At 43.4% G+C, this 70,925-nt stretch overlaps 4 protein-coding genes across 12 annotated transcripts in view; all 4 read left to right on the forward strand.

The window, feature by feature from the left end:
- The first annotated feature begins 13,718 nt into the window (after positions 1–13,718).
- On the forward strand, positions 13,719–15,925 carry LOC129864019 (apelin receptor B-like). The gene has a single exon (XM_055936546.1). The coding sequence runs from the start codon at positions 13,934–13,936 to the stop codon at positions 15,047–15,049; it is 1,116 nt and encodes a 371-aa protein (XP_055792521.1). The 5' UTR covers positions 13,719–13,933; the 3' UTR covers positions 15,050–15,925.
- A 6,911-nt stretch (positions 15,926–22,836) lies between these two features.
- Positions 22,837–25,195, forward strand: LOC129864020 (NF-kappa-B inhibitor-like protein 1). Of its 2 annotated transcripts, XM_055936547.1 has the most exons (5): positions 22,838–22,987; positions 23,127–23,434; positions 23,524–23,636; positions 23,816–23,927; positions 24,018–25,195. In XM_055936547.1, exons 2-5 carry the CDS (start codon positions 23,161–23,163, stop codon positions 24,605–24,607), a joined length of 1,089 nt encoding a protein of 362 aa, XP_055792522.1. In that variant the 5' UTR covers positions 22,838–22,987; positions 23,127–23,160; the 3' UTR covers positions 24,608–25,195. The 2 variants fall into 2 exon arrangements, with proteins under 2 accessions (XP_055792523.1, XP_055792522.1); XM_055936548.1 differs by having other exon boundaries at positions 22,837–23,434; positions 24,021–25,195.
- A 976-nt stretch (positions 25,196–26,171) lies between these two features.
- Positions 26,172–38,433, forward strand: LOC129864021 (V-type proton ATPase 116 kDa subunit a 2-like). Of its 4 annotated transcripts, XM_055936553.1 has the most exons (21): positions 26,824–26,903; positions 27,720–27,789; positions 28,012–28,090; positions 28,521–28,621; positions 28,938–29,075; positions 29,666–29,760; positions 29,860–29,986; positions 30,095–30,177; positions 30,310–30,403; positions 30,567–30,779; positions 31,147–31,297; positions 33,199–33,338; positions 33,455–33,612; positions 34,894–34,984; positions 35,440–35,558; positions 35,688–35,898; positions 36,045–36,164; positions 36,262–36,396; positions 36,493–36,610; positions 36,739–36,910; positions 37,148–38,433. In XM_055936553.1, exons 3-21 carry the CDS (start codon positions 28,075–28,077, stop codon positions 37,248–37,250), a joined length of 2,385 nt encoding a protein of 794 aa, XP_055792528.1. In that variant the 5' UTR covers positions 26,824–26,903; positions 27,720–27,789; positions 28,012–28,074; the 3' UTR covers positions 37,251–38,433. The 4 variants fall into 4 exon arrangements, with proteins under 4 accessions (XP_055792524.1, XP_055792525.1, XP_055792526.1 ...); XM_055936549.1 differs by lacking the exon at positions 27,720–27,789 and having other exon boundaries at positions 26,172–26,903; XM_055936550.1 differs by lacking the exon at positions 27,720–27,789 and having other exon boundaries at positions 26,172–26,903; positions 36,262–36,381.
- Positions 38,434–64,365: 25,932 nt separating this feature from the next.
- The window catches only part of ewsr1a (EWS RNA-binding protein 1a), a 10,415-nt gene continuing 3,855 nt past the window's right edge, over positions 64,366–70,925 (forward strand). The window contains exons 1-7 of one of the 5 annotated variants that reach the window (XM_055936558.1): positions 64,366–64,485; positions 65,073–65,109; positions 65,272–65,326; positions 65,537–65,663; positions 66,058–66,259; positions 66,628–66,908; positions 67,031–67,217. In XM_055936558.1, the coding sequence (XP_055792533.1) occupies positions 64,470–64,485; positions 65,073–65,109; positions 65,272–65,326; positions 65,537–65,663; positions 66,058–66,259; positions 66,628–66,908; positions 67,031–67,217 (905 nt within the window). In that variant the 5' untranslated portion in view covers positions 64,366–64,469. Of the gene's footprint in view, positions 64,486–65,072; positions 65,110–65,271; positions 65,327–65,536; positions 65,664–66,057; positions 66,260–66,627; positions 66,945–67,030; positions 67,218–70,925 lie in introns of all 5 variants that reach the window. The other 4 variants (XM_055936555.1, XM_055936557.1, XM_055936554.1 and 1 more) reach the window with 4 other exon arrangements.

Below are 70,925 nucleotides of genomic sequence, written 5' to 3' on the forward strand. Positions count from 1 at the left end.
GCATTAGTGAGGTTGGGCACTCATGTTGGGCTAATAGGCCACTGATGTTGGGCGATTAGGCCTGGCTCGCAGTCGGCGTTCCGATTCATCCAAAGGTGTTTGATTGGGTTGAGGTCAGGGCTCTGTGCAGGCCAGTCAATAACTTCTAGTTCTTCTGTATGAACCTCGATTTGTGGACGGGGGGCATTTTCATGCTGAAAAAGGAAAGGGACATTCCCAAACTGTTGCCACAAAGTTGGAAGCACATAATCGTCTAGAATGTCATTGTAGGCTGTAGCATTAAGATTTTCCTTCCCCAAAAACTAAGGGTTCTAGCCCCAACCATGAAAAACAGCCCCAGACCATTATTCTTCTTCCACCAAACTTTAGTTGGCACTATGCATTCGAGCAGGTAGCATTCTCCTGGCATCCAGTGAAGTGTGATTCATCACTCCAGAGAATGTGTTTCAACTGCTCCAATGTCGGCGAGCTTTACACTACTCCAGCTGATGCTTGGCATTGCGCATGGTGATCTTAAGCTTGTGTGTGGCTGCTCGGCCATGGAAACCCATTTCCTGAGGCTCCCGCCGTTGCTTCCAGAGCCAGCTTGGAACTCGGTAGTGAGTGTTGCAACCGAGGACAAACAATTTTTACCCGCTATGCGGTTCAGCACTTGGTGGTCCCATTCTGTGAGCGTGTGTGGCCTACTATTCGCGGCTGAGCTACTGTTACTCCTAGATGTTTCCTATTAACAATAACAGCTCTTACAGTTGACCGGGGAAGCTCTAGTAGGGCAGAAATTTGACAAACTGACATTGGAAAGGTGGCAGCCTATGACAGTGCCACATTGAAAGTCACTAAGGCCATTCTACTGACAATGTTTGCCTATGGCTGTGTGCACGATTCTATATACCTGTCAGCACGGGTGTGGCTAAAATAGCCAAATCCACTAATTTGAAGGCGTGTCCACATACTTTTGTATATATAGTGTAGATACTTTAGCCTACTCAAACACATGGCTCAAACAGAGAGGGATGCTATGTTAGCTGGCTGGCTATGGCTTTCCAACACTGGAACTCTTCCAAGTCAAGATAAGCTTTTGGTTGTATTAATGTATTGCCACCGGGCTTTACTAATGTGTTAGTGGGTTTACTAACACATTAGTTCTAGTAGCTATGTTGACTATGACGTTAGCTAATAGTACAAAAAAAGTATGAATGTATGTACTTGTAAGTCGCTCTGGATAAGAGCGTCTGCTAAATGACTTAAATGTAAATGTCTAATATGGTGACAATGTAGGCTGTGTGTAGTGTTTAGCGGTTATGATGCTTTGGCTTGGACAGGTTTTTTTGCCTTGTCACAGGCAGCTTATTTGTTGTGCACTGAAGTCCGAAAGCGAAGGGAAAATGTGAGAGGAGGAGAGCGTGTAGATGCAAGAAGGAATTATACAACGAGCAAAATGATCATACTTGTCAGCTCGGGGATCGAATCCCTGAGCTGACAAGGTAAAAATCTGTTGTTCTGCCCCTGAACAAGGCAGTTAACCCATTGGTCCCCAGTAGGCCTTCATTGTAAATAAGAATATGTTCTTAACGGACTTGCCTAGTTAAATAAAGGTTAAATAAATGTTTTTATTTTTTAAATACTGTTTGTATGTACCTGCTATGAAAGTGAACTGTGTTTGCATGTGATCATGGTTGTATTCATTATGCTGATTCTGTTGAAAAAAGTTTTTTAAATGGAATGAAACAAGGATAAACATACCTGAATTTGTCCAATAGAAACTCTCCTTTGCAACTGTTGGTTGATTACACCCTAGATCAGCTCGATGCAGGCAAGAGTGTGCAAGGAGGTATTGAATGTGTCACTGCCTGTCACCTTAATTACTCAAACTTTTCTCTGGAATTGTGCACCTAGGTTGTAAACTTTCATTCATAGGCTAGGCTGTAGCAAGATGGGTATAGGGAAAACTTGAGAATCATGTAGTAGCCTAAACCTATCGATGTTACATTGAACTGTGTGAATGGAATATGAATGACAGTCATCCAACATGCTGTAATAGAAATAAGGCCATGCTCATAAAAAAAGAATGGTTCTCCTCATCTTAAATGAGACCGTGTGTGTGTTATATGGCCTATATTAGTAGGCAGGGTGGAGTGGAGCTACTACCATAAGATTCTGTTTTTGAACCCTTTTTTCATAACCACTGTTTGTTGCTGTTGGATAAAGCATCATATTCGTACAGCCCTCATAAGTTGCATAACTCTTCAGACCACAAAGTTTAAAACCACAGACCACAAAGACCACCTGTTTTTCCATCATCATAAACATGTTTTTAGCTGTGGTATTTTACCACATCTGCTAGCTCTGCTCTGACACTTCGGTTCCCCAGCTACATAGGGGAAACTGGATCGTATGATTGCCAGAGTAGGGGCTAGGTGTTATCTAGTGGTATTTACAGTGGGAAGAAAACAAACTCAGCAAAAAAGAAACGTCCTCTCACTGTCAACTGTGTTTATTTTCAGCAAACTTAACATGTGTAAATATTTGTATGAACATAACAAGATTCAACAACTGAGACATAAACTGAACAAGTTCCACAGACATGTGACTAACAGAAATGGAATAATGTGTCCCTGAACAAAGGGGTGGTCAAAAGTAACAGTCAGTATCTGGTGTGGCCACCAGCTGCATTAAGTACTGCAATGCATCTCCTTCTCATGGACTGCACCAGATTTGCCAGTTCTTGCTGTGAGATGTTACCCCACTCTTCCACCAAGGCACCTGCAAGTTCCCGGACATTTCTGGAGGGAATGGCCCTAGCCCTCACCCTCCGATCCAACAGGTCCCAGATGTGCTCAATGGGATTGAGATCCGGGCTCTTCGCTGGCCATGGCAGAACACTGACGTTCCTGTCTTGCAGGGATTCACGCACAGAATGAGCAGTTTGGCTGGTGGCATTGTCAGTAGAGCTGTGGAACATCCAGGTGCTCTTTTGCAAACTTCAGGCACCATGGAAGAGCAGTAGCCTCTTCCATGGTGTCCTCCCATGAACACCACTCTTGTTTAGTGTTTTAGGTATTGTAGACTCGTCAGAGATGTTAGCATCTTCCAGAGATTTCTGTAAGTCTTTAGCTGACACTCTAGGATTCTTCTTAACCTAATTGAACATTCTGCGCTGTGCTCTTGCAGTCATCTTGGCAGGACGGCTAGGAGAGTAGCAACAGTGCTGAAATGTATCCATTTATAGACAATTTGTCTTACCATGGACTGACTTTTAGATATACTTTTGTAACCCTTTCCAGCTTTATGCAAGGCGACAATTCTTAATCTTAGGCCTTCTGAGATCTCCTTTGTTCCAGGCATGGTTCACATCAAGCAATGCTTCTTGTGAATAGCAAACTCAAATTTTGTGAATATTTTTTATGGGGCAGGGCAGCTCTAACCAAAATCTCTTATCTCATCTCATTGATTCGACTCCAGGTTAGTTGACTCCTGACTCCAATTAACTTTTGGAGAAGTCATTAGCCTAGGGGTTCACATACTTTTCCAACCTACACTGTGAATGTTTAAATGATGTATTCGATATAGACAAGAAAAATACAATAATTTATGTGTTATTAGTTTAAGCAGACTGTGTTTGTCTATTGTTGTGACTTAGATGAAGATCAGATCAAAAATGTAGGTCAAATTTATGCAGAAATCCAGGTCATTCCAAAGGGTTCACATACTTTTTCTTGCCTCTTTAAAGATGCAATCTGCATTTGATATATATATATATTTTAAATATTAAAATCATACAGTGGACGCCTATAGGTCTATGCATGCAATGCCCTGATGCATTTAGTGCTCAAATCTCTGACAGCTGAACCATGAGGTGGACAATTTATTGTTTTAGGAAAGTAAAAAACAACAAAAACAATAGGCTAAAAAGTGGTAAAAATGCTACACACGAAACACAACAAATATATTTTTTAAATATGTTATAGGCAGTTTAAGGACACGTAACTGTGGATCATTTGGCCAATATCGCTCATTTATTGATGCCGCTGGCAGCGCCCAGTCTGATATTTATTTCTCTCTTGGATCTGAACTGGTCTCTCGGATCCGAACCTAGTCCGCGGGTCTGTTTAGGACGGTTTTTCCACAGACCTTTTCGGAACAGGTCTTACTGTCCTCGGGTCCAATTGGAACGGGTCTCTGTTTTTTTAAATTTTAGGCAAATAAGCAACTACAGTAAATACTCACCTGAAAAGTAGGTCCTCTTCACTGTCTTATTGAGTCAGCTCAACAACTAGAGAGCTAGGCATTCAACTGAAACTTGCCGTAGATTATTGAATGGTGATGCCAGAGAAAATTCTCCATCATATTCTACTCTAGATTATTCTTCTCTATGCCCCCTGAGTCATATTTTATCTTCACCCAGGTTGCGTAGCAAATGACACCCAATTCCCCATGGGCCCTGGTCAAATGGAGTACAATATAAAGGGAATAGGGTGCCATTTAGGATGCAGCCGGTTCCTAGATTAAATAAAATCCATAGGAATCAGCCAGTGTTTTGCATCCTCAATGCGATCAACCAGGTAATAAAACGTAACGTCTGCTGTGTGTATGTTGCCTCAATGCTTCATTGTTACATCTCCACAAAGCCCCTGATAAACAACTAAGCAAATCAATATAGCCATTTAAGTGACTCCCAGAGCCCAGGGTAAAGGCAGAAAATCGGCAATCAAAATAAATGTTTTACCACAGCGACCATGTTATTTTTGTGATGTGTATTTGAGTTGGGACATATAGGTTTCACATACAAACTTTATTTCTAAGACACTTACTTTCAGTTTTTACAATCTCACTCTTGCGTAAGAGGGAGGCTTGCGCTACCAGCACATGCACAGATGAAATACACAGCTGGAATGCCAATTAAGCTGTTTACATGTCCTAATAATTTGAAAGATTGCTCAAGTACCAGGTATTTTAATCTGCGTATGCTTAGTTCGATTTTGACCTTTACGCTTATTAAGATAAGCAGAGTAAAGTGTTTACATGACTATTGCTATACACGGCCTTACCTAGTCCGCAAAAACATCTTATGGTACCCAAACAAAGATCATCTCCTGAAGCACTGGTACACATCCTGTGCCAGACAGGAAGTCCCTATTGAACCTTTGACCCTGCTGCGGCCATGTCTATCAGCGCTAACAGACCTGTGGGCCAGCTTGGTTGGGATGCTGCTTTGCTGTCCCAATTGTTATAGCCAACTAGCTCTGAATCGCTCTCTCCTCTTCCCTCTGTGGTCTAAACTCTGCCGTCTCTCCTGCTTAAGAGACACATTGGCTCCCCATCTTCACATGCTAGTTGCTGCACTCTCACTGCTGACCCTGAACAGTGAGCTATTTATTTATACCCAATATTAAAACAATGAATCGGGATTTCCCCTGTTGTGCACACATTTGCTATAAATATTTGTATTACACAGTCCCCCTTTATAAAGACAACAGCCGAGTGAAATGAAGATGATTAATCTGAACAAGGTAGTCAGCGTCGTGAAGTGTGGCCCACAAACAGAGACCGGACACTGGTGCGTCAGCCAGGGTTTAAAGCAAAGCTCAAGATAGCTCTCGCTGTTTTGTCTGTCCAAAGGGCAGGAAGTGGGCATGGGGGCAATGAGGTCAGAAAAACACCATGTGAACCTTATTCTTGGGGTGACAGGGGTGCTGAAACAGAGTGGTTACAGTGGATACACTCTATGAGGGTCTTTTTATGTTGTTTTCTGACATAGAAAGTGGTCTGGGTAGCTTTGTCTATACAACTTTGCCTGTACAACTAAGCTCAAACCGTTTAGGGGTGAACTTTATGCTACAAGGTTGTGGTGTATTGTCAAATGCAGAAATGGCATATCCTTACAAAGTTACAGTTATGTTGGCACTAACTTGGACAGTTTAGTTTCACATCATTGTAACATACAAAATAAACCATGTCTACATACTGTATGCCTATATTTATTTAAGTGTTATTGTGTCTTACTTTCACTTACTGAATATTTGCTCTACTTTCACTGAGGATCACTGAAAGTTCTCTACTTTCACTGAGGATCACTGAAAGTTCTCTACTTTCACTGAGGATCACTGAAAGTTCTCTACTTTCACTGAGGATCACTGAAAGTTCTTGGCTAAACTGTCGCTCCCACCATAACCCTCTCTGTTCTCAAGTATGCCATAAGAAAGCTTCAGTAGGAGACAAAGAAACTATGCACCCACTAAGAGTGGACTTCCCTTTCCACTGGCATGTCGCTTATGCACATGGAATGCCATAAAAAGCAAGGGAGGAAATCTTGTAGTAATGCTCTGGGCCCGTTATCTCCTCTGTTTGTCCCAGGTAGGGTTGCAAAATTCCAGAAACTTTCAATAAATTCACTGGTTTTCCTGCTTATTCCCTGCTGATTCTCCTGGAATCCTCCAGCCGTGATTTTGGGAAAATCAGTGAATTTATTGAAAGTTCCCGGGAATTTTGCAACCCTGGTCGCAGGTTCTCTGACGTGGGATGATAAGGGACATTCAAGTGAACACAGCACTGGTTGCATGCTTCCTCCTCAGCAGCCGGGAGCTCCCATCTTTCACCTCATCTAATTGACAGAGGGAAAGGCCCAATCATGCAGATTTCTAATCACCGGTGCTCCATCATCAGGACGATGAAGACCGGAGGTCTGGGTGCGTGTGATCATCCAGCCACACGTGTGTGTTTGGGATGTTGAGGGGCTTAAATGCACGGCTACTCCTTAAAGTGTGTAGGGCACACAAAAACGTCTTGCTGGGGAAGGCTGAAATGGAAATCCTCATGGTGCAGTACAATGATTTCATAAGTTTTTATATATAGAGGAAGCAGAGAAGAAAAAAAACGAGATGAGCCTCAAAAAGCTCATTCAGTATTCTCAGCGCTTGGGTCACTGTGGGACAAGACAAAATCTAGGACAGAACATAGCTTTCTGTATAGCTCTCTGTCTGCAGGATGCAGTTAAGAAAATAAGGAAATGATGCATATTTCATTTTAACTAGGTTTTTTCACATTCATTAAAATGTTTAAACCCTCCAAAGCAGCCTGGAGGTTAACTCAATAGAGAGGCCTGTTATGAAGTCAGTTATTCACATTTCATTGAATCCTCTCTCTTTGACTATCTTGTGGGTTCTTTCCTAACAAGTGAAACAAGACACAGGTCCTGGCCGGTTTGTCCAAGTGTTTCTCCCAGCTAGCCCATGTTCCTTGCAGACATGAGACATGATATGACATGATCTAGCTTTTGAGCAGCATCATATGGGTGTGTGTTGTGTGGTAGACCACATCCAAGTGTTATGACATTTTCTCACATGAACATTCAGCACCAGCCAAGGGTATCAGGCAGTCTGAGGTCTCACAGAAGCAGATACATGTCCAATCAATCAGATGCATTATGATTGTTTACATGTTCAAACAGACGGTCGCACTCTCCGTCATGTGGTCTTCCTCTCCCCAACAGTGGCCCCAGTGCTTAACAGGCTGGTGTAAACCCTCTTATCCCCCTGGTTGAAGGGAGGTGGAGAGGACAGGGGGATGAACCATAAAGGTGCCCAAATGGGCGCACTCCAACCGGGAAGGGGTGTTAGTTTTGGAGACTGTACACTATATCGATCTTATTTTGACATTGATGGTACTTCACTAGTGTGACTTCAATATTATTCTCCTCAGTGTTTGTACACTCTAAATATAAAATAGATATGTACTGTATGTCACTGGCTGTAGTAGTTACTGACTGGCTCAATGTTGGTCAGCTCACAAATCAATCCCCGCAGAGCCAGCTGTCACAGTAAGTTACAGGGGGCAAATGTATGTGGTCTCTGACAGCTTCACACACACACACACACACACACACACACACACACACACACACACACACACACACACACACACACACACACACACACACACACACACACACACACACAGTCTGACTGTCTCTCCCTCTCTCTCTGTCACACACACACATCGCACCAAAACACACCACACACACCCTGCCGTATCACCTCCTACTCATTTGGTGAAAAAAACACAACAGACATCAAAGGAGCTCTCAGCTGCCATGCAGACATATGTAGACCCTATGTCTGTATGTGTAGCGTGTGTGTGTGTGTGTGTACGTTTGTACATTCTTGAATTTTTGTGTGAGTGTATGCATGCGTTTGTTTGGTTGTGTGTGGTCTCCATTCTTATCCCTCTCTTTTTCAATATAGCAACGTTTTTTAACTTGTTCAAAACTTGCTATGTAGACCAACGGATTATAGATGAAGGCCTTGGGTGAGAACAGGAGATGACATGAGATGTCATGTGGTCAACAGCAGAACACATGTATAGGAAGCTTCATGGTGTCTTGCCTGTGCATGATTTACTACACAAGGCCACACAGGAGAGGATGAGAGCAAAATAAACAGCACACAGTAGCAAAAACAATCTATTAAAAAACAGGTGGGCAATTTAGAGAGAAAACACCAATGGAATGTTGGAAAAACAGAACTAAGCTCACACTGACTGACAAAATGAAAAGTTAGAATTCCTTTGGATTTCAGTGAATCTCTCAGGGCAACATGGGTCGACACATCGGGCAACATTGCAATGGACGTAGGAAGATTGGAAGGTGTCGTTCATGTTAATCATCAGCATTAGCCATCTGTTTGTTATCTCTGATCTCGGTCAAATTAGCCTGTCTGCTCGTTAGAGGGTTGGTAAAGTCTATGGTGCTGAATGGTGGGTGAGTGTGAATGGGATTAGGTGTAATCTTTTATTTAACTTTAGATTTCACGGCCCTGACCAGCATATCCTCCCAACGCCCCTACAATGCTGCACAAATTACAACTTCACATATAAATAGAGCCACATTAGAACAGGGGAAGCTTGCTTTGATTCAACTCACTCTGCTCCTTTCCTGCTCCGAGCTGCAAGAGAGCTCAGGAGACAGCTCCAAGGAGAGAGAGTGGGTTAGGAGACAGAGCAAAGGGAGAAAGACAATTCGACCAGGTTACTCACCACACAAACCACTAAAATAAGTAACAAAAATAACTGGTCAATGTAGGGTAAGTGACGCTTGAAGACTAGTACTGACGAGAACCAGAGACTTTCACATATCCTGGTTCTGGCTCATCGTCAGAGGGATGGGTGGAGAGGGGTTGGGGGATGGAGAGCAAGAGAGAGCTGTGGATGAGACAGGAATAGGGGGATGGAGGAGGAGGGAACCAGCTGAGCAGATTGTTGAGTGATAGTTGTGTCTGAGAGGGTCAGGGCCCTGGCGCCACTGCTGCCACACAACTGAGAAACAGAGGAGGGTAGAGAATGAGCCTTCCCACCTGGGCTCCTTCAGCATGGATACACAGCGACTAGATCAGATTCACTTAACATCAGTCAACTGATGATTCTCACCAACTAAACCATTTGGACAAAATCATATTTCTGAGTGGATATAAGACAAACTATTGAGCACTTGTATTTAAAATTATGAGGCCAGGTGTCAACTCTCAACCTCACAGTAACACACTGACCCACAGGATAATGAGTATGTCTGACTGTCTCCAAAGCACTAGATCAGTCAGGGAAAAATGGTATGATGAGTCTATTGTGATGTACACTATATACTGTATATACACAGAAGTATGTGGACACCCTTTCAAATTTGTGGATTGGGCTATTTCAGCCACACCCATTGCTGACAGTTGTACAAAATTGAGCACACAGCCATGCAATCTCCATAGACACACGTTGGCAATAGAATGGCCTTACTGAAGAGCTCAGTGACTTTCAACGTGGCACTGTCATAGGATGGCACCTTTCCAAGAAGTCAGTTCGTCAAATGTCTGCCCTGCTAGAGCTTCTCCGGTTAACTGTAAGTGCTGTTATTGTGAAGTGGAAACGTCGAGGAGCAACAATGGCTCAGCCGCAAAGTGGTAGGCCACACAAGCTCACGGAACGGGACTGACGAGTGCTGAAGTGTGTACCGCATTGTCTGTCCTTGGTTTCAACATTCACTACCAAGTTCCAAACTGCCTCTGGAAGCAACATCAGCACAAGAACTGTTCGTCGGGAGCTTCATGAAATGGGTTTCCATGACCGAGCAGCCGCACATAAGCCTAAGATCCCCTTGTGCAATGCCAAGCTTCGGCTGGAGTGGTGTAAAGGTCGCCACCATTGGCATTCTCTGGAGTGATGAATCACGCTTCATCTGGCAGTCCAACAGACAGATCTGGGTTTGGCGGATGCCAGGAGAACGCTACCTGCCCCAATGCATAGTGCCAACTGTAAAGTTTGGTGGAGGAGGAATAATGGTCTGGGGCTGTTTTTCATGGTTCGGGCTAGGCCCCCTAGTTCCAGGGAAGGGAAATCCTTAAAGCTACAGCAAACAATGCATTCTAGATGATTATGTGCTTCCAACTTTGTGGAAACAGTTTGGGGAAGGGCCTTTCCTGTTTCAACATGACAATGCCCCGTGCACAAAGCGAGGTCCATACAGAAATGATTTGTTGAGATCGGTGTGAAAGAACTTGACTGGCTTGCAAAGAGCCCTGACCTCAACCCCATCGAACACATTTAGGATGAATTGGAACGCCGACTGCGAGGCAGGTCTAATCGCCCAACATCAGTGCCAAACCTCACTATTGCTCTTGTGGCTGAATGGAAGCAAGTCCCCGCAGCAATGTTCCAACATCTAGTGGAAAGCCTTCCCAGAAGAGTAGAGGATGTTACAGTAGCAAAAGCGGACCAACTCCATATTAATGCCCATGATTTTGGAGTGAGATGTTCGACGAGCAGTGTCCACATGCTTTTGGCCATGTAGTGTAATTTGATATCAGGCAGTGATGGCCAACAATAACATTGTCCTGGATGTGGGAATATGTCTGAGCTGATGAGCCCTCGCAGACCAAGTCTTCCTGGCTGCCTATATCGAAAAAGTATGCTGCTTCTTGGGGTTGTTTTTTAGGTAAATTATAATAAGTAATATTTTCTTGTTCTTTAGGACTAACATAGGTCAGACCCTACTCTGATAGGGTAGACCCCACGCAAAGACATCTAATGGTCAGATAAGAAAACAGTAAGCTAAACATTTACTGTACATGTACAACATAGGCAAAGACCCTTTTCGGTCTTATTTCATGCAGAACAACAAATTCCCATTTAAAAGAGAATATAATATTTATAATATAATATTTTATGAGCTAATCTTCTCCATCAATGTCTATTTGCTAGGCCAGGATAATTGATCATTTATTAACATTTATTATGTTAAATACTGTGTTATACTCATATAGCACTGCAGTAATAACATATTTCATTTGTTACATTGCACACGATACAAGCAACATGATTGAACAAGCAGACCTTTGCAATGGCGAATGTGCATACAGGTGACAAAATTCAGATTTTAGCACTATCCACAAAGAGTTTTAAAACTACGGCGAGCGATTTGTTCAATGTGCCAATAAATCAGCATAATCTACTTTTTCACTTTTTCTAATTGCCGGCGGCGTCTTGAAACTAAAATTGGGATCATGTATAATCTGCTAATGACCTTACAAAAAAAAGACTAACGGAGAGCAATGTACAATACAGCGAACTAGCAAAACAAGGAATTTGTGGTAAGTGCATGGGGGCCACCAACTTTATGCACCTCCGCTATTGTGTGAGCATTGACATGGAAATGTACACTACCGGTCAAAAGTTTTAGAACACCTACTCATTCAAGTTTTTATTTTTTATTTTACTATTTTCTACATTGTAGAATAATAGTGAAGATATCAAAACTATGAAATCATGTAGTAACCAAAAAAGTAATATAAAATATATTTTGATTTGTTTATTTGAGATTCTTCAAATAGCCACCCTTTGCCTTGATGACAGCTTTGCACACTCTTGGCATTCTCTCAACCAGCTTCATGATGTAGTCACCTGGAATGCATTTCAATTAGCAGGTGTGCCTTCTTAAAAGTTAATTTGTTGAATTTCTTTGCTTCTTAATGCATTTGAGCCAATTAGTTATGTTGTGACAAGGTAAGGGGGGTATACAGAAGATAGCCCTATTTGGTCAAAGACCAAGTTGTCATTATGGCAAGAATAGCTCAAATAAGCAAAGAGAAACAACAGTCCATCATTACTTTAAGACATGAAGGTCAGTCAATACAGAGCATTTCAAAAACTTTACAAGTTTCTTCAAGTGCAGTTGCAAAAACCATCAAGCGCTATGATGAAACTGGCTCTCATGAGGACCGCCACAGGAATGGAAGACCCAGAGTTACCTCTGCTGGAAAGCATAAGTTCATTAGAGTTACCAGCCTCAGAAATTGCAGCCCAAATAAATCCTTCACAGAGTTCAAGTAACAGACACATCTCAACATCAACTGTTCAGAGGAGACTTTGTGAATCAGGCCTTCATGGTCGAATTGCTACAAATAAACCACTAGTAAAGGACACCAATAAGAAGAAGAGACTTGTTTGGGCCAAGAAACACGAGCAATGGACATTAGACCGGAGGAAATTTGTCCTTTGGTCTGGAGTCCAAATTAGAGATTTTTGGTTCCAACCGCCGTGTCTTTGTGAGATGCGGTGTGGGTGAACGGATGATCTCTGCATGTGCATTTCCCACCGTAAAGTATGGAGGAGGTATTATGGTGTGGGGGTGCTTTGCTGGTGACTCTGTCTGTGGTTTATTTAGAATTCAAGGCACACTTAACCAGCATGGCTACCACAGCATTACGCAGCGATACGCCATCCCATCTGGTTTGTGCTTAGCTGGACTGTCATTTGCTTTTCAACAGAACAATGACCAAACACACCTCCACGCTGTGTAAGGGCTATTTTACCAAGAAGGAGATTGATGGAGTGCTGCATCAGATGACCTGGCCTCCACAATCCCCCGACCTCAAACAAATTGAGATGGTTTGGGATGAGCCGGACCGCAGAGTTAAGGAAAAGCAGCCAATAAGTGCTCAGCATTTGTGGCAACTGTTGAAAAGGCATTCCAGGTGAAGCTGGTTGAGAGAATGCCAAGAGTGTGCAAAGCTGTCATCAAGGCAAAGGGTGGCTATTTGAAGAATCTCAATTATAAAATGTATTTTGATTTGTTTAACACTTTTTTTGGTTACTACATGATTCCATAGATGTTATTTCATCATTCTGATGTCTTCACTATTATAAAGAAAAACTCTTAAATGAGTAGGTGTTCTAAAACTTTTGACCGGTAGTGTATATTCTAATTTGGGTGTACAATTGCTAGATTAGCAGTGGTTTCCCCTCAAATGCCGTCACTTTATTACTGTAATTGTCAAATGTTCGACTAGTGGCTTGCCCTGGCTTGCCAAGACAGGCAATAAAACGAATGGTGTTAATATCAATTCAATTCTACTTCTTATGACTTCTGAAGGTTGTAAAATGTGTGGCAGATCCACAAGATGCGCTTTCACAAATATGCTACATTCTCAAAGATCGTAAAAGTGTGCTTCATAACTTCCCTATTTGTAATTTCATTACGGTTTCGCTTTTAATAATGTAGCCCTGCTTACCGGCTATTGGAGAGTTATCTTCACAAGGGCATGTGAAGGAGTCACGGGGGGAATGGGTGCTGGTGAAAGAGCGAGAGCGTATGGGAAAAGGGGGTTGGGAGTGCTGGGATCGGCCTGGGAGGAGGGGACAGAGGGGTGTGTGCAGAACTGCCTAGGTTTAAAAAGGCAGCCTGCCCCGGCACTGTGACACCAGACCTAAAATTGCCCTCGACTGAGCAGGAACTATTTTGAAACTCGTGCTTTTTCTGAACTTCTTGCACACATATTTGGACTACGTTTCTAATTGCTTTATACATGTTATTAATACATTAGATCAAATTTTTTAAACTGATCAAATAACACAAACTTTGAAAGAAGAAAAGGAAAGGATACTCTGAGAAGAAAAAATGGAGCCGTGGACAACCACCGAGAGCCCTGACTACTATGACTATGACTATGAAGAGCAGGAGAACAGCACTATGTGTGACTACTCTGAGTGGGAGCCATCCTACTCGGTCATCCCAGTCCTCTACATGCTCATCTTCATCCTGGGTCTCTCTGGCAACGGCGTGGTCATCTTCACTGTGTGGAGGTCTCAGGCCAAGCGCCGGACAGCAGACATCTACATAGGCAACCTGGCCATGGCTGACCTGACCTTCGTGCTGACTCTGCCACTGTGGGCAGTGTACACTGCGCTAGGCTACCACTGGCCCTTCGGTGTGGCCCTCTGCAAGATCAGCAGTTACGTGGTGCTGCTCAACATGTACGCCAGCGTCTTCTGCCTCACCGCCATGAGCTTTGACCGCTACCTAGCCATCGTGCACTCTCTGTCCAGCACCCAGCTGTGTACCCGTGTCCACTTGCAGTCCTCCCTGACGGCCATCTGGCTCCTCTCCGGCCTGCTGGCCGCCCCCACCCTCATCTTCCGAACCACCAAGTACGACGAGAACAGCGACCGCATCTCCTGTGGCATGGACTTCAGCCTGGTGTTGGGTGGGGACAATCAAACAATCAATCAATCAAATGTATTGAAGCAGCAGGAGTTCATGTGGATCGCAGGGCTCAGCATCTCCTCCTCTGCCCTGGGCTTCCTCCTGCCATTCCTGGCCATGATGGTGTGCTACTGCTTCATCGGCTGCACCGTGACACGCCACTTCAAGAGTCTGCGTAAGGAGGACCAGAGGAAGCGGCGTCTACTGAAAATCATCACCACCCTGGTGCTTGTGTTTGCTGCCTGCTGGATGCCCTTCCACATGCTGAAGAGCGCTGATGCCCTCTCCTACCTGAACCTGGCTCCAAACACCTGTGCTTTCCTCCGCTTCCTCCTGCTGGCCCACCCTTACGCTACCTGCCTGGCCTACGTCAACAGCTGCCTCAATCCCATCCTGTACGCCTTCTTCGACCTGCGCTTCCGCTCCCAGTGCCTTTGTCTGCTCAACCTGAAGAAGGCCATGCACGCCAGCCCAAATAGCTCCCTGTCCTCCCAAAAGACAGAGGCCCAATCGCTGGCCACTAAGATGTGATGTTTGTGCTGTAGTCAGGGCACGGGAGAGGGACGCCAGCCAGAGGGAATGGGTCCCCAGCTGCCCTGTCCTGCCTCCACCTGAACACTGCAGATACATCTAAGACTTCAGAGGTGCATGACATAATTACCTATCCAGTCAGTTCCTGGGGGTGTCATCATCCGCCTGCCCCATACATGTGGACTGCAGACTGAGTGAGTGAGGAAACTGATAGACTCACTAACATCCTCCAAGCCCACTCTCAGTGATTGGGAAGTTTGTACAAATCCCTTGAACTGCTTGATACAGGGGACCAAGCTCCATACCAGGGTGATGCAAACCAGACCCAAGACATTTTGGACAGAGTTGAATGTATTTCAACAGGACAAAGCAGCTCATATTGTTCTGCTGGTGTTCTGTGTGGACTAAAGGCAAGCTCTTGGATGGGGGTCCCAAGGCTCTGGCTTTTAACACTGGTGGAATGTATTATTCATTCCTGTGTACCATGCTGTTCTTGTTTTTATTTTGTAAGCACTTGCTAATTGGAAAGAGGTGAGACCCCATCGTCCAGACTGTCTTTGTCTTATCTGCCCCAGTCAGCCAGTCAAAGAAAGGTGTTGCCGTTTGATTAAAGGGTTGGAAGGGGAGACAAGGGCACGGCGAGTGGGGGTTCCAGACGGACAGATGGCAGCTGACAAATGTTGTTGAGGGGGAGAAGGGCTAACTAATAGGCGACTGCTCTGACAGATTAAATTTTAGTGTGCATTTGTATGTGTGTTTATTGAATTAGAATTGAAGAAGGCATGAATGAACTTGTCTTTATTTGACAAAGATGTGAATACATGCTGTATAATGCTTTTATGTGTGTGATTTGTAATAAAAAAGGTTTCTTTTTAACTAATATCTTCATGTCACTCTGTTGCTGGTTATGATGTCATGGAAACACTATTCAGTAGAATGTGCTTTTTCCTGTTAGAACACAAGGTTGAAGGGTGGCAGTCTCCCTCCCATTGTGTGCAGTCAGACCATAATCAAAGCTGTCTAAAGGAAATACATGTTTGAGTTCTATTTTCCCCTCCAACTTGTTTATTTCTTTGCTCCTTTGCGGCAGTTGTTCCCCTTAGACGATTAACAGAAATTTGTTGAAGATTTGTTGGACATACAGTATAAACTCACAGAGGACAATCTTCTCAGAGAACTTACATGTTAATTATGTAAACCACTGCAACCATGCTGCCACATCTCTCCCTCAAGCAACATATAAGCTTCAGTAGCTTATTTGAAAATAAAATATGTAATATTCACTCCTTGTTTGAAACAAGTGCCAATATTGTAGTGTACTATTATCATGTTCCATTGTTGGGATGCTTTGCACTGAATCCAATTCAAGCCAATAACTATAATGTAAATACTGTTTGAGACATTTGCAAACAAGCGTGGTGCGTACAGCGGGTCATTGACCTGTAAGAGACGATCACCAATATTAAATGATTTGGCTGTAATGAGCTTCAGGATATAATCAGTGACCGTAGGGGGGATAGGAGGAGTGGGCTACTAATCCTGGGTCACTTATGGACACCACACTCCTCCTGTGAGACAATATTTGCCTTTGTTGACAGGATAGATTGGGCTTGGTGGAGCCTGAACCTGATTCAACAGTTAAAGTGTGGCCCTGGAGGCCAGTTGGAAGTTATTTATCACTGTTGTTTATTTCTCGTCGTCTCAAATGTACAGACACTAGCAAAACTCTTCCCAATTAGAAAACCTCATCCCTGTCTCTAATCTACAACCCAAACATGCGCTCTGTCATTAAACCACCATGTTGGAATTCTTTGCATGTTTCAGAAGCCCAACAAATACAAACACATTCATTCTGCCTCTTTCTCATGCATGCTAAACCCATCGCACAGAACGCAGACCCATAGACAGATTGAAATCACTGCTACAGTATGAACTAATCTCATATCTGATACAGGTTAGGTCATTTATCAGACAGGAGATTTCACCCATCACACAAAGCCCCCATGTCTTCCTCATCAGCAGCTGTCCTGACCTGGTCCACAGACACACCAGGCATCGTTCACCATGTAAAAATAGGATCCTATCTGCCGACTCCACAATTGTATTTTGTTTAACCTTTATTTAACTAGGCAAGTCAGTTAAGAACAAATTCTTATTTACAATGACGGCCAAATCCTCCCTTAATCCGGACAGCGCTGAGCCAATTGTGCGCCCCCCTATGAAACTCCTGATCACGGCCGATTGTGATGCAGCCCGGGATCAAACCAGGGTCTGTAGTGACGCCTCTAGTACTGAGATGCAGTGCCTTAGACCGCTGCACCACTTGGGAGGGTCAAAGAAGGGTTAAAAAAGGTGTGAAAGAATATGTGAAAGAATCTGAATAGATTATGCTCTGAGGTTTTCAAGTTTTATGGAGGTAATTTGATCATATTGTACAGATTTCACGGCCGGAACCTTGCATATGCTGGGCAACATGGTTTCTCTTTGAGCTAGAGAGGGCATTTAGCCATAGTAACATGAAAAGCATTTGTGTGTCTGTTCCCTGCACCCCTCTGGTCCCTATGTGAGATGGCATTGATGGTATGTCGTAGAGTACTTTTCAAAATAGATTACACAAGAGATTTCAAATCAACATTCCTATGTAATAACAGTGTGTGAGATTCAAGTGGGCCTATATTTATGACAGCAGCAGCCGTACCATGGGGATTTCCCATTCAAAACCCCCCTCATTTGATTATCTTAATGGACTTTGCATTGGATGACAAAAAACGTTCACAAAATGACTGTACAGACAAACATCTCAATTAAAACAAGGAGAGAAAGACAGGGGCAGAGTTTTTATTTTCAAAGGGGCACTACCTCAAACGTAATGGCTGCAGATCAGAATTCTCTGGAACCCTCTTTCCAATAGCTAAAGGTATGAAGCTTCTATGCATGTGCAAGATTTTCAACATGTTTCTTTTTACATAGATGCTGCTTACTCCGCTGTAGCTCAAATGTTAAATGGCCACCCTACTGTAGACCCACAAAGGCCTTAGTCTTAGGTTCTCGACATAGCTTTGCTGACACTGTAGCAAACAGACTAATTTGAGATTGTGGCGCCAGTATGAACAAAGTTTTTTTCTGACGGGCAAGAAAATGAACACTGTATAATGTATATTGTAGCTATTGATCCAGGTATACAGGCACAGCTCTGCAATGACACTGGTGTAACTGATCTTTCATCTTTTTTGTTTGCCCCTTCTCCTATTGCAAGATAAACACATCAACACCCCACTGAGCCATCTAGACGACCAATGTAGCCCCTACCTGGGTAAAGGCAAGCATCAAATGGTACTTAAACTATTTTAAATGTTTTCAAGTAGTATGAGTGGTAAATGCAAGACCACTCTGCCTTACCGATATCAAGTCACCCATTTCCAATGGAATACAAATTATGGCAAATACACAGTACACACAAGCTGCAAAGGCATTCTCACAGTAAAATGTCAAACAGCATAGAAATCCTTTCACCTTTAGAAAATAGTCAGGCTTGAATATACCACTGAATGTCATTAGACTAGGGGAAGAGTAGTAGAATTGTAGTGTCCTAGTGATGATCTCCTTAAGCCTAATGGCTATCAGTGGACATGCCCCTAATGGCTATCAGTGGACATGCCCCTGATAGACTGTATGGAAGGTGTTACCACACCCAGGAAAACTCCAGGGAATATTTACCAACCATAGCACACTGTGGGTCAAATAAGAGTTTATTCCTTGTTGACATGTTAACAGGAGTGTGTTTTTACAAAAGTTGTAAATAAGGCTGTGGTTTGCATGTGAGGTGTGAAAACCGCCTTGACATCCTTATGGGCAATAATGGTACAATTGAAATGGCCCTCTTCAAACCCTTGTTTAGGAGATGAGCCATTTCAGACAAACACCCTTCCCTCACAACAGTCTGCTCTACCTGCTATGAGTGACTCCAGCCATCTTTCACAATGGGGTAATGCTATTAAAACAGGGATGTCATACATTACACATATCTCCAGCTGTCCTAAATCAGAGAAAAAAAAAACAGACTAAGACAGATCCAGAGGAAGTGTGTGGATGTTTCTCTTCCACCTGAACAATGGGGAGAAGGTAGCCCAGGCCACAAACTGGACCTGGGGCCAGACCTAGCTGTACTTTGGCGGTATGGGGAGATGACCCTTGGAACGTCTTGTAGGACCCCTGCCTTCCTGCCTTACCCCTCCCCCATTCCCCCTCTCTGCAGGGTGATGGACCTCAGTGGACAGGATAGAGTCAGCAGGCCAGGCAGGACAGACAAGAGGAGGCTGGGGCAAGGTAAGGGTTCCTGTCCAGGGATATCCTGTCTTTCAGCAGTATCGCTCCGCTTCATTCCCCTGGCCCGAGAGACGCATGCCCTGCCTAACCCCATGGGAGTTCAGGGTGTTAGCAGGAACAGCTACGTAACACTGTGATATGATCTGATCAAACCTGGCACATGACCCCACTCTGAGGCAATGGTATGGGGGGAGGTGATCCAGCTCATCTTGCTGAAACAGACTGTCAGTGAGAATCACATCTATCGCTTTCAGCCCAGTCTCTACAGAGAAGTAAGGATGTGACCCAAACACCTGAGGTGAGCATGTGACCCAATCACCTGAGATGACAGTGTGGAGCCTTCTCTCTGACATTTCAAAGGCTTTCACACAAGAGGGGTATCGTTAAAGGAGTCACGTCGTTTCCGACAGCCATGAGGGTGGAAGGGGGTTGTGACTAGGGGACCACTCCGGATCTACGGGTGTGAGGAACTGAATTATCCCAAACAGATCCTCCTCTCCAGGGCACAAAGCACCCCTTCATCTCCTTCTCTATCCCCTCCATTGTGAGGGAGCCCTCTCTCTGCACAGAAGGCCTCTCCCTCCCTCAGACCCACCAGAGGGCTAAATGAAGCCCCTGTCATCAGCCCCAGCACAGAGGCAGTTCAGCTGGACTCATTCAAGCCCTATGAGCATAACATTACTGCATCTCAGGGACTGACAGGTACACTGATAGACAGACAGACCTGGAGACAGGTACAAATGTGTGAGGTTTGCTGCACTTTAGGACAAGAGTTAGCTCAGCTGATTCCATCCTTATTTGATCACAGGGTAAGTTTGTAATACAAATACAGTGCATTCTGAAAGTATTCAGACCCCTTGACTTTTTCCACGTTGTTTCGTTACAGCCTTATTCTAAAATTGATTACATTACTTTTTCCCCCTCATTAATCTACACAGAATAACCCATAAGGAGAAATCAAAAACAGTTTTTACCAATTTTGCAAATGTATAAAATAAACAGAATAACTTATTTATATAAGTATTTAGACCCTTTGCAATGAGACTGGAAATTGAGCTCAGGTGCATCCTGTTTCCATAGATCATCCTTGAGATGTTTCTACAACCCATCGAATGAATTGTCCGTAGAGCTCCGAGACAGGATTGTGTCAAGGCACAGATCTGGGGAAGGGTACCACAAAAGTTCTGCAGCATTGGAGGTCCCCAAGAACACAATGGCCTCCATCATTCTTCAATGGAAGAAGTTTGGTACCAGCAAGACTCTTCCTAGAGCTGGCTGCCCAGGCAAACTGAGCAATCGGGGGAGAAGGGCCTTGGTCAGGGAGGTGACCAAGAACCCAATGGTCACTCTGACAGTGCTCCAGAGTTCCTCTGGGGAAAAGGGAGAACCTTCCAGAAGGATAACCATCTCTGCAACACTCCACCAATCAGGCCTTTATGTTAGTGTGGCCAGACGGAAGACACTCCCCAGTAAAAGGCACATGACAGCCCGCTTGGAGTTTCCCATAGGCACCTAAAGACTCTCTGACCATGAGAAACAAGATTTTCTGGTCTGATGAAATCAAGATTGAACTCTTTGGCCTAAATGCCAAGCATCACGTCTGGAGGAAGCCTTGCACCATCCCTACGGTGAAGCATGGTGGTGGCAGAATCATGCTGTGGGGATGTTTTTCAGCGGCAGGGACTGGGAGACTAGTCAGGATCGAGGGAAAGATGAACGGAGCAAAGTAGAGAGAGATCCTTGTTGAACACCTGCTCCAGAGCGCTAAGGACCTCAGACTGGGGTGAAGTTTCACCTTCCAATAGGACAACGACCCTAAGCACAAAGCCAAGAAAACACAGGAATGGCTTTGGGACAAGTCTCTGAATGACCTTGAGTGGCCCAGCCAGAGCCCGGACTTGAACCCGATCAAACATCTCTGGGGAGACCTGAAAATAGCTGTGCAACGACGCTCCCCATCCAACCTGACAGAGCTTGAGAGGATCTGCAGAGAAGAATGGGAGAAACTCACCAAATACAGATGTGCTAAGCTTGTAGCGTCATACCCAAGAAGACTCAAGGCTGTAATCGCTGCAACTAAGTACTGAGTAAAGAGTCTGATTACTTATGTAAATGTGATATTTCAGGGGTTTTTCTAATACATGTGCAACATTTTCTAAAAACCAATTTTTGCTTTGTCAATATGGGGTATTGTGTGTAGATTGATGGGGGGAAACAATTTTATCCATTTTAGAATAAGGCTGTAACATAATAACATGTGGAAAAAGTCAAGGGGTCTGCATACTTTCCGGATGCACTGTATGCATTGATTACTATTTATAGACATTTCCAGATGAGTTACGATTAATACAAATGGGGGACGGCATTAACATGTGTGGCGAAATCTGTGTTTATCAAAATTCCCTCACACACACATTCAAATGCACACACACAGATACAAAATATTATTATTATCACTGCATTGTTGGAAAGAGCCCTCAAAGTAATAATTTCACTGTACTATTTTACACCCATTGTATCCTGTACACGTGGCGAATAAACTTTGAAACTTGAAACACAAATTACTCTTGTAAAAGAAAAAAGAGATTAAGTCTGATGTTCCACATTTCTGCATTTTGGTTATGTTATTCTGTTATTTCTGGCGCCATTGATGTTGGTGCCTGCGACAACAACTAGCTGCTGCCCACCTACACAACACCCACACACAGAAAGACAGATGCTCTCTCATAGCCTACATAGTCTCCTCTTCCTGACAGGTGGTAAACTGAAAGGACCTCCAGAACAGATGCATGGCAGAGCATCAACCCCAAAATGAGAGGAAAGGAGGAACTTGACATGAGAAACGATGATCAGACCAAAATAATTTAATATAAAGATGTAAGGGGGCCAACCAACAATTAAAAAGAGAAAAATACACTTGCTCAACAAACTTCAGCTCTATAGCTACATCATATGTTATGTAATTTATGGATAAGATTTATATCAGTTGCCTACACACAATCAATCAATGACACAAATTCACATTGCTATTTAAAGCAGCACAGGGGATCACCAGTTCCTCCCCTGCTAAAGCGGTCTACCTCGAAAAGTATGATCACTTGGATTAAAAGCAGATGTTAGTTTTACCAATCTGCTTGGTGAAAATAATTGCATAAACTTTAAACACGAGCAATCAGAGCAAGAGATTAAGATATCAATTAAGTGCAGTGCATAAAGTCAGTAATGTAACGTTTTGATTATAGCAGTATACCGCCACTTAGTGATTAAATATAGAATTACAACCCACCCGGAACTGAATGACTCGGAAGAAATATACATGGGAGGAATCTCAATTGAATCCTCCTCGCGTCTTTCTCAACCCCCAATGGAAGAAAAGGTCAGGGAGGCGGGATCTCTGGCTTTATTATCCAATGGGTTTTGAGGACGCGGGAAATCGATTTGAGCTTTTCCCACGATATTGACTTTGTGTTACATTGTTATTTGTCCGTGCTAACTCAAATTTGGTCGATGTTACAAGCATCAGCTAATCGGCAAACTAGCTAACTAATGGGGGATGCGAGCCATTGACATTGGCTTAATCAATTGACAAAAACCTTTATGCACCAAAGACGGGTAATAGGATTACGCCATCCATTTTTGGTATTTTATGACAAGCTATAGCTAGATATTATTTTGTTGTTGTTGTTGACTAGCTAATTTGGGTAACGTTAGCTGAATTATCAACTAACGTTACTAGCTATTGTTGTTACAGCAGATTACAGTAAATCACCATACGGAGGCAAGTCATGGTGACTCGTACACAGAAAAAGATGATAAGATACGTGGAAGAGGGCAGTTTAATGAAGCTGAAGTCATACTTGCGGAAACACTCCGACCTTGACGTCAACTTTTCCCAGGGGAAAAAGCGCAGGACTCCCCTGCACCTGGCCTGCTCGCTTGGTGATGACGCCATCCTCCGGCTTTTGTTGAAAAATGGAGCCGACATCCTTTTGAAAGACAAAAAAGGGGACACGCCTCTACACATTGCTGCTAACAAGGCTCTGAAACATGGCAAAATAGGTAATGGACTGCCAATATTAGCTACTAAACAACAAAAATATGTAGAATAATAAAAACATGCCTTAACCTTGTTCATCTTTTTTATCCAGTATATGATGACCTCGTAGTGCCCCTTCAAAAGAGTTGCCCAGAAGCCATGGTTGCACCAAATAATGCAGGAATTACACCTCATGACCTACTGCAATGGATAAAATTTGAGACGGTATGGATGTCTCAGCCATATGTATGAGTTGCTAATATGTGTTTTAGGAGAGTGCTGGGACATAACTTCGTACAACCATCCAGAAGTCTTGCACACTTACATTTGGTAACCAGTCTGGTAATTATGAAGCTAGGGGTATGGTTGTATTGTGTGCACTGAATCTTTCTTTTCTCCAAAAGACTGCACCGAAGGGAAACACTTCTAAAGAAAAAGACGCTGAGAAAGAGTGGCAGGAGAAGCTTTTTGGAGAATGCCAGGATGAGTTCTTAGAAACCTTTGGACAATATGATGGTAAGGTGGCAAGATTTCACTCCTGAATAATCTGATTTGATTTAGATCATTGTCCATTTGTCTTCTCTTTTTTTATTTTCTCTCTTACAGCAGATTATTTATTTGAGGACGATACCGTTGAGGAGGACTTTCAAGACTGGGCAGATAGAATTAGACAAGAGTATGTCACAAAACGGCACGCAGAAGCTCAAAGACTGGCATCCTCAGGCTCTCATGGGAAGAGGAAGAAAGGAAAGAAAGAGGCAGAGGAGGAGGAGCGGGCTAACAGAGAGCTGCATGAGAGGCTACAAAGGGAGCATGAAGAGTACCTGGCGCGTGCGGCACGAAAAGAGGAGGAGACACGTCAGGGGAAAAAACAGCGCTATGAAGAGCGATGTGCAGCTACCTTCAGCACTGATACTGCAGCAGCAGTCACCACAAAGCTGAGTTATGGGGACATACCCTGGCCGGCACCGAAGGGTTCAGTGGAGGAGATGGTGGAGGTGATGTTGCATGGCGCAGACAAGAAAGATGTTGCAGTGTTCCGTAAACATCTCCGGCGCCAGCAGGCCGTTTGGCACCCAGATAGGTTTGCCCAGCGCTGTGGGGCCCGGCTGGAGGATGGAGACAAGCAGAGGATCCTGAACACTGTCACTGCTCTCTCACAAGAGCTCAATAGACTGGCTCAGAGCCTCAGGTGACAGTTAGACTGGAAAGGGCTTCTGAGATGTTGAACAGTCTGTCATTTAGCCACAGCTGGTTCTGTAAATGCAGGGCAGTGGTTCTTTCCAGTGGAGGTCAGTTGTTTTGACCTGTCAAAACAAATCTCCACTTGAATCACCTAATTTATTGGATAAACTTGGCTAAGCTTCTGATATGTTAAGTGAATTACATTTTTCTCTGACTGTGTACTTCTTGGTACTAGTATAGAACTTTGTAAGAGATGATGTTGCTAGAGAAAATAAATGTTTACAGTGCCTTGTGAAAGTATTCATACCATGAGTTTTAATTTCTACAATTGATTAAAAACAAATAACCTGTGATTTCTTAATTGCTTAACTATTGCTTGAATCAATACTTAGCAGAAGCACATTTGGCAGCAAATTGCCATTCATCTTTATGCACACCTTTGTGCAACATTTATCCATTCTTGGCAAAAGTTATGCTGAGTTAGGGATCATTGATGGACACTGGACATCAATCTTCATTTTTTTAAGTCACTGATTTACAAAGTGTCAGAACTGAGAATATTTGTACCCACAAATAAATGTTGAAACAAGTTGTGTAAAGCCCGTGTGTGCAAAATTATATATAAAAAAAAAGAAGCAAGATGAAAACATCCAATACCACTATTTAGTAAGCACTTACTAAACACTTTTTTTGTAATTGCTACTAGCATCAATAAAATGATCATGTCATGGTAAACCTGCAGAAAAAAATATGTGGGTCATAAGACACTTGTTACTATGATGTCAGAAATCCTGTCTGCCTTATTCAACATGTTACTCAACTGGATAGATTATGCTATTTGGGTTAAGGATTGGGGTGATGACGAACTGAACAATTACACTCTACCCTCTAATCTGGTCATGAAGGCAAAGTGCTGATGAGATCAAAGTGGGTTCTGAAAAAAAAACATCACAGTAAACAGTTTGATTGAAATACACTTGACTTGACTTAAAATTATAAACTAGTGGATATTATTTATGACTCTACCACCATCTACAATCATCGCACAAACCTACACAGACTAAGAAAGGGCAGATGGTCGGCCCGAATTTGAATGATGGAATTGAATAAATCATAGGATGCCTTGGTTGCCAGAATAGGTCCAAATTGTAGCTATGGTGTTTATTAGTCCCGATGTATTAGTCTCCATACAGGCTATCAGAAAAGTGACAATTTCTTGAAGTAAATATAGACTAATACACATTAAATGGGAATTAATCTACAATTCTCCGTGTTTTTGGAAATGTTATAGAAAAATATATTGACTGTACTAGGCCTACTACTGGATGTGTTTATTTCTCTCTTGCCACAAGGGTTCATAAGCTTTATCGAGAATAATGTGGTGTTTGCGCATTAGTAATTTCGCAATCAAAATGTGGTCATATTTGAGTGTATAGACTGTGGGTGTAGTAGTCTATACCCTATCTTTATATACGTGTAAGAATAACTTTTAAAACTAACGCCCTATGTAAAGTCTAAAGATCAGTGTTGAAAGAAAAATATCTGGCAACCAGGCGCAATCTGTCGCTATAGGTGGCCGATGTACTGGGAACAAGGCTGTATTTATATTTACCCACAGTTTAACTTGTACTTTTTCTTTGTATAATTTTGGGATATTATCTTATGGCACGACTGATTATATATATATATATATATATATATATATATATATTCTTTTTGTTTTGCATAATGAGCAGTCTTGCCCAGCATTGCGACGGGGATAGAGTTGACTCGTTGTGATAGCGACAGCTATTAAAGGTACAGGATGACGCGTAGTATGTGGCTCGCTCGATAAAATAGGTGCAAAGCGATAGAAGGGTTAGGGTGGGTTATAGTGTATTCTTTGTATAGTGTATTCATAATTTAGGGGATCTAAGGACTCGAGCGCTATTATCGATTAAATAACTAAGACGGCTACTGTCACCAGGCAGAGTAATTTAGCAACATTGAGAGAGCTCATACTCGATACGATGTATTAATTTTCGGAAACGTTATTGTGAAACGTGGCATAGTAGAAACCGACAGAGTTGTGTTGTCGCTTTGTTATGATTTATTGAACGCAAGCAACTAGGCAACTGCTACAGTTCACGTAGTGTAAATTAATAGGCCTAGGCCGGAGATTTCGTCAGCAAGGTGCCGGTGGCAGATAAAATGGGCTCGGTGTTCCGAAGTGAGGAGATGTGTTTGGTGCAGTTGTTTCTGCAGTCCGGTTCTGCATACGATTGCATAAGTGAGCTGGGAGAAATGGGTCTGGTCGAGTTTCGAGATGTAAGTAGTTGTCAGTTGGCAGGCCTAACTGATATACACTTGTGCTGGTATTATTGCATTGCAAGTCTGTACATAGGCTCGACAGACACCTGTCAGTTGTCAATTATGTCTGGACCAAACGTTTTCTCTGTGTGTCTGTCTGTCTGCCTGCCTGTCAGTCTGCATCTATGTGTATGTTACAAGACTGCCAGTGCACCCGTCCTTAATCCTAAATGTGCCTGCCTATCATCATTCATCCTACTTGTGTCTGTCTATCATCATTCATCCTACTTGTGTCTGTCTATCATCATTCATCCTACATGTGTCTGTCTATCATCATTCTTCCTACATATGTCTGTCTATCATCATTCATCCTACTTGTGCCTGTCTATCATCATTCAACCTACATGTGTCTGTCTATCATCATTCTTCCTACATGTGTCTGTCTATCATCATTCATCCTACATGTGTCTGTCTATCATCATTCTTCCTACATATGTCTGTCTATCATCATTCATCCTACTTGTGTCTGTCTATCATCATTCATCCTACATGTGTCTGTCTATCATCATTCTTCCTACATATGTCTGTCTATCATCATTCATCCTACTTGTGCCTGTCTATCATCATTCAACCTACATGTGTCTGTCTATCATCATTCATCCTACTTGTGTCTGTCTATCATCATGAATCATAAGTGTGTCTATCAGTCCAGTTAATGTGATACTTATTGACCAATTACTTGTCAAAGAAGTAGCACAAGCTAATTAAGCACACCATTAAAAGCCTAATTGGATCACATATCGTTGTTCCCCCTATTCTGTGATTGGCTGGTAGTATTGATGGAGGTCTCAATGCAGCTGTGTGGTCTGACTAGATTCGGGGGCTCCAAAAACATCTTACCCAGGTACCTTGGTCACATGGTTTGTTTAGTCTAATTGAACTGACCTGGCCTGAATTTTAAAAGCAATGGATTTCGATCTTTCAAAATTAAATGTTGATATTTGAGTGATACATTCTGCAGAATAGAAAATAATGGACTGGAAAGGCATATTTTTGATGAATTCCATGGTGTGAGCATTGGTCCACCTGGCACTGTCACCTAACCACTGTGCTCCTCTGGTTTCAGCTCAACCCCAGTGTCAACTCGTTCCAGCGCCGTTTCGTCAGCGAAATCAAGAGATGCGAGGAGATGGAGAGAATTCTGGGTGAGGTCATTGAGAGGGACACTAAAGCAGGACTACTACCACCATACGTTTGATTTACTGGTGGGGTTTGATCAGGCTCTGATCTACTCTACAGAATGACAGATTGCTTTTGGTAACAGCCATGCAGTCGGATTGAATTACAAGTCATGCTAAATATAGTGATGGCAACAGCAGGAGAATGTATTATCAGCTAATGATATATATTTTTTGCTGTGAAAGACTAGCTTTGTGCTAGATATAGATCTCAGTTATTCCTCCACAAATATTTTTAGCAAGGCCTCTTTATGTTTTGATCAAACGTGTCTGGGTTTTCTAAATGTGGATGTTTCAACAGATTCCCATAATGATTGTGTGTTCTTATGTGCTCAGTCAGTGTTTGTTTAACTGATTAAACAATAACTATTTTTTCACCTTTTTTTTCTTTGGACAGGGTACCTTTTGAGGGAAATCCGAAAGGCAAATATTGCCGTGCCAGAAGATGACGAAATCTGTCCAGTCGCCCCTCCCCCCAAACATGTCCTTGAGATCATGGTAGGTCTGAGATGCTGTTTGTCATGTAAAAACAAGTGAGTGATGTGGTTGATGGGCACTGCCATTGAGTGCACTGTATTTAGGTTGAATCGCTGAGTTGGTAAATGTTTCGAGATAGTATTGAGCAGGGTTTAGGGTATTGATTTTGTGTTAATAATGGTTGAGGGGAACTGATTCCCATATGATTGCTGTGGTCAAGGGGAGTTGACCGTGTGTGGTCTCTCTACTGTGGTCAAGGGGAGTTGACCGTGTGTGGTCTCTCTGCTGTGGTTAAGGGGAGTTGACTGTGTATGGTCTGTCTGCTGTGGTCCCCCAGGAGCAGCTCCAGAGGCTGGAGGTGGAGCTTAGTGAGGTGGCCAGGAACAAAGAGAAGCTGCAGCGGAATCTTCTGGAGCTGACTGAGTACACACACATGCTGAGGATCACGCGCACCTTCGTACACAGCCGCTCCCGGGTTAGTGCCAGGTTATCATGTCTATTTACACCATACACTCTACTATCACATGACCTCGCCTCATAACTACCTCATGCCATTTAAGTAACGCATACTCTTATCAGACTCATCCTTTGCTCTATTGCCCTCCCAGACGCATTTGTTTGTTGACAGTGACACCATATTTTGGCTCTTGCTGTCCTCTCAATGTGAGTTCCCATAACCTGGAATAAGACAGGGTGAAGCAGAGACCGTTCTGACATGATACGGTCACACCACGCGCATGAATGTCACCTGACTTTGAACAATGAACACAATATGTAATTTGGTCATGTGATTCCACAGCCTATGATGCATGGTTTTTAGCTTGCAGATTATAGGCTACACTTGACAATAGGTGTAGCAATGAAGTTCAACCATTATGTAATAACTTTGCAAGTACAGATTTACAAACTATCTATAAACTAGTAAATTAACATTTAAAAACTACTTAAATACCATTTTATTTAATCAGTACCAATTTTTTAAAGAATTACCAATCTGTTTAATTAAATCCAGGCTACTGGTGTTTGTGTGTTGATAATGCTAACCTGGCCTTTCCTTGTATGCAGCATGAGGTCCTTGGCCCCCAGTATGAAGAGTTCCAATCCATTGAGTCAGACTCTGCAGGCTGCACTGGTATGCAGAGACTGGGAGCCAAGCTGGGGTGAGTTTAACAGAGAAATAGACACTCACATTATGTGTAGCTAATCACATTCAGAATCAGCTTGAGTTCTGAATAGTAAAGTATTCCTCTTGGCTGTAGGTTCGTGTCAGGTCTAATCCACCGGGTGAAGGTGGAGGCCTTTGAGCGCATGTTGTGGAGGGTGTGTAAGGGTTACACTATCCTCAGCTATGCAGAGCTGGGCGAGAGCCTCGCTGACCTGGACACGGTGAGTAGAAATAGATAGATTCCTCAAATTCGTATTGCTATGTCCACCATATCAATTAATGTCATAATAAGAGGAATACTATACATGTCATGTGTGTGTCCCTTTCAGGGTGAGATCAGCACAAATGTGGTGTTCCTCATCTCATTCTGGGGTGACCAGATTGGACAGAAGGTCCAGAAGATCTGTGATTGGTAAGTGTACTTTTGCCTTCACAAAACAGACAAAATCATCCATTATCAGCATCAGATCTGCATCATCTGACAAACCTGTCTGTCATTGATCTGTATCAGGCCACAATTATATTTTTTATTATTTTCTTCCAGTTACCACTGTCACCTTTACCCCCACCCTGAGAACGACGAGGAGAGGGCAGATGTGATGGACAGCCTAAGGACACGCATCCAGGACTTAAACAATGTATGTATATGTCTCTGTTTTTTTATGTCTATGTCATGTTGAGGCAAAGCCCAAACAAAGTATGACAGAGGATGGCTAGATGATTTGCATTAACACTAGTAATAAGACTACATGCAAATGCTTGAACGTGCAACATCTTGTAAATGTCCACTGGCTTCACCAGGTGCTCCACCGCACTGAGGAGTACCTGAGGCAGGTGCTGCAGAAGGCCTCCGAGTCAGCCTTCACCTGGGTAGTGCAGGTGAAGAAGATGAAGGCTATCTACCACATCCTCAACCTGTGTAGCTTTGACGTCACCAACAAGTGTCTCATAGCTGAGGTGTGGTGCCCTGTCAATGACCTGACCAACCTGCGGGGGGCGTTGGAGGAAGGCTCGGTGAGTGAGGCTGTTGAGGATGCTGTAGTCCTACAGATACGCACGTCGACATTTATTGGGATGAGTCTTGTCCTGATCGATTTCCACTAGATTGGCCATATTGTAAAAATTCATGAAAACAAACATTTGCTTTTTGGTCTTAATTTAAAGTTACGGTTAGGCATTAGGGTTAGCAGTGTGGTTAAGGTAAGGGTTAGGTTTAAAATCTGATTTTATGACTGTGGCTGTGCCAGATAGTCACCACTCTGCAGAGCTGCCTCCAGTACGTGAGTCATTCCAATAAATGTTAACCTGCTACAGATACAGTTTGTTTAGTCAAATCTGGCAGTAGTGTATAAATGTAATAGATGGATTTTTCCCTTATCAGAGAAAAGGTGACGCCACTGTACCATCCTTTGTAAACCGAATCCCAAGCAACGACACTCCGCCTACGCTCTTGAGAACAAACAAGTTCACCTCTGGCTTTCAGAGTATCGTAGAGGCTTATGGGGTTGGAGACTACAGGGAGGTTAGTCCAGGTGAGTACAAATACAGTTCACAGACAGACCTACAGGTAAGCTAGTTTGGAACACTTCAGACACAATATTTAGGCAAGCTCAGCTGAGCACTTTTATTATTTTTTATTTTATTTAACCTTTATTTAACCAGGAAGGGCTCATTGAGATTTAAAATCTCTTTTTCAAGAGCGTCCTAGCCAACATAGGCAGCACCAAGTCATTACAAAAATTACAGACAGACAACATGAAAAACTACAAGTAATCTAGTAAAAACCATTGAATTCACAAGAGTATAACAAAATCAAAAACAGCAAATTAAAAACATTGACAGGTCAGGGAATCAGCCTCAAAATCCTTCATCAGTAATTTAAAAACACCAATCGGGACAAGTTCTTCCAGTTTAAAATTATTTTGTAAGGTGTTCCAAGACGATGGCGCAGAGTACATAAAAGACCTTTTACCAAATTCAGTTTGGACATTTGGAACAGTTAGCAGGATAAAGTCCAGCGAACAAAGAGAGTACCCACCACATTTCTGAACAATAAAAATGCCCAAATAAAAAGGTAGTAAACCCAAAATGACTTTGTAAATAAAAGTATACCAGTGACTGAGCCTATGAGTGACTAGAGAAGGCCAGCCAACCCTGGTATACAAAGTGCAGTGGTGCGTAAGGGTTTTGCAGTTTAAAATAAATCTCAAAGTGCCATGGTAAAGAGTGTCAATTGATCTCAAACACTGAGCGGAAGCATTCATATATAAAATTTCCCCATAGTGTAGTAAAGGCATAAATGTAGTTGATACTAGCCTCCTTCTGGCTTCAAAAGAAAAACAGGCCTTATTCCTAAAATGAAATCACAATTTCAGCTTCAATTTTTTTGTAAGTTGTTGAATATGTAATTTAAAAGAGAGGCCGTCATCAATTAGAATTACAAGATATTTATATGAGGTTACAACCTCAATCTCCTTGCCCTGACAGGTAGTAATAGGGAAAGGTTCAGAGGTCTATTTCTTGCATTAGAAAACACCATTAGTTTAGTTTTGTCAGTATTGAGGATAAGCTTCAATTGACACAAGGTATGTTGAACAGTATAAAAAGCATTTTGCAAGTTCTGGAAAGCTTTTGTAAGAGACGAGGCACAACAGTAAATAACAGTATCATCAGCATAAAAATGAAGTTGTGCATTTTGAACATTTTTGTCTAAATCATTTATATAAATAGTGAATAAGAGAGGACCAAGTACAGAGCCTTGGGGCACACCATTAAGGACAGACAATTTAACAGATATAAGCCCATTCAATTGAGTGCACTGAGTTCTATCAGACAGATAGTTAGCAAACCATGCAACTGCATGCTCCGAAAGACCTACACTCAACAATCTCTGCCTTAGTATAGCATGATCAACTGTATCAAAAGCCTTAGAGAGATCAATAAAAAGTGAGACACAGTGCTGTTTTTTGTCAAGGGCTTCAGTGATATCATTTAAAACCTTCATGGCTGCTGTAATTGTGCTATGCTTCTTCCTGAAGCCCGATTGGTACATTAATAAAATAGAGTTAGTAAATAAAAACTCTTTTAGCTGTTCACTTACAAGGGTTTCAAATATTTTCACCAGGGGTGACAGCTTTGAAATTGGCCTATAATTATTTAAAAGAGTTGGATCTCCCCCTTTTAAAAGTGGTAGGACAAATGCTGATTTCCAGATCTTTGGAATTTCATTACATTCCAGGGTTAGATTGAACAGATATGTAAGTGGTTCAGCTATGAAATCAGCTTCCAGATTTAAAAAGCATGGATCCAAAAGTACGAAGTACGACTAACCACTTCATGTAATGCAGACAGGTCAGGTTGAGCAAAGTTACATAGGACTGAATGAAAGCCAGCAAAGTTGTCCATGCTGATCATGTTTATCTCTGATTGGCAGCCCCCTACACCATCATTACGTTCCCGTTCTTGTTTGCGGTCATGTTTGGGGACCTTGGTCACGGCATGGTCATGGCATGCTTTGCCCTGTGGATGGTGCTGACAGAGAAGAGCCACAAGCGCAAGCGCTCTGATAATGAGGTAAGAACGTTTAAAGAGAAATTTCTATCACATTCGACTGCGTTTTTGTGGTCATCTTGATTTTGCTGCGTAAATTGATAGATTTCCATTAATATTGGTTTCTGTGTTGTCCTCAGATCTGGACAATGTTCTTCGAGGGACGTTATATCATACTAATGATGGGCCTTTTCTCTGTGTACACGGGGCTGATCTACAATGACTGCTTCTCCAAGTCACTCAACATATTTGGCTCAGGCTGGAGTGTTAGGGCTATGTTCACAGATCAGCAGTGGACGTGAGTCTAAACTAACACACAAAAACATGCACAAGCACAGTACGCACGTACATTTTTGTCAATGTACGCTACCGTTCAAAAATTTGGGGTCACTTAGAAATGTCCTTGTTTTTGAAAGAAAACCACAAAACTGGCCTTTAGACTAGTTGAGTATTGTCACGACTTCCACTGAAGTCGGTTCCTCTCCTTGTTCGGACGGCGTTCGGGCGGTCGGAGTCGCCGGTCTTCTAGCCATCGTCGATCCACTTTCCACTTGTTTTCCTACACACCTGGTTTTCATTTCCCTCATTAATTGTTGTCTATTTAACCCTCTGTTCCCTCCCATGTCTTTGTGTGGAATTGTTTGTTGTAAGTGCTTGTGCACATGTTTACTGGTGCGCAACGGGTTTTGTACCCATGTTTGTTATTCTTTATGCCGTTGGTTTTGCAATTAAACTGCTCCGGCTATTACCTAGTTCTGCTCTCCTGCGTCTGACTTCCCTGCCACCAGTTACGCACCCCTTACAAGTATCTGGAGCATCAGCATTTGTGGGTTAGATTACAGGCTCAAAATGGCTAGAAACAAAGAACTTTCTTCTGAAACTCGTCAGTCTATTCTTGTTCTGAGAAATTAAGGTTATTCCATTGCCAAGAAACTGAAGATCTCATACAACACTGTGTACTACTCCCTTCACAGAACAGAGCAAACTGGGTCTAACCAGAATAGAAAGAGGAGTGGGAGGCCCCAGTGCACAACTGAGCAAGAGGACAAGTACATTAGAGGGTCTAGTTTGAGAAAAATACGCCTCACAAGTCCTCAACTGGCAGCATAATTAAATAGTACCAACAAAACACCAGTCTCAAAGTCAAAAGTGAAGAGGCGATTCAGGGATGCTGGCATTCTAGGCAGAGTTGCAAAGAAAAAGCCTTATCTCAGACTGGTCAATAAAAATAAAAGATTAAGATGGGCAAAAGAACACCAACACTGGAACTCTGCCTAGAAGGCCAGCATCCCGGAGTCGCCTCTTCGCTGTTGAGACTGGTAGATATTCCTTAATTATTTATTTTTTATCCGTTGCCAGCTACAATAGTCATTTACAATATTAACAATGTCTACACTGTATTTCTGATCAATCTGATGTTATTTTAATAGACCCCCAAAAAAACAGTGCTTTTCTTTCAAAAACAAGGACATTTCTAAGTGACCGCAAACCTTTGAACGGTAGTGTACCTGTAAATGTGTAGTTTCATTTAGCAGTAACTGGCTGAGGTTATTGTACTCATCTTCACCTTTTATTCCAGAAATGAAACACTCCAAACAAATACTTTGCTCATCCTTGATCCTAATGTCAGTGGTGTCTTCGTTGGACCATACCCTTTTGGCATTGATCCTGTGAGTATACATGCACAGACACAAATAAATAGTTTGATGCTACACACAATTATACTCTTCCTTGTGCCTTTCACTGATCTCAAATATCCAGATTGTAACGAAGACGCAGGGAGTCAGGAAGCAGGTGCAGTCTGTGAGTTTAATACGAATGAACATAAAGTGAATACACAAACAAGCGTAGCATCTGAACATGAACACATAAACAATACCGCCTGATGGGTAACAACAACAGAATGCTAAATAAATCAGGGAAGTGATGATGTCCAGGTGTGCCTAAAGATGAGGCGCAGGTGTGCGTAAGGATGGTTGCCAGGTGATGTAATGATGTGTTGCCAGGACCGGTGGTTAGTAGACCGGCGACATTGAGTGCGGAGGGGGGAGCGGGGGTAGACGTGACACAGGTATTGATATTGTCTGATGTTATGTTCATGTTATGCTTTGTATCACACCTACAGATATGGAACATGGCAGTGAATCGCCTGTCCTTCCTGAACTCCTACAAGATGAAGATGTCTGTCATCATAGGGGTCATGCACATGAGCTTTGGGGTGGTGCTCAGTGTTTTCAACCATCTGTGAGTGACCAGTTAGTGGATCCTAACAGTAGTCACTACTGTGGAATACAAAACATCAGAAAGAGTTCCTCTACATTTATATAAATTCGTTCTTCCCCTTCCCTTCCCTCTTCTCTTCCATTTATCCAGGCACTTCAAACAGAGGTTCAACATCTACCTGCTGTTCCTCCCTGAGTTGCTGTTCCTGCTGTGTCTCTTTGGCTACCTGGTCTTCATGATCATCTACAAGTGGCTGGCGTTTGGTGCACGTGACTCCCGCCTGGCCCCCAGCATCCTCATCCACTTCATCAATATGTTCCTAATGCAGGGAGGGGACAACACCCCTCTCTACACCGGACAGGTGGGTGTTAGTGACGGAGTCATGATTCAGAGTGTCCCCCCTGACTCTGGGTTTTCTCAGCATGTCTATCTGAATCTCTGAATGTCTCTTTTGACCATCTCTGTACATGTGGCTCTGTGTTTGACCCTATGTATTTTGCTCCACAGACTGGGCTGCAGGTCTTCCTGGTGGTGGTGGCTCTGCTGTGTGTGCCTGTGCTGCTGATAGGAAAACCTGTCTACCTCTACTGGCTGCACCGTGGAGGGAAGAGCCTGCGATTGCGCAGGGTGAGTATGGTGGAAAGAGTCGTGTCATGAGTTTGTTACCCATGTGTTTTTAGTGAATAATATATGTGCATTTTAATGTCTGTTGGCTGTATTTTAGGGTTATGAGAGAGTTCGGCGTGTGAGTGAGGATGATATGTCCCAAGCACCAGCTTACGCTGATGATGAGGAAGAGGGATTTGATGACCTCATGACCAGCAGGGACACCCAGCCTAAGGAGGTCAAAACCGCAACTGTACATACATCTCATATAAATATTTGAGTAAGAGCAGTTGGATTTCAGTCATCACTGTTGCCTTTCTATCTAGTCAATGTGTTGTACATCTTTCAGTTTGACTTTGGGGATGTGTTCCTGCACCAGGCCATCCACACCATAGAGTATTGCCTGGGCTGCATCTCCAACACGGCGTCTTACCTACGTCTCTGGGCCCTCAGTTTGGCCCATGCTCGTAAGGATCGTACTCACTACACCTTTAAAAGGCCACAGGGGGGCAATTACTATCAATTACTGTCTCCATGTTCAGATATTGATTCATAAATCTCCCTCTTACTGTGTGTCCATCTATGTGTTTGTCAGAGCTTTCCGAGGTGCTGTGGGCCATGGTGATGCGTCTGGGCCTGAGGATGACCTCCAGACTTGGGGTGCTGTTTCTGGTACCAGTGTTCAGCCTGTTCGCTGTGCTCACTGTGTCCATCCTGCTTGTCATGGAAGGGCTCTCCGCATTCCTCCATGCCCTCCGGCTGCACTGGTGAGTCTATCTTTATACTTAACCAAATGATGCCTTACTGAATGACTCATTCTGTCAGTCAATCAATCACTCTCTGTTAATCACACATCCACTCTCACATACTCTCTCATTCCCCAGTGGTCACCTACTCGGTATACTTTTTTTTATCTTTAACTCTCTTCTAATTATTCACTCAGACATTTATTCATGCATGCATTCATACTGGTTGTTTACATATGTGAATGCTCTCCTTTGTAGGGTGGAGTTCCAGAATAAGTTCTATCATGGGACGGGTATCAAGTTTGCCCCCTTCGACTTCTCTGCCCTGCCCTCAGTCTTTGAGCAGGACGGTTTACTGTGACCAGCAACAACCAGATTCACTGGATTTGAACAGGAAAACATGTACCAGGAAGGATGCTCTGAGTTAGAGCAAGATGGCATACTGATGAAGAGGAGAAACTGCAGAGCAGTGGTGGGATGACTTGTAGCAAAGTCTTTCAGCATATGACTTTTGACACTATTGGCTGCACTGACTTCCTTACATCATCATTGCGTCCATATCCAGCTAACCTCAATTCAGTGGGATTCAAAAACTTTCATCTAGGTCTGTTGATATGTACTTTGTAATATTCTGGATGAATTGATGCATCTCATATAGTGGTCACTTTAAGTCAATTTGGTGGCTTTGAGCATTTTATTTGCTTTTTGTAGAAGATTATTATTATTATTTTTTTTTAAAGTTAATTTATTACTTGATTCATATTCATCCGAGGCAACTTTAAAGTACAGAAGAAGAAAAAATATAGAGATTCAAAACGTAAAGGACTGGAGGTCTTATCAAATATCCTGATTTCTAGTGCCATTAACAATTTCTAATTGTAATAATGACAAATGTGAATGTCATGGCTGCTAATTGTGCAGTTTTTCACAGTGCTTATCCACATGAATACAACTCTGAAGAAATAGTATTGTCTAATGAATTGTAAACTTGTAGAACATATGTTCCTCTGGTTTTGCCATTATACACTCCTTGTGGCATTTCGGGGAGGATAAAAGATGACAGATCAATTACGAATTTTTGCAGAGGACATTGCCACAGAGCACTTTTCAAAGAACAATGCAGAAATGATTGTACAATAAAAGTCAGCATTTTCACTGATAACTATTACTCTGACGATGCCAAATGTTAGGAGATACTTACACCAAGACAAATTGCACAGGCTTGAAATATTTGTTTAAATGTTGGTGGTTAAGGACATCCACTGAAGTTGACTTGAAGCTCAAATTATAATTTTTGTAGACATTAATTGGACTCTGACCATGGACTGTTGATCCGTCTGGATTGTGTCTGTAGTGAAGGGAGGTGCAATTTATTTGCTAGTTGGTAAATGGATTACTGGTATCATCATGATTCATGTCATTTAGCTACATGTATTTATTTATGTCTTTTTAAGAAGCTAGGATCTTAATCCTTTTTTAGAACTAGTTTTTGGATGTGATGCACAAATGCCAGCAAATAAAGAGTCAATGTTCAATACCATGAATACAGACTAATCAATGACATTTTCTAGATCTTGTAAATATATCTAATTTAATATGCCATGAATACAATAGGTATTCCAGGTAGTTGATTTACAAGTTCCTGTGTGGATTAAAGTTTTCTTCAGATTGATGCCATGTCCATTCACACTTTTACTGAAGTATTTCAGAGAGGAAGAGGCGAAGCGAGAACTTTTACTCAGCTCAAAATCTGCCCACGAAAATAAGCCTACAAAATTAGGCATTTTTGTATGGCGGTCAATGATAGTGTCAAATTTGGTCAACAAAAAATATAATTGCCAATTTGCCATGTGAGGGTTATTTGATTGAATATATGTTTTGTAATGGTTTGGATGTTAGGAATGCACTGATATAAATGGACGCATGTGGCATTTCTCAACTTTGAAAAAAAAAAACGTAATATATTAATATTAATGCCTGTTGGCATAGAGCTAGATAGAAGATTCATCATGGATATAACCCATTTTAGCATGAACATTGCCATTGAGGGCTTCCGCCATTTTAAAGTAGTCAACTGAGTGAGGATTCCTATGAGTTGGGAGAAATCAGCCAATGAAGAAGAAAATGTATTACTTTAAAATAAAGATAGCTTCAATGGTGCTGCCCATGCTGTCACAGACAGCATAATGGCACAGATACAAAGATGAGTCCTCTATCTCTATGGCCTGTTGTTCACATTTGTATCTGCCCTCTCATTGGCTAGAATGGTCCCACCTAATCTTACATCTTTGAGGACATCTATTTCCATTGTTGGAGCAGTCACTTGACTATCTTGTCAATATAATAGACTACCTTTGACTGTGTCCAGTCCTCAGGGTTTTGACTAGTTACCACAGCCACAAAGTGAAAATTGGCTATATCGTAAAAATTCATGAAAACAGGTTAGGATTGAGGTTAGGATTAGGTTTAAAATTAGATATTAATAAAATGAATGGTCGTAGAAGCATCAGTGTGTAGGAGGGAGATTCTTAGACATGAGAAGTGTGCAGGCGGACATGAGACAAAGGAGTGTATAGTATTGATGGAAAAAGTTGTGTGTATAAACTGTAGGGGTACCCATGGTACTGGAGATCAGAGGTGTCTGGTGAGAGAAAGGCAGGTTGAGGGTGCCAGGATCACAGTAGTGCAGAAGGTGTAGAGGAAGAGTAGTAGAGGAAGATGGGGCCCAGGGTGAGGGATTCTAAGAAGATCCTTGTGAGTAGGCCAAGTCCAATAGAGAGGGATGGGAATAATGTCTTTCAGGAAGGTTGTTTTTTTGGCGTTCATGGCCATGGTCATCAATTGTACAGCAGAAATGGAATGTAAATCACAGAGGATAGATGTTGTGGTGGCAGCTGCAGAGAAGTACTTGGGTGTACGATATTTTACTGCAGAAGTGTTACAAGATGTTTTGAACTATAGTGTTTAGTCCTCCCAGGCTGCTGGCCTGGAGTCGGATCAGATTTTTTATTTATTTTATTTTATTTTACCGTTATTTTACCAGGTAAGTTGACTGAGAACACGTTCTCATTTGCAGCAACGACCTGGGGAATAGTTACAGGGGAGAGGAGGGGGATGAATGAGCCAATTGTAAACTGGGGATTATTGATAGAGCCAAAGTAGTGGAATAGTGGTGAGGTTGTAATGGGTGCAGTGTTAGTTGGTAGGGCAATAGGGCAAAAAATATATACAGTACCAGTCAAAAGTTTGGACACACCTACTCATTCCAGGGTTTTTATTTTATTTTACTATTTTCTCATTGTAGAATAATAGTGAAGACATCAAAACTATGAAATAACACATATGGAATCATGTAGTAACCAAAAAAGTGCTAAACAAATAAAAATATATTTTATATTTCAGATTCTTCAAAGTTGCCACCCTTTGCCTTGATGACAGCTTTGCACACTCTTGGAATTCTCTCAACCAGCTTAATTTCTTTCCTTCTTAATGCGTTTGAGCCAAATTGTTGTGTTGTGACAAGGTAAGGGTGGTATACAGAAGATAGCTCTATTTGGTAAAAGACCAAGTCCATATTATGGCAAGAACAGCTCAAATAAGCAAAGAGAGACGAGAGTCCATCATTACTTTAAGTCAATACAGAAATTTTCAAGAATTTCAAGTGAAGTAGCAAAAACCATCAAGCGCTATGATGAAACTGGCTCTCATGAGGAACGCCACAGGAAAGGAAGACCCAGAGTTATCCTGCAGAGGATAAGTTCATTAGAATTACCAGCCTCAGAAATGGCAGCCCAAATAAATGCTTCACGGAGTTCAAGTAACAGACACATCGCAACATCAACTGTTCAGAGGAGACTGTGTGAATCAGGCCATCAGGACAACGCTGGGCCAAATGTGCGCCGCCCTATGGGACTCCCAATCGGGGACTGTAGTGACGCCTCTCGCCTCTTGCACTGAGAAGCAGTGCCTTAGACCGCTGCACCACTCGGCAGCATTTGCAGCAATTCATGGTCGAATTGCTGCAAAGAAACCACTACTAAAGGACACCAATAAGAAGAGACTTTCTTGGGCCAAGAAACACGAGCAATGGACATTGGATCGGTGGAAATCTGTCCTTTGGTCTGATGAGTCCAAATTTGAGATTTTTGGTTACAACCACCGTGTCTTTGTAAGACGCAGAGTAGGTGGACGGAGGATCTCTGCATGTGTGGTTCCCACCGTGAAGCATGGAGGAGGTGTGATGGTGTGGGGGTGCTTTGCTGGGGACACTGTCTGTGAATTATTTAGAATTCTAGGCACATTTAACCAGCATGGCTAACTCAGCATTCTGCAGTGATACGCCATCCCATCTGGTTTGCGCTTATTGGGACTATCATTTGGTTTTCAACAGGACAATGACCCAACACACCTCCATGCTGTGTACGGGCTATTTGACCAAAAAGGAGACTGATCGAGTGCTGCATCAGATGACCTGGCCTCCACAATCACCAGACCTCCACCCAATCGAGATGGTTTGTGATAAGGTAGACCGCAGAGTGAAGGAAAAGCAGCCAACAAGTGCTCAGCATATGTGGGAACTCCTTCAAGACTTTTGGAAAAGCATTACAGGTGAAGCTGGTTGAGAGAATGCCATGAGTGTGCATAAGCTGTCATCAAGGCAAAGGGTGGCTACTTTGAAGAATAAAAAATATATTTTGATTTGTTTAACACTTTTTGGGTTACTACATGATTCCATGTGTGTTATTTCATAGTTTTGATGTCTTCACTATCATTCTACAATGTAGAAAATAGTGTAAATAAAGAAAAACCCTTGAATGAGTAGGTATCCAATCTTTTGGCTGGTACTGTATTTATATTTCTTTCACAATTGTAATGAATTCATACTACAGAATAGCAGGCTGAAACACAACCAATACAATAGGTGGCGGCATGCACCTTTAACATTTGTTTGCGGACCACCATAATATCAAAGAAGAAGAAGAAGAAACGGTAGAAATGGGAAGGGTTATGACTTTATGGCTGTGGTAACTAGTGACGACAGGTTAGGGGTTTGATGAGCGCAGCACAGAGTGGGTTCAGGAGAGGGATGTCTGCCATGGATGCCCTGGTGACAGTTAGTACAGAGATAGCCAAGGCCCTGATAATAAAAGAGGTGATGAGTGTTGTGTATTTTGACATTGAGAAAGCTTACGATACCATGTGGAGGGAAGGGTTGTTGATCAAGCTGCGTACATTGGAGGACATCTGTATAACTGGATCATGAGCTTCGATCGACTCATATGGGTGAGGGTGGGGTCAGAATTGTCAATGCGGTTTGAATTGGACAATGTTACTCCTCAGGGAAGTGTGGTTAATCAGGTCTTGTTCATCCTGATGATAGATGACATGTTTAAAGAGGTGGGACAGGGAGTGTGTGTGGCCTTGTATACTGATGATAGGGCTGTATGGAAGAGAGGTGGGAATGTGAAATATGTGACGAGGAAGATGCAAGTTGTGGGAGTTGTGGAAGATTGGTCTCTAACATGGGGGTTTAGGATGTCTGTGGCCAAGTCCTGCTTATGGTGTTTTCTAGGAGGAAGGTTGAAAATGTTAGGCTGCAAATATACGGTCAGGATATAGGCAGGGTGTCTGAGTTTAAGTATTTAGGTATGTGGTTTGATGAGAGGATTACATGGAAGAGACATGTTGAGCATATTGAAATTAAGTGTAGGAAGGTGCTGAACCTCATGGGGAAGCTAGGGAAGCTAGAAACCAGTATACACAGGCAGTTAGAAAAGCCAAGGCTAGCTTTTTCAAGGAGAAATTTGCTTCCTGCAACACAAATTCAAAAAAGTTCTGGGACACTGTAAAGTCCATGGAGAATAAGAACACCTCCTCCCAGCTTCCAACTGCTCTGAAGATAGGAAACACTGTCACCTCCGACAAATCCACTATAATTGAAAATTTCAATAAGCATTTTTCTACGGCTGGCCATGCTTTCCACCTGGCTACCCCTACCCCGGACAACAGCACTGCCCTCCCCTCTGCTACTCGCCCAAGCCTTCCCCATTTCTCTTTCTCCCAAATACAGTCAGCTGATGTTCTAAAAGAGCTGCAAAATCTGGACCCTTACAAATCAGCCGGGCTAGATAATCTGGACCCTTTCTTTCTAAAACTATCTGCTGAAATTGTTGCCACCCCTATTACTAGCCTTTTCAACCTCTCTTTCGTGTCGTCTGAGATTCCCAAAGATTGGAAAGCAGCTGCGGTTATCCCCCTCTTCAAAGGGGGGGACACTCTTGACCCTAACAGCTACAGACCTATATCTATCCTACCCTGCCTTTCTAAGGTCTTCGAAAGCCAAGTCAACAAACAGATTACCGACCATTTCGAATCCCACCATACCTTCTCCGCTATGCAATCTGGTTTCAGAGCTGGTCATGGGTGCACCTCAGCCACGCTCAAGGTCATAAACGATATCTTAACCGCCATCGATAGGAAACAATACTGTGCAGCCGTATTCATTGACCTGGCCAAGGCTTTTGACTCTGTCAATCACCACATCCTCATCGGCAGACTCAACAGCCTTGGTTTCTCTAATGATTGCCTCGCCTGGTTCACCAACTACTTCTCTGATCGAGTTCAGTGTGTCAAATCGGAGGGTCTGTTGTCCGGGCCTCTGGCAGTCTCCATGGGGGTGCCACAGGGTTCAATTCTTGGACCAACTCTCTTCTCTGTATACATCAATGATGTCGCTCTTGCTGCTGGTGATTCTCTGATCCACCTCTACGCAGACGACACCATTCTGTATACTTCTGGCCCTTCTTTTGACACTGTGTTAACAACCCTCCAGGCGAGCTTCAATGCCATACAACTCTCCTTCCGTGGCCTCCAATTGCTCTTAAATACAAGTAAAACTAAATGCATGCTCTTCAACCGATCGCTGCCTGCACCTGCCCGCCTGTCCAACATCACTACTCTGGACGGCTCTGACTTAGAATATGTGGACAACTACAAATACCTAGGTGTCTGGTTAGACTGTAAACTCTCCTTCCAGACTCACATCAAACACCTCCAATCCAAAGTTAAATCTAGAATTGGCTTCCTATTCCGCAACAAAGCATCCTTCACTCATGCTGCCAAACATACCCTTGTAAAACTGACCATCCTACCAATCCGCGACTTCGGTGATGTCATTTACAAAATAGCCTCCAAAACCCTACTCAATAAATTGGATGCAGTCTATCACAGTGCCATCCGTTTTGTCACCAAAGCCCCATATACTACCCACCACTGCGACCTGTACACTCTCGTTGGCTGGCCCTCGCTTCATACTCGTCGCCAAACCCACTGGTTCCAGGTCATCTACAAGACCCTGCTAGGTAAAGTCCCCCCTTATCTCAGCTCGCTGGTCACCATAGCAACACCTACCTGTAGCACGCGCTCCAGCAGGTTTATCTCTCTGGTCACCCCCAAAACCAATTCTTCCTTTGGCCGCCTCTCCTTCCAGTTCTCTGCTGCCAATGACTGGAACGAACTACAAAAATCTCTGAAACTGGAAACACTTATCTCCCTCACTACCTTTAAGCACCAGCTGTCAGAGCAGCTCATAGATTACTGCACCTGTACATAGCCCATCTATAATTTAGCCCAAACAACTACCTCTTTACCTACTGTATTTATTTATTTATTTTGCTCCTTTGCACCCCATTATTTCTGTCTCTACTTTGCACTTTCTTCCACTGCAAACCAACCATTCCAGTGTTTTTAGTTTTTATTTTACTTGCTGTGTTGTATTTACTTCGCCACCATGGCCTTTTTATATTTTTATTTATTTATACATATATTTGTTTGCCTTCACCTCCCTTATCTCACCTCACTTGCTCACATTGTATATAGACTTATTTTGTTTCACTGTATCATTGACTATATGTTTGTTTTACTCCATGTGTAACTGTGTGTTGTTGTATGTGTCGAACTGCTTTGCTTTATCTTGGCCAGGTCGCAATTGTAAATGAGAACGTGTTCTCAATTTGCCTACCTGGTTAAATAAAGGTTAAATAAAAAAATAAAAATAAAAATGAAGACACTGGCAGATATGATCAGGGGTCGGATAGAACCCTGTTACGGATACAAGTGTATCCTGTGTGTATTTCTTTTCTCTCCTTCTCCCCTACTCACAGGTGACAATAATCATTCCCCAATCAGTCATCAATCAGTCGCTAATTGGAAGACACCTGCTCCTTTTCCCTTACCCAATCACAGTCCCTTTCCCTTGGTTTAAAACCCCTGTCAGTTGTTGTCTCCCCAGCTCAATCTCTTTGTAACATGCCTTCTGTCTGTAGATAGCGTTTGTGGTTTGCATCTACATGTCACTTTGTCCCCACCTGTGAGTATTGTTTTGGTTATGGTGTTTGAGTGTTTGTTTGATGGTGGGAAAAGGGGGTAACCAGACAAGTCGCCCTTGGGCTACACTACCCGTAGTTAAACATTGTTAAAAACACTAGTTAGAACTGGGCGGACCACGCCCTGTATTTTTGGTTAGTTAGTTAGCTGTTTGTGAAGTAGACTAGTCTAGCTTAGGGGTGTTTTTGAATTATTATTCTTTCATTCCTTGGGTCCCGCTCAGCCCCTTTTCCTGCTCCCCCCCCCCCCCATTTACCGTTTGTTTATAAATAAACATTTTAGTGTTTGACGGTAATTAAGTTGTCTGGGTTATTTGTTCTCACTGTTACGTTTTCACTACTATAATTTGCATGAGTTGTGTTATGGGTCCCATTACCACCCCCCCCCTAGACTGTCGGGCCAAAGGGATTCGTAACAACCCTAACCCTATTGTATATGTATCAGGCATTGATCAGGTCATTTTTGGATTATGGGTGCTTTGTATATGGATCGGCAGCCGAAACGGTACTACAGCGCCTAGATAGGATACAGTCAAGGGCCCTGAGATTGTGTGTGGGTGCCTTCAGGACAACGCCTGTTGAGGCATTGCAGGTGGATAGTGAGGAACTGCCACTGAGGATAAGGCAGGACAAACTTGCATTGGCGTACTGGGCAAGGTTGAAAGGGAGTTCAGAAGGACATCCTGAGGTCACGGCAACTGGGGAATGCTGGGAGCGAGGAGGGGGTAAGCATAGGGCATACAGGTGGACAATCGGGCAGAAGGTGGTAGAATATATATATATATATATATATATATAGAGTGAAGACAAATTACTGTTTTTCTGATCCACACCCCTACCTTTTATTTTAAAGTGTCTGTGACCAGCAGATGCATATCTGTATTCCCAGTCATGTGAAATCCATAGATTACATCCTAATGAATTTATTTCAATTGACTGATTTCCTAATATGAACTGTAACTCAGTAAAATCTTTGAAATCATTGCATGTTGCATTCATATTTTTGTTCAGTATAGTTAGGCTGTGACTGGCCTCAAACTCCAGTACAGTAGGTGGCGACGTATGCAAATTGAAAGCTGGATCCGATCCACTAACCCAATCCTGAAGAAGAACTAGTGATGACCAGTCCCGTTTTGTGTGCAGGAAACATGGCTCTAACCGACTGGAGTTTATTATACAGGGATATGTATTGGTTTGTAGGGACAGAAATGTGGGGGGGGTGGTAGTGAAGTAAGGGAGGGGGGGGGTGGATGGAAATGATGATCTGATAGAAATTAAAGAGCTGGTGTGCCTGAATGATGGCCGAGGGACCAGGATTTATGTAGCCACGAGGAAAAAGTCTGCCTTGGACCTCAATCTGTCACGCCCTGATCTGTTTCACCTGTCCTTGTGATTGTCTCCACCCCCTCCAGGTGTCTTATTTTCCCCAGTATATTTATCCTTGTTACTGTCTCTCTGTGCTATTTTGTCTTGTATGTTCAAGTCAACCAGTGTGTTTTTCCCGTGCGCCTGCTTTTTCTATTCTCTATTTGCTAGTCCTCCCGGTTTTGACCCTTGCCTGTTTCTGGACACTGTACTCGCCTGCCTGACCATTCTGCCTGCCTTGACCTTGAGCCTGCCTGCCACTCTGTACCTCCTGGACTGGGAACTGGTTTTGACCTTTTGCCTGCCCACGACCATTCTGTTGCCTACCCTTTTGGATTGTAATAAATATCAGACTCAAACCATCTGCCTCCTCTGTCTGTATCTGGGTCTCGCCTTGTGCCCTTATACAATCTGGCATCCAGTAAGATGGGATGAATCGACAGTATTTAAAAAAAAAATATATATATATATATATATTTCCCCTTTACCTGGTTAAATAAGCTAGTTGAGAACAAGTTCTCGTTTACAACTGCCACCTGGCCAAGATAAAGCAGAGCAGTGTGACACAAACAACACAGAGTTACACATGGAATAAACAAGCGTACAGTCAATAACACAGTAGAAAAAAATAAAGTCTATATACAGTGTGTGCAAATGGCGTGAGGAGGTAAGGCAATAAATTGTCCATAGTAGTGAAGTAATTACAATTTAGCAGATTAACACTGGATTGATAGATGAGCAGATGATGATGTGCAAGTAGTGATACTGGTGTGCAGAAAGGTAAATTAAAACAATATGGTGATGAGGTAGGTAGATTTGTAGACAGCATCCAGTTTGATAGACTGCATCCAGTTTGCTGAGTAGAGTATTGGAAGCTATTTTGTAGATGACATTGCTGAATTCGAGGATAGGTAGGATTGTCAGTTTTACTAGGGTAAGATGGGCTGCGTGAGTGAAGGAGGCTTTGTTGTGAAATAGAAAGACGATTCTAGATTTGATTTTGGATTGGAGATGTTTAATATGAGTCTGGAAGGAGAGTTTAGTCTAGCCAGGCACCTAGGTATTTGTAGTTGTCCACATATTCTAGGTCAGAACCGTCCAGAGTAGTGACGCTAGTCGGGTAGGCGGGTGCGGGCAGCGAACGGTTGAAAAGCATGCATTTGGTTTTACTAGCGTTTAAGAGCCGTTGGAGGCCACAGAAGGAGTGTTGTATGGCATTGAAGCTCGTTTGGAGGTTAGTTAACACAGTGTCCAAAGAAGGGCCAGATGTATACAGAATGGTGTCGTCTGCATAGTTGTGGATCAGAGAATCAATCAATCAAGTTTATTTTATATAGCCCTTCGTACATCAGCTAATATCTCGAAGTGCTGTACAGAAACCCAGCAGCAATCACCAGCAGCAAGAGCAACATCATTGATATATAAAGAGAAAAGAGTCGGTCCGGGAATTGAACCCTGTGGCACCCCCATAGAGACTGCCAGAGGTCCGGACAACAGGCCCTCTGTTTTGACACACTGAACTCTGTCTGCGAAGTAGTTGGTGAACCAGGCAAGGCAGTCATTAGAGAAACCAAGGCTATTGAGTCTGCCAATAAGAATACAGGGATTGACAGAGTCGAAAGCCTTGGCCAGGTCGATGAAGACGGCTGCACAATACTGTCTTTAAACGGTGGCGGTTATGATATCGTTTATGACCTTGAGCGTGGCTGAGGTGCACCCGTGACCGGCTCGGAAACCGGATTGCACAGTGGAGAAGGTACGGTGGGATTCGAAATGGTCAGTGATCTGTTCGTTAACTTGGCTTTCGAAGACTTTAGAAAGGCAGCGCAGGATGGATATAGGTCTATAACAGTTTGGGTCTAGAGTGTCACCCCCTTTGAAGAGGGGGATGACTGCGGCAGATTTACGATCTTTAGGGATCTCGGACGATACGAAAGAGAGGTTGAACAGACTGGTAATAAGGGTTGCAACAATGGTGGTGGATAATTTTAGAAGGAGAGGGTCCAGATTGTCTAGCCCAGCTGATTTGTACAGGGCCAGGTTTTGCAGCTCTTTCAGAACATCTGCAATCTGGATTTGGGTGAGGAGAAGCTGGGGAGGCTCAGGCAAGTTGCTGCGGGGGGTGCGGAGCTGTTGGCCGGGCTTGGGGTAGCCAGGAGGAAAGCATGGCCAGCCGTAGAGAAATGCTTATTGAAATTTTCGATTATCATGGATTTATCGGTGGTGACTGTGTTACCTAGCCTCAGTGCAGTGGGCAGCTGGGAGGAGGTGCTCTTGTTCTCCATGGACTTTGCAGTAGAGAGTGATCATTACCTCATAGTATGCACAGTAGGCTGGAGGGAGGAGGAGGTGTCAATGGATGGAATAGGCAGGTGGGCGTTTGGAAGGGCAAAGTGGGATCCGTTTCAGGAGCTGAGGGAGCAGGTGATGGCTCGGTTGGATATGAGAGGGGATGTGGACAGTATGAATAACTGGGTGAGAACAGCTTTAGTGAGGCAGCTACTGAGTCTATTGTTGTAACTTTAACGGCTTACAGAGTTCATGTTTAAAGTTAATTAATTGAGCTGTATCTAAATACATTTTCTTTACAGTTATTTACATAAGTAATTGTATTAGAATTCGTGTGTTGGAGATTGAGAGAACTACATACATATTTCTGTTGTATTGGTTAGTATTGGATTACGCTGTTGACTTCAAGTTCCAGAATGCCTTGCGAAAGGAGGTAGCGAGAGAGCGAGAAAGAACGCACCATTTATGTACAAGTGACAAGTGATTATCCTGACTTTCGCTAGCAACTTTCTTTTATTGTTTTGTAGAATCTAAAATTGTTAAATGTAACGTGAACAAGTAGTATTACTAAAAGAAGCTTTCATTTCAAACCCGACGTCCCGAGTCATTACTCTGACGATAATTATTCTACATTTTGGTGCCGAAATCCGGGACAAGTATGAGTTGCAACGAAGATCATTGGGATGAAGCGGCTAAAATTGCTGAGGAGGAACGTCGGAATGAGGCAAAAGAAATTAGACGAAAGCGGGGTACCATTCGAGGTGCCACAACACGGATTTTGAATCAGATTGATGTGGAAATAACCCAGTCAAATTCGGATACCGATTACTTGAGTACATTGTTGGAATTGCTGTCGGCTAAGGAGGACAGTTTGCTTTTATTTGATTATGGAATTGAACAGTTAATGCCTTTGGACGGATTGGAGGCTGAGATTGCATGCACGGAGGATTACAAAGAGGCGTTATCATGCTGAAGAGCCGTGCACAATGAGTGATAAAGAAAAAACAGGACCTCAATCCACTACCAGCAGGGTGCACGCTAACTCCAACAGATCACAGAGACAATCAGTAAGGCTACCAAAGTTGATTATTGAGAAATTCTATGGAGATGTCAGTATGTGGCGGGAGTTTTAGAGCCAGTATGAGACCGCTATTCACAACAATGATTCACTGTGTAATGAAGAGAAGTTTACCTATCTGAAAACATATCTCACTGGACCAGCTGCAAAGGCAGTAGCAGGACTGATGTTAACAGACAGTAACTGTGATGTTGCAATCGCTCTGCTCAAGAGCAGATTTGGAAGGAAAGATTTTGTGATTAGTGCTCACATGTCAAAGTTGCTGAATCTCACTCCTGTGAAGAAATCCTCTGACCTAAATGCATTGAGGCAGCTATATGATGAATATGAAATTCAGATTAGGAGCTTGGAATCACTGGGTGTAGTGTCCGAAACCTATGGAAGCCTACTATGCCCAATCTTACTGCAGATGATTCCAGAGGACATATCTCTTGACTATAGTCGTCAGAGGGGAGTAGATGATGAATGGAAAGTGCCTGAGATTGTCAGTTTCCTACAGAAGGAGGTTCAGAGCAGAGAGAGAGCGCTATAAATGACAAGATCATGCAACCAACAGAAAGAGAGCAAACCATGGAACAGGTCATGCTCCTCCAATGAAATGAAAACAAAAATACCCAACATGCCATCTGCTGCGGCACTGCACACAGCCAGCCAGAAGGAACAAAACTGTCTATTCTGTGACAGTGCAGACCACAAATCAGAAAACTGCTCTGACCACAATATTGCTACACGCAAAGAGAAAAAGAAAATCGGAAGATGCTTTGTATGTGTAACGGATGTGAAATGGCTAGCTAGTTAGCGGTGGTCTGCGCTAATAGCGTTTCAATCGGTTACGTCACTCGCTTTGAGACCCTGAAGTAGTGGTTCCCCTTGCTCTGTAAGAGCCGCGGCTTTTGTGGAGCGATGGGTAACAATGCTTCGTGGGTGACTGTTGTTGTGTGCAGAAGGTCCCTGTTTCGCGCCCGTGTCGGCGAGGGGACGGTCTAAAGTTATACTGTTACATATGTTTAGGACAGAAACGCATAGCAAAATTCTGTAAAGTCAAAGATGTGTCATGTGCAACATGTGGAAGCAAACATCACATTGCTGTGTGTACCGGTAAGAGGAGTGAGGTGCAATCCCCTACTGTTTCTGCAGATGCTGTTTTTCCTCAGTTATCCCCCATTCAGTGAAAATGAAACCAGATGGACAGAACACTGTGTTGCTACAAACGGCAAAGGCATGGGTAGAAGGCCCATCGGGCAGGAAGATAGCTCGTTGCTTACTAGATGGAGGCAGTCAGAGAAGCTTTGTACATGAAAACATTGTGAAGGGCTTGAAGCTTCCAGTAATCAGACAAGAGGCACTCACTCTTCACACGTTTGGCTCCTCTGCTCCAGCAACGTCCCAATGCAACAGAATGAAAGTCATCTTGGAGAATGTCTGGGACAAACAGCAGAGAATAGAGATGGAGGCAATTGAAAAAGTGTGCACAGCTGTGATGAAGGTTCCTGGTGAACAGATTCAACATGAGCTCAATAGAAAGGGACTGCAGCTCGCAGACTTTCCAGGAGATGACAATGATCCTGAACTCTCTGTCCTGATAGGAGCAGACTACTACTGGCAGATAGTATCAAGCAGAGTGGAGTGACTGACGGAGACGCTGGTTGCTTTAGAGAGCACCTTTGGATGGTCGGTGCAGGGACCAGTGTCCATGTCAAGTGTCGCTGAGGCAACATGCATGTTCATCCCACTTGATGAAGACACACTAGTCTCCAAACAACTCCATGCATTCTGGGAACTTGAGTCTCTGGGTATTATAAGCAAGAAAACACAGAACCCAGAGGAAAACGAGGCTCTACGGAGGTTCGAGAAAACAACTACCTTCAAAGATGGACGATACGATGTGGAGTTGCCATGGAAACGAGAAATGCCAAAACTCCAAGACAACTATAGAATCGGCAAGAAACGGTTTGAAGGTCTGAAGAAGGATGTGACGATGTACAGCAGATACAATGAAGTAGTAGAGGACTACTTACAACAGGATATGGCAGAGGACGTGCCCAAAGACAACGCATCAAGGGCAGACAACGTAAAATACTACTTACCTCACCATGCAGTACTCCGAGAAGATAAGGTGACGACAAAACTGAGTGGTATTTGATGCCTCGTCCCAAGAAGATGGCTGTCCATCCCTCAATGACTGTCTACTCACAGGACCGAACCTGAATCCGGATCTGCTCAGCGTTCTGATAAGGTTCAGACTAGAGGTCGACCGATTATGATTTTTCAACGCCGATACCGATTAATCGGCCGATTTATAAAAAAATAAAATGTTTTATATATATATATCATACACACACACACATTTTTGTAATAATGACAATTGCAACAATTTTATTTTTTATTTAATTATTTAACCTTTATTTAACCAGGTAGGCAAATTGAGAACACGTTCTCATTTACAATTGCGACCTGGCCAAGATAAAGCAAAGCAGTTCGACACATACAACAACACATAGTTACACATGGAGTAAAAACAAACATATAGTCAATAATACAGTGAAAAAAATAAAAAAATAAGTCTATATACAATGTGAGCAAGTGAGGTGAGATAAGGGAGGTGAAGGCAAACAGATATATGTATAAATAAATAAAAATATAAAAAGGCCATGGAGGCGAAGTGAGTACAACACAGCAAGTAAAATAAAAACTAAAAAAAACACTGGAATGGTTGGTTTGCATTGGAAGAAAGTGCAAAGTAGAGACAGAAATAATGGGGTGCAAAGGAGCAAAATAAATTAATAAATAAATACAGTAGGTAAAGAGGTAGTTGTTTGGGCTAAATTGTAGATGGGTTATGTACAGGTGCAGTAATCTATGAGCTGCTCTGACAGCTGGTGCTTAAAGCTAGTGAGGGAGATAGGTGTTTCCAGTTTTAGAGATTTTTGTAGTTCGTTCCAGTCATTGGCAGCAGAGAACTGGAAGGAGAGGCGTCCAAAGGAAGAATTGGTTTTGGGGGTGACTAGAGAGATATACCTGCTGGAGCGCGTGCTACGGGTAGGTGCTGCTATGGTGACCAGCGAGCTGAGATAAGGGGGGACTTTACCTAGCAGGGTCTTGTAGATGACCTGGAACCAGTGGGTTTGGCGACGAGTATGAAGCGAGGGCCAGCCAACGAGAGTGTACAGGTCGCAGTGGTGGGTAGTATATGGGGCTTTGGTGACAAAACGGATGGCACTGTGATAGACTGCATCCAATTTATTGAGTAGGGTTTTGGAGGCTATTTTGTAAATGACATCACCGAAGTCGAGGATTGGTAGGATGGTCAGTTTTACGAGGGTATGTTTGGCAGCATGAGTAAAGGATGCTTTGTTGCGGAATAGGAAGCCAATTCTAGATTTGACTTTGGATTGGAGATGTTTGATGTGGGTCTGGAAGGAGAGTTTACAGTCTAACCAGACACCTAGGTATTTGTAGTTGTCCACATATTCTAAGTCAGAGCCGTCCAAAGTAGTGATGTTGGACAGGCGGGCAGGAGCAGGCAGCGATCGGTTGAAGAGCATGCATTTGGTTTTACTTGTATTTAAGAGCAGTTGGAGGCCACGGAAGGAGAGTTGTATGGCATTGAAGCTCGCCTGGAGGGTTGTTAACACAGTGTCAAAAGAAGGGCCAGAAGTATACAGAATAGTGTCATCTGCGTAGAGGTGGATCAGAGAATCACCAGCAGCAAGAGCGACATCATTGATGTAAACAGAGAAGAGAGTCGGTCCAAGAATTGAACCCTGTGGCACCCCCATAGAGACTGCCAGAGGCCCGGACAACAGACCCTCCGATTTGACACACTGAACTCTATCAGAGAAGTAGTTGGTGAACCAGGCGAGGCAATCATTAGAGAAACCAAGGCTGTCGAGTCTGCCAATGAGGATGTGGTGATTGACAGAGTCAAAAGCCTTGGCCAGGTCAATGAATACGGCTGCACAGTATTGTTTCCTATCGATGGCGGTTACGATATCGTTTATGACCTTGAGCGTGGCTGAGGTGCACCCATGACCAGCTCTGAAACCAGATTGCATAGCGGAGAAGGTGTGGTGTGATTCGAAATGGTCGGTAATCTGTTTGTTGACTTGGCTTTCGAAGACCTTAGAAAGGCAGGGTAGGATAGATATAGGTCTGTAGCAGTTAGGGTCAAGGGTGTCCCCCCCTTTGAGGAGGGGGATAACCGCAGCTGCTTTCCAATCTTTGGGGATCTCAGACGACACGAAAGAGAGGTTGAAGAGGCTAGTAATAGGGGTGGCAACAATTTCAGCAGATAGTTTTAGAAAGAAAGGGTCCAGATTATCTAGCCCGGCTGTTTTGTAATGGTCCAGATTTTGCAGCTCATTAAGAACATCAGCTGACTGTATTTGGGAGAAAGAGAAATGGGGAAGGCTTGGGCGAGTAGCAGAGGGGAGGGCAGTGCTGTTGTCCGGGGTAGGGGTAGCCAGGTGGAAAGCATGGCCAGCCGTAGAAAAATGCTTATTGAAATTCTCAATTATAGTGGATTTGTCGGTGGTGACAGTGTTTCCTATCTTCAGGGCGGTTGGAAGCTGGGAGGAGGTGTTCTTATTCTCCATGGACTTTACGGTGTCCCAGAACTTTTTTGAATTTGTGTTGCAGGAAGCAAATTTCTGCTTGAAAAAGCTAGCCTTGGCTGTTCTAACTGCCTGTGTATATTGGTTTCTGGCTTCCCTGAAAAGTTGCATATCACGGGGGCTGTTCGATGCTAATGCAGAACGCCATAGGATGTTTTTCTGTTGGTTAAGGGCAGTCAGGTCAGGAGAGAACCAAGGGCTATATCTGTTCCTGGTTCTAAATTTCTTGAATGGGGCATGCTTATTCAAGATGGTGAGGAAGGTATTTTAAAAAAATGACCAGGCATCCTCTACTGACGGGATGAGATCAATATCCTTCCAGGATACCCCGGCCAGGTCAATTAGGAAGGCCTGCTCGCTGAAGTGTTTCAGGGAGCGTTTGACAGTGATGAGTGGAGGTCGTTTGACCGCTGACCCATTACGGATGCAGGCAATGAGGCAGTGATCGCTGAGATCTTGGTTAAAAACAGCAGAGGTGTATTTGGAGGGCAAGTTTGTTAGGATGATATCTATGAGGGTACCCGTGTTTACGGAATTGGGGTGGTACCTGGTAGGTTCATTAATAATTTGTGTGAGATTGAGGGCACCAAGCTTAGATTGTAGGGTGGCTGGGGTGTTGAGCATGTTCAAATTTAGGTCGCCTAGCAGCACGAGATCTGAAGATAGATGGGGGGCAATCAGTTCACATATAGTGTCCAGAGCACAGCTGGGGGCAGAGGGTGGTCTATAGCAGGCGGCAACGGTGAGAGACTTGTTTTTAGAGAGGTGGATTTTTAAAAGTAGAAGTTCAAATTGTTTGGGAACAGACCTGGATAGTATAACAGAACTCTGCAGGCAGTCTTTGCAGTAGATTGCAACACCGCCCCCTTTGGCCGTTCTATCTTGTCTGAAAATATTGTAATTGGGGATAAAAATGTCTGAATTTTTGGTGGTCTTTCTAAGCCAGGATTCAGACACGGCTAAAACATCCGGGTTGGTAGAGTGTGCTAAAGCAGTGAACAGAACAAACTTAGGGAGGAGGCTCCTAATGTTAACATGCATGAAGCCAAGGATATTACGGTTACAGAAGTCATCAAAAGAGAGCGCCTGGGGAATAGGAGTGGAGCCAGGTACTGCAGGGCCTGGATTCACCTCTACATCACCAGAGGAACAGAGGAGAAGTAGGATAATGGTACGGCTAAAAGCTATGAGAATTGGTCGCCTAGAGCTACCAGAGCAGAGAGTAAAAGGAAGTTTCTGGGGGCGATAAAATAGTTTAAAGGAATAATGTACAGACAAAGGTATGGTAGGATGTGAATACAGTGGAGGTAAACCTAGGTATTGAGTGATGATGAGAGAGATCTTCTCTCTAGAAACATAATTGAAACCAGGTGATGTCATCGCATATGTGGGTGGTGGAACTGCAGGGTTGGATATGGTATAGAGAGCAGGGCTAGAATCTCTACAGTGAAATAAGCCAATAAACACTAACCAGAACAGCAATGGACAAGGCATATTTACATTAAGGAGAGGCAAGCTTAATCGAGTGATCAATAAGGGTCCAGTGAGTAGAGGTTGGTTGGGGTCGTGGCGATCCAGACAGCTGGCCGGGTATATGGCTATCGGTAGCAGCATAGGATGGAGGTCTGTTTGTAGATACCTCGTGCGTTTCCGTCGGTAGGTTCCGTGTAGTGGGGTTTAGTTCAGATAGCAGCCGATAAGACAGCTAACGATTAGCGGGCCTCAGATGAGCGTTCAGGTAACGCCGGGACGGAGGTGCCGGTTGGATAAATCCCTCGGGCAGATAACGTCGGCAGTCAGTCGTGAAGGCCCGGTGGGGTTCCGTATCTGCAGCAGCAACAAAGAAACGGGTCCGGATGGTGATGGAACTCCTCAGCTGGCTAGCTCCAGCATGATTTGAGTTAGCTCCGGGGTCGACGTAAGCCAATACTGAATGAACAATGAACACTTTTATTTTAACTTAATATAATACATAAATACACACACACAGCTCTGAAGTGACAATGATACTGAAGAGTCTGCTTAGGAGACAAATACTCTCAACTCTTTGAATAAAAATAGAGTTTACGTTACCTGTGATGAATGAAAACAAAAACTGTCATTTCTATATGCAGGAAATCCTATTTTAATAATGGGCATGGTAAGAATTGACGACCCAAGTGCGAGTCATAATTCCCATGACACCTAGCAAAATCTGAAAAGCGGTTCCTTCATTTATTCCATAGGATATTTTTTAGATTCACTTAAAATAAGGTCTGTGTTTCGTGTAGGCTTACACCACCTTGCCAATTTTATAACTGTGTAGATATCCATAGGACAAGGTAACTATGATCAATATTGGCTAAATATAAGTGAAGAATTTTTTTTTTGTAGGGTGCATTTATGAAAATATGTTGACAAACGTTACCTTATCCTAGTGAGATTTACACGGGTATCAAAATGTTGAGGCGGTTTAAGCCTGCACGAAACACAGACCTTATTTGAAGTAGATCAAGACATTCTCTATGGAAGACATGAACGGTAAAATAATAAAGGAACCTCTTTCAAGTTCAGCCGCAAGTTATTACAGGAATTATAACGAGTCGACTATTTCTCTCTAAACCATATACTTTTGACTAATCCGGAAACTATCACCTCGAAAACAAAACATTTATTCTGTTCCGTATTTTATCTAACGGGTGGCATCCATGAGTCTAAATATTCCTGTTACATTGCACAACCTTCAATGTTATGTCATAATTACGTACAATTCTGGCGAATTAGTTTGCAAAGAACCAGGCGGCCCAAACTGTTGCATATACCCTGACTCTGCGTGCAATGAACGCAAGAGAAATGACACAATTTCACCTGGTTAATATTGCCTGCTAACCTGGATTTCTTTTAGCTAAATATGCAGGTTTAAAAATATATACTTGTGTATTGATTTTAAGAAAGGCATTGATGTTTATGGTTAAGTACACATTGGAGCAATGACAGTCATTGATTGATTGTTTTTTATAAGATAAGTTTAATGCTAGCTAGCTGCATTCGCGGCACAGGCAGTCTCCTCGTGGAGTGCAATGTAATCAGTGTTAGAGCATTGGACTAGTTAACTGTACGGTTGCAAGATTGGATCCCCCGAGCTGACAAGGTTAAAAATCTGTCGTTCTGCCTCGTTCCTAGGCCGTCATTGAAAATAAGAATGTGTTTTAAACTGACTTGCCTAGTTAAATAAAGGTGTAAAAAAATAAAATAAAAAAATCTGTGCCCAAAATACCGATTTCCGATTGTTAGGAAAACTTGAAATCGTCCCCGATTAATCGGCCATTCCGATTAATCGGTCGAACTCTAGTTCAGACTACATGAGATCGCATTCATGGCAGACATCAAGAAGGCTTTCCTGCAGATATCCCTAGCAGAGAGAGACAGAGAAGCCGTGAGATTCCTATGGCTCACAGGCACACCAAGGGGAGAAAATTAAGAGGAGCTGCGTGTGCTGAGGATGAAGAGTGGTATTTGGAGCTTCCCCAAGTCATTCTTCCTGGCAGCTACAATCAGGAAGCACCTGAAACAATATGAAACAGAACAACCAGAAGTTGTGGAGATATTGAGAGTCACTCTATGTAGATGACTTCATTGCAAGTTCACACAATGTTCAAGAGGCTTACCTTGTGACAACAACTGCAAAGCGAATGCTGTCGATTACAGGCATGGACCTTTGCAAGTGAATTACCAACTCCTGAACTGAAAACAAAATTGGAGGAGAGTACGACAACTGACCAACCGTTGATGCTAGAAACACAAGGAGTAGTGCTGAAGGTTTTAGGTTTAGTATGGAGACCAGGAACAGATGACTTTGTGTTTGATCTCAGGCCGCTACTGAGCATTCTAAAGGAAAACACAAAGAGAAGTGTTCTGCAGTTGTCTGCACGTATCTTCGACCTTCTTGGTTTCCTTGACCCCCTTCACCATCAGGATCAAGTGCATGTTCCAGGAAATGTGGGAGAGGGGACTCAGCTGGGATTAAAAATTACCACCTGATCTGACACGAGAATGGCAACAGGGGTGTTCAGAACTAACCCAGTTCCACCAACTCGCCATACCAAGGTGGTACAGAACAAACATGTGGCCACAGAACAGCCACACCCTGAAACTACACGTGTTCTGTGACGCAAGTGAAAGGGCTTACGGTGCAGTAGCTTACTTGCAAGGTGAATCACAAGACAGGGAACAACGACAAGTCTAGTCGCATCCAAGTCCAGGGTAGCCCCACTTAAGAAAATTACGCTGCCACGCCTGGAGCTCATGGGAGCTGTGATTGGAGCGAGACTAGCAAACAACCTGATGACCACACTGAAAATGGAAGAAAAACAGATCAAAATGTGGACAGACTCGGTGATCGTGCTGCATTGGATTTGCAGGTCAGCTCAGAAATGGAAACAGTTTGTCGCGAACAGAGTGACTGAGATCCAGTCCTTGACCAATCCAGAGTCATGGTCACATATTGAAGGGAAAACTAATCCAGCCGACCTCCCTACAAGAGGACAAACTGTTCGAAACTTGACACAGAGCGAGCTATGGTGGAATGGACACAGAATTCTGACATCACCCAATCAGTCCAAGGAGACTAAGGTTCCAGAAGAGGTAAATACAGAACTCAAGTTCAGTCGCCAGGTTACTGTACAACTCGCAGCAAACAGCACAGACGGCACTGAACCTGTGTTGGAGCTTGAAAGGTACAGCAAACTGAAAAGAGTGTTCAGAGTCACCGCCTGGATAAAGAGATTCATAGCCAATACTCGTATAAACATAAAGATGCAAGGTGAACTGACTGCTTAGGAACTGTTCGATGCAGAAAAGTACTGGATCAAGGTAACGCAACAACAGAGTTTCGGACAGGCGATCAAACTACTGAAGGCAGGAAAAGGCCTAACCAATGACTGTAAAATCAGAGAACAGAAACCGTTCATGGACGAACACAAACTACTCAGTGTAGGAGGAACACTGCAACAGTCCAACTTCACATTCAGAGAGCAGCACCCATGGCTTTTGCCCAACAAGTACAGATACTCAGAAATGCTGATACAGTACCACCATGAGAAGGTGATGCATTCCGGAGCAAGAGAGACTCTAGTACAAATCAGAGAGCGATACTGGATCCTGCGTGCTAGGCAGCTAGTCAAGAGCACAGTGACAAGATGTATCGTGTGCAAGAGATTCAAGGCAAGGGCCGGACAGCAGGTCACCGAGCCTTTACCAAAAGACAGAATAACTGAATCCCCACCATTCGAAGTCACAGGTGTGGATTTTGCAGGACTGCTCTACGTGAAAGAAAATGGTTCTGTGAAGAAGTCACCAGAGCAGTGCATTTTGAACTAGTCTCAGATCAGTCAGCAGAGACATTCCTGTTAGCTCTAAAAAGATGAATCTCAAGGAGAGGATTATGCAAGGTAATCTACTCAGACAATGCAAAAACGTTCAAGAGAGCTGATCAGGACTTGAAAGAGCTGTGGAAGGCAATCGAAGAGCCCCAACTCTTGGCATTCTTCTCAGAAAGGGGCATCACCTGGAGGTTCATCGCTGAGCGAGCAGCCTGGTGGGGCGGTTTCTGGGAAAGACTCATCAGGTCAGTGAAAACATGCCTGAGAAAGGTTCTTGGGAGAGCTTCACTCAACTTTGATGAGATCTGCACAGTCCTGACAGATGTTGAAGCTAACTAAATTCTAGGCTTCTGACCTTCGTGCACAATGAAGTGGATGAACCACAACCCCGGACCCCAGCACACTTCCTGGTGGGTAAAAGACTAACCTCTTTGCCGCCAAAGCCAGTTAGGTCATGTTCAGTTCATACTGCGTCAGGAACTTTGTTGAGGAGACCTGTTCAGTTGATATACTGCTTTGAGATTTAGATGAACACAGTTGTTCATCGGGGGGAGGATGTTGTAACTTTAATGGGTTACAGAGTTAAGGTTTACAGTTTATTAATTGAGCTGTATCTAAAGATATTTTCTTTACAGTTATTTACATAAGTAATTGTATTAGAATTAGTGTGTTGGAGATTGAGAGAAACTACATACATATTTCTGTTGTATTGAATTACGCTATTGACTGCAAGTTCCAGAATGCCTTGCGAAAGGAGGTAGAGAGAGAGAGAGAACGTGCCAGTTATGTACAAGCGACAAGTGATTATCCTGACTTTCGCTAGCAAATTTCTTTTATTGTTTTGTAAAATCTAAAGTTGTTAAATGTAACGTGAACAAGTAGTATTACTAAAAGAAGCTTTCATTTCAAACCCGACGTCCCGAGTCATTACTTTGAAGATAGTTATTCTATAGCTATACCTAAGTTCAGGGAGGAGGAGGAAGGAAGCTGTCCCGTGTGGGGCAATGGTGAGGAGTAGGAACAGGGCATTTAGAGTACTGAAAAGGACGCATAACTTCCAACTGATTCAGTATAAGCAGTTCCAGGCCCTGGTGAGGAGAACTATCCGTCAGGCAAAGAGGTCATGTTGTTGTCGGTTCTGTGACACCATTGGAAGGCGACACCTGTGGGAGAAGTGTGGGGGAAGATTAAGAGGTCAAGGGTCAAAGAGGTCAAGTGGGGTCAAAAGAGAGTGGGATTATCCAGTGTTGACGAGTGGGGAGGATGTGGCAATAGCAGATGAGAAGGCAGAGATGATGGCAAAAGCGTTTGTCCAAGTGCATAGTTTGCCAAATTTGTCAGAGGAGGGTTAGAGGGGGAGAGGGAGAACAAGAGAAGAGCACCCTGGAGTGCTAGATAGTAGGGAGGAGATAAATGATGTGTTGAATGCACCATTTACAATGACAGAGATGAAAAGGGCAATAGGTAAGGCTGGGTTAACTTCACCTGGGAAATATGAGGTGTGCTATGTTATGTTGGCCCATCTTAGTGCCACTGGATTTTGGTGTTATACAACAGAGTTTGGGAGGATGGGAAACTACCATGCAGCTGGAAGGAGGCAGTAGTGGTACCAATCCGGAAGCCAGGGAAGGACCCAATGAAGCCAACAAGCTATCAGCCAATAGTTTCAACATCACATGTATGTAAGATTATGGAATGTATGATTACGGAAAGGCTAACTTACTTCCTGGAGGGGAAGGGGGCTAGTATCGCCACAGAGTGAGTTCAGCAAGGGGAGGGGAACTATGGACCCAGTGCTCTGCTTATAAGCAGAGGTCAGGAAGGCTCAGGTGAACAAGGAGACTGTTGTAGCTGTCTTTTTGATGTGGAGAAGGCGTATGATATGATGTGGAAGGAGGGGTTGTTAATCAAGCTTGATATTATGGGGGTATGAGCAGTAGCGGTGCGTAGGTAAAATCACAGGGGAAGCTAGGAACAAAAGCCATATTACAACCTATGTGTTGTGATAATTGCGTTTTCTCTATAACTTGTTAGTTCAAATACCTTGCCAATAAATTCAACCAGTGTACTGTCTAACACTCTGTCATACAGTAAACCTATCACTCTGTCATACAGTAAATGGTCTATCACTATGTCATGCAGTACACTGTCTAGCACTCTGTCATACAGTACACAGTTTTATTTTTGTTGTCCTAGGCTACCTGGCTAAAATGCTTGCTCGCTAGCCTAACTTCCTTTCATGCACAACACTAGCTAGTTAACATTAGCCTACTACATATTGAACTTCAACCCTCTCAGGCCAGCAGCACAACAATGTATGAATTAATGGTTGGATCAGAATCACCGTTAGAATCATTGCCAGTATGTAAAATTAAGTCCATATCCCTATTTTCATTCATGGCTAATTTAGGAAAGGGACAATTTTCACTAGTTAGCTAGCCACCGAGGACAACAACACAACCACAACGAGATGCAACAACTCAAGTTGTTTCTGCCAATGACGTATGCTCTCAATGCGATTTGATAGGAGTGATGCCAAATCCAAACTGGCTACCCTAGATACTTTTTTTTTGGTGCACCAAGACCATTCACAGTTGAGCTCAATCAGTTTAGCTCAACGTTGATTGGCTATTATGTTATACTTTTTTTTAATCAAGGGAGGCCAAATGCTCGCTGGCTTCACTTGCATTCAATGCTACGGGCGGCAACAATGTCATACTCTTTTGGATCAGACAGCATCAGATAGTTGTTATCAATCATGATCAGTGACGTTTACTCTCAGACATTGGGCGGTCATTATTTGCAAATGATGGGGCCTTATGGGAGAGGGGAAGAAAACTGCCGTACATAGTCAGGAAGGTACAGGAAGTAATTGATGAAGTAGAGAGGTGGGGATTCAGGTTCTCTGTCGGGAAACCTCAGACAGTGTTCTCTACCAGGAGGAGGGTGTGAGATGAGGTACGCTTGAGGATATGGGAGAAACTTGGAGAAGGTGGGGTCCTTCAGGTTCCTTGGGGTATACTTTGACACTGGACTAACACATTGAGAGAGTGGTGGGAAAGTGTAACATGCTGACCAGACCGGACACGTCGCATGCGCGAGCAACGAGCGTCTGCGACACCAAGGGCTAAAATAGATGTTGTTCCAATTTCTGACGCAGATCGCGCTGCAAGTCCTGCCTCTCCCATCTCCTCATTGGTTTATAGAAGCAGGTACCCACGTACCATCTCCTCATTGGTTATACCCACGTGGGTGATAGAAAGACGAACTGTTTTGCCGGTAGTCGTGCTAATACAATGAAAGTTTAGATGCGATCACCATATAATTTAAACAAAGAAAAAGCCTGGAAGGAGGAGAGATGACTAGAAACGATTCGGTTGGCCGTTTTATATGTGGATTAATTGTCGGAGTAGAGATCCTTGTGCATTTCAGGTAAAATAACAACTCAATGTTTATATCCCAGGACAAATTAGCTAGCAACAGCAAGCTAGCTAAATATGACAAATTAACGTTAGCTAACTAGCTAAATTACCATACATGTTTAATGCTTTTCGACCTGTCCCCAAATTAATGTCATTGGTTCAGAGTTTGTTTTGATATTTTAACCTGCATGTCGTGATCGCGTTTGGTGTGGGGGGGGGAAATAAATTTATGCACGATAGTGCTCACCAATCCACACACAATACACCATAATGATAAAGTATAAACAGGTTTTTAGAAATGTTTGCTAATTTATAAAATTAAAAAAATTGGAATATCACATTTACAAAAGTATTCAGACCCTTTACTCAGTACTATGTTGAAGCGTCTTTGGCAGCGATTAAAGCAGTGAGTCTTCTTGGGTATGATGCTACAAACTTTGCACACCTGTATTTGGGGAGTTTCTCCCATTCTTCTCTGCAGATCCTCTCAAGCTCTGCCAGGTTGTATGGGGAGCGTTGCTGCACACTTATTTTCAGGTCTCTCCAGAAATATTCCAGAAGTCCGGGCTTTGTCTTTGCCACTCAAGGATGTTCAGAGACTTGTCCTGAAACCACACCTGAGACTTTAAATGTGATAGGAAAGCATCCAACAGGAAGTGGGATTATTTCCAGGAAACAAAGACTGTGGAGCATGTATTGCTACAATGTGGGCAGTATCAGAGGGAAAGAGAGAGACTGAGATCTAGTATGAAGAAGAACGGGATACAGGAAAGTAGTTTAGAGTATATTGAGTAGAACGTCATTAGATATAGTCTTATATTGTATTATCTTTCTTAAGAGTAATGGGGCTGGCAGGTAGGATTCATTTTCTCCCTGTCTCTGTCCCACACTCCAATACAATAGGTGGCGGTAATGCACCATAACGTTGGATGCCAACCGCCGATAAACCCCCCCACAACGAACAAGAAGAAGACCGTCCCTTTCAGTTAGGTCCGCCTTCGTTTAAAATCAGGCCAGCTGCGCGGGCCTGAATAGAGAGAAGAACATTCTGTGAAGACCAGACATCGTAATGGCATCAGCAGCGGGTAAGGATTGCGAAACCGTAGTAATAGGTCTACATATCAGTTTATCAATTTCAATATTAGGTATTAGACATGTAGGCAGCAGCTAAGTACCGTTATGTGCAGTGCGAGCCATTTAGCTACATTACCTTGTATGGGGGAGGGGTTCTTTCGCTAGTTTTTAATGCTAGCTAACTAGCTATAACTGTTACTGCATTTTGGAATTACATTTTCAAAACCCCAAGCCTATAACTATTTTTGAACCGGTTGTGAGCTATTTTCCCGTGGAACTTACATCTCATTCCTCTAGTTTGCTAGTTCTAACTATAGTATCGTCCGATGGCTCTTACTAGTTAACGTTAGCTAACTAGCTTTTTCGTTAGCTGAGCGAATGCGCGCCTGTTCTAACGTTAGTTGGTGTGGACACTGTAAAACAAGCTGATAAAGGCGGCCATTTCTTGAATTGAGCTTTGTCAACTAATAGCCAGGTTGGAGACTGCATTTTCCACAAACAGTTAGTAATTTTGACATGGTAAAGAATTAAAGAAGCATGTTCATGATGACATTTAATATCAAAATGGAACTGTCCTCATGGTTGTTGTATTTTGCAGACTACAGCTCCTATGGACAGGCGGGAGGCCAACCGGGGTAAGTGTTTTCTTGCACTGAAAAACGAATGTATATAATTGAACTGTTTATCGCGTTGATAGTACCCCCGAACATTAGTCTGACTCTACAATGATTGTATTGACGAGTCAATGAAGATGGTGGGGGGTGGAGTATAGCACTAAGGCTGTTTTATTTTTGTAGGTATGGCTCCTATGTGGCGCCGCCCGCTCAGGCTGGCTATGGACAAAACACACAGGTAGGATACTTTTGTTCTGACCAAAGCCCCTTTCCATAGCCCCTAGCTTTTAGGGTTCAATGATCTGAAAGGACTCAATGAATTAACACAATATGAAGCTTCTCTCCTGAGTTTGGGAGGGCAGATTTCAGAAACAACGTTTTTTTCTGAAGAAACAACTGATCTGTAATGGTGTTGGACTTTCGATAGATGACATCTGTTGTTTTTCAGCCGAGTTATGGCCAACCGCAGGGATATGGGTCATACAGCCAGCTGACTGAGTCAACCTATCCCCAAGGTGGTAGCACCTCAAGTGGTTACGCTCAACAGGGTTACAGTCAGCAGCCACCCGCTGCAGGTGATAACTTTGATCTATTCTGATAAAAACATGATCCACTAACTGAAAAGCATTGTATTCAAAAGTTATACGACTTTTTATGTGAGACCAGCACGCATCGAAATGTACAGTTTTATGCCACTAGCCCAGGGATGGGCAACTCCAGTCCCCGAGGGCCTGGTTGGTGTCACTTTCTCCATCCCTAGCAAACAGCTGATATTCAAATGGAATTCTAAACTGAAGATCACGATTAGGTGATTTTTGGAGTTGGGTGTGTTAGCTGGGGCAAAACTGACACCTATCAAGCTCTCTGGGACTGGAATTGCCCACCCCCTGCATTAGCCCCTAGTTTGTTGTGGGGAAGCTGGGGCTTGTGTATGCAGTTTAACACTGACTTATGTTTTTCTATTCTCAGCTGGTTACGCTGCCACTCCTGCTGCCCCTCAGGGTTACAGCCAGCCAACGCAGGGGTATGGCGCTGGAGGGTATGCTGCAGCCCCCGCTGCTGCCACCACCACCAGCAGCAGCCAGGCCTCTTATGGGGTCCAGGGTGGATATGGAGCCCAGACTGCATACCAGGGATATGGGCAGCAGCCGGCCGCTGGAGCACCACCTAGGTGTGTCTTTGAGCCCTCAAATTTCACACTTAAAAGTTTGCTTAACTGTCAGCTCAAGCTCCTTTACCTGAACACTGGTTAATATGATATGTGCCATTTGGCAGGCACTTTAATCCAAAGCAACTTAGTCATGCATGCACTGGGAATCTAACTTACGATCCTTGGCGGAGGCATTGGTGGTTTCCCACCCATCAAATAAAATGTCATTGCATGTGATAACACTTTATTTGATCACATGCAATGACATCTGCTAAATGTGTGAGTGAAGCCAAATGCTATGTATTTACTAATCTGAGAAAGACCAAGCTGCATTATGCAGGCTGGAGGTTTGATCCAATTTCTCTTGTCCTCATCTCCTGTCCCCACAGCTACAGCAGCAGCAGCAGCAGCCAGCCACCAACCAGCTATGAGCAGAACTCCTACTCTCAGGCACCCCAGCAGGGCTCCTACTCCCAGCCGCCACAAGGTGGTGGATACCAGAGCCAGCAGAGTGGCTACACCCAACAGGGTGTCGGTTACCAGGCGCCACAGGCCCCTCCACCCCAGCAGCAGGCCCCACCTTCCAGCTATGCTCCCACATCCGGAGGGTCCTACAGTCAGCCACCTGCCAGCCAGTATGGACAACAGGGTGGACCAGGAGGCAGCTATGGTCAGCAGGGTGAATATAGAATGCCTAGCCAGTACAGTAAGTCTTATGGCATTGTATGATTTTATACTGGTTATACATAGTTCTTAATTGTGGTGGGTCCTAACTGTCTGCTCTCTCCCCAGGCAACTACAGGCAGGATCATTCCAACGGAGGGGGCTACTCGGGGCCAGAGTCGGGTGGATATAGGGGCCGCGGTGAGGGCCGAGGCATGGGTGGGGGGGAGAGCCGGGGCCGCGGCCGTGGGGGGTTTGACCGCGGCGGGATGATGCGTGGTGGCGGCATGCGTGGTGGAATGAGCAGAGGCATGGGGTAAGTGCTCGCCCGTCCTCTCACTTCATCAAACCTTTTCTCCTACAGGAGCAGAGTGAGGCCTGCACTGGGCTGAGAGTGGCACATCACCCCTCACTGGATAGGGCAGTTAGCCAAATTAAGCTCCGCAGAAAGACATGATACACATGATTTCTGCTGTTGGAATTAAGTGGGGAGTTGAGGCATAGGATGTAGGTTACATTTTAAACTACACTGAACAAAAATATAAATTCTACATGTAAAGTGATGGTTTCATGAGCTACTATAAAAGATCCCAGAAATGTTCAATATGTACAAAAAGCTTATTTTTTTCAAATGTGCATTAATTTGTTAACATCCCTAGTTAGCATTTCTCTGTTGCCAAGATAATCCATCCACCTGACAGGTGTGGCATATCAAGAAGCTGATTAAACAGCATGATCATAACACAGGTTCACCATGTGCTAGGGACAATAAAAGGCCACTCTAAAATGTGCAGTTTGTCACACAGCACAATGCCACAGATGGTTTGAGGTAGTGTGCAATTGGCATGCTGACTGCAGGAATGTCCACGAGCTGTTGCCAGAGAAATTAATGTTAGAGAATTTGGCAGTACATCCATCCGGCCTCAGAACCGTAGAGCATGTGTATGGCGTTGTGGGTGAGTGGTTTGCTGATGTCAAAGTCAGGAGTGCCCCATAGTGGGGTTATGGTATGGGCGGGCATAAACTGGACAACAAACACAATAAGTTATCTGAGACCAACAGATGCATATCTGTATTCCCAGTCATATCCATAGATTAGGATTTAACACATTTATTTCAATTGACTGATTTCCTTATGAACTGGAACTCTTTGAAATTGTTGCGTGGTGTTATTTTTATTCAGTATAGCTTGATGACCACATCCTTTAAAATATTATGTGAAATCAGTCATCACCCTAGTAGATGTATGTTGTGCCACTGGTTGCTGCTCTCAGCCCTCCCACTGTATGGCCAAAGGTAAGAAGGTATCCACAAGCTAAAGACCATCAGCAAATATCTCCCCTTTGGCCCCCTAGTCTAGGGGTGTCACTCATTCCACGGAGGGCATAGTATCTGCTGGTTTAAATGTTTTTCTTCAATTAAGACAGACAACCAGGTGAGGGGAGTTCCTTACTAATTGGTGAGGGGAGTTCCTTGCTAATTGGTGAGGGGAGTTCCTTGCTAATTGGTGAGGGGAGTTCCTTGCTAATTGGTGAGGGGAGTTCCTTGCTAATTGGTGAGGGGAGTTCCTTGCTAATTGGTGAGGGGCGTTCCTTGCTAATTGGTGAGGGGCGTTCCTTGCTAATTGGTGAGGGGCGTTCCTTGCTAATTGGTGAGGGGCGTTCCTTGCTAATTGGTGAGGGGCGTTCCTTGCTAATTGGTGAGGGGCGTTCCTTGCTAATTGGTGAGGGGCGTTCCTTGCTAATTGGTGAGGGGCGTTCCTTGCTAATTGGTGAGGGGCGCTCCTTGCTAATTGGTGAGGGGCGCTCCTTGCTAATTGGTGAGGGGCGCTCCTTGCTAATTGGTGAGGGGCGCTCCTTGCTAATTGGTGAGGGGCGCTCCTTGCTAATTGGTGAGGGGCGCTCCTTGCTAATTGGTGAGGGGCGCTCCTTGCTAATTGGTGAGGGGCGCTCCTTGCTAATTGGTGAGGGGCGCTCCTTGCTAATTGGTGAGGGGCGCTCCTTGCTAATTGGTGAGGGGCGCTCCTTGCTAATTGGTGAGGGGCGCTCCTTGCTAATTGGTGAGGGGCGCTCCTTGCTAATTGGTGAGGGGCGCTCCTTGCTAATTGGTGAGGGGCGCTCCTTGCTAATTGGTGAGGGGCGCTCCTTGCTAATTGGTGAGGGGCGCTCCTTGCTAATTGGTGAGGGGCGCTCCTTGCTAATTGGTGAGGGGCGCTCCTTGCTAATTGGTGAGGGGCGCTCCTTGCTAATTGGTGAGGGGCGCTCCTTGCTAATTGGTGAGGGGCGCTCCTTGCTAATTGGTGAGGGGCGCTCCTTGCTAATTGGTGAGGGGCGCTCCTTGCTAATTGGTGAGGGGCGCTCCTTGCTAATTGGTGAGGGGCGCTCCTTGCTAATTGGTGAGGGGCGCTCCTTGCTAATTGGTGAGGGGCGTTCCGCAATTAAGTTAGAAGGGAGGAGTGTAAATCCGCTGACACTCGGCTATCCGTGGAATTAGTTTGAGATGTGACCTAGACCCTCCCAACTGAACTTTGTCAATACCGGTTAGCCATGTTCTGGGTAGCCAATGTTGAGAGAAACTTTCCCGTGGGAATTATTTTCAATCACAGGAGCACACAAGAGCCAAAGTCAGTTGGGATAGTAAGTGGCAGGCATGTTTGTTCTACAAGGATGCCAGTAGGCCTTTTTGAATGAGGGCACTTCTGGTCACATTCAAATAAATGGTCATGAAGGAGTGCATTTTGGATAGGCTATTCAACCACGTTGTTCTAATGGGACTGAGTGAAATTAATTCAATCTTTCTGGTCTTTATGTTTTTTAAATTCAGGAAATAATTTTCTATAGATTTAGCCATTTCTCATTTTGAAGGTATTTAGTTTGTGCAGACTTTGGCACTCCTTTAGGTATACAATGCTACAATTGTGTGAGCTGGACTTACACTGGGAACTTATAGCTCAACCTGCATACATAAAGTACAATTATGCATTTAGCCATGTTAGGTTTTGATGTTAGTCGTCGAGTGTGTCAACATTTTAGTGAAATGGTCTAAAGCATTTACCTCTGAATATTTGTTCAGAGTTGGTGTTGGGGCCGAGGGGGTTGTATTGTTTGTTTTTTAAAAGGTGAATGCATTGCTTTGTCACTTCAAGGCTATGTCTATCTATTTATATCACTATCTTCTACCAGTGCTTATTGTATTGGTCAAATCAAAAGGTTTAAAATCAGAGGCACATTTACCTTAGTCTTCACTAAACATACTTAATGTTTAATTACCCCAATAATCACAAATGCAATTCATTCACCTTTCTTACACACAGGTAAGAAACAAATAAGTGTAAAAATGGTATAACTTCAAATGTATTGCTGAAGTGCACTTTTCTTTAACATGCTTTGTCGCATTTATATGCTACAGGTAACAAAGTGAGATCCATGTAAACACACCAATACTTTTACAGTACCACAACTCAGTTCTGGGTCTGTGCCGGCAGCCTTTTGAAAAGGGGACAATATCGGTGGTGTCAACAAGAGGTGGCCAAAAATGTCCCCCAAAAAAGTCAGAATGTCATCAAGGGGAAAAACGTTTTTAGAAAGCAAAATGTTTAGTGAAAATTATTGGTTGCATTTTTTTGCTTTGTGTAATCAAGAAATCTTGTGTAAAACAATGTTTATTGGCTGAAATGTTACTTGAGATGTTTGAATGTACCATACAAGTTATTTGTAACAATTGTCTCAGGTACAGCTCTGAATAGTAAAGGCTTCCATGCGTGTCAGCCAAGCACTTCCATGTTATGGCATTTTGTGGGGGGGGGGGGGTAGTTTTTATATTGACCTTATCCTCTAAGCCTGAAGTCTATGAACAAATTTGGGTTGTATAGTTCTTTTCAAATCCAACTAGATCACTGGTCTATAACTTGAGCTGCATCTGAAACAATTCAAATATATCCTGTTGTGTAAAATACAAGGGTTTTCAATCCCAGAGGTAATAAAGATTAAAGCCACCCCATTATGCCAAACATTGATACTCGTAG

Source organism: Salvelinus fontinalis, chromosome 10, assembly GCF_029448725.1.
Source record: "Salvelinus fontinalis isolate EN_2023a chromosome 10, ASM2944872v1, whole genome shotgun sequence".
Lineage (NCBI taxonomy): Eukaryota > Metazoa > Chordata > Actinopteri > Salmoniformes > Salmonidae > Salvelinus > Salvelinus fontinalis.

Excerpts from the sequence above, each read along its gene's own strand:
- LOC129864019 (XM_055936546.1), top strand. The coding sequence starts at position 13,934 with ATGGAGCCGTGGACAACCACCGAGAGCCCTGACTACTATGACTATGAC.
- LOC129864020 (XM_055936547.1), top strand. The coding sequence starts at position 23,161 with ATGGTGACTCGTACACAGAAAAAGATGATAAGATACGTGGAAGAGGGC. Across the intron at positions 23,435-23,523 it reads TCTGAAACATGGCAAAATAG|TATATGATGACCTCGTAGTG; the intron begins GTAATGGACTGC and ends TTTTTTATCCAG. Across the intron at positions 23,637-23,815 it reads AATGGATAAAATTTGAGACG|ACTGCACCGAAGGGAAACAC; the intron begins GTATGGATGTCT and ends TTTCTCCAAAAG.
- LOC129864021 (XM_055936549.1), top strand. The coding sequence starts at position 26,787 with ATGGGCTCGGTGTTCCGAAGTGAGGAGATGTGTTTGGTGCAGTTGTTT. Across the intron at positions 35,559-35,687 it reads CTCAGTGTTTTCAACCATCT|GCACTTCAAACAGAGGTTCA; the intron begins GTGAGTGACCAG and ends CCATTTATCCAG. Across the intron at positions 36,911-37,147 it reads CATGCCCTCCGGCTGCACTG|GGTGGAGTTCCAGAATAAGT; the intron begins GTGAGTCTATCT and ends TCTCCTTTGTAG.